Source organism: Musa acuminata, chromosome BXJ3-11 (genome assembly GCF_036884655.1).
Source record: "Musa acuminata AAA Group cultivar baxijiao chromosome BXJ3-11, Cavendish_Baxijiao_AAA, whole genome shotgun sequence".
In the NCBI taxonomy this organism is placed as follows: domain Eukaryota; kingdom Viridiplantae; phylum Streptophyta; class Magnoliopsida; order Zingiberales; family Musaceae; genus Musa; species Musa acuminata.
In genome coordinates this window covers 23,302,390-23,363,337 of record NC_088359.1, presented here as the reverse complement: position 1 = coordinate 23,363,337, position 60,948 = coordinate 23,302,390, and the positions used below count along the sequence as shown (strand labels likewise).

At 36.3% G+C, this 60,948-nt stretch overlaps 4 protein-coding genes and 1 non-coding gene across 7 annotated transcripts; 2 read left to right on the top strand and 3 right to left on the bottom strand.

Annotated features, from left to right (window-relative positions):
* Positions 1-454: 454 nt before the first annotated feature.
* On the bottom strand, positions 455-16,154 carry LOC135653376 (twinkle homolog protein, chloroplastic/mitochondrial-like). The gene is made up of 21 exons (XM_065175294.1): positions 15,757-16,154; positions 15,502-15,635; positions 14,382-14,437; positions 14,193-14,250; positions 13,983-14,093; positions 13,305-13,388; positions 13,146-13,226; positions 12,954-13,019; positions 12,729-12,845; positions 11,618-11,665; positions 11,417-11,502; positions 11,187-11,247; positions 7,657-7,839; positions 5,775-5,906; positions 5,643-5,704; positions 3,965-4,048; positions 3,656-3,787; positions 3,331-3,427; positions 3,121-3,255; positions 2,956-3,023; positions 455-898 (listed from the first exon to the last, which is right to left on the bottom strand). Exons 1-21 carry the CDS (start codon positions 15,998-16,000, stop codon positions 832-834), a joined length of 2,106 nt encoding a protein of 701 aa, XP_065031366.1. The 5' UTR covers positions 16,001-16,154; the 3' UTR covers positions 455-831.
* A 2,979-nt stretch (positions 16,155-19,133) lies between these two features.
* On the top strand, positions 19,134-19,997 carry LOC135652522 (uncharacterized). The gene is made up of 2 exons (XM_065173507.1): positions 19,134-19,332; positions 19,418-19,997. The coding sequence occupies exons 1-2, from the start codon at positions 19,165-19,167 to the stop codon at positions 19,949-19,951; spliced, it is 702 nt and encodes a 233-aa protein (XP_065029579.1). The 5' UTR covers positions 19,134-19,164; the 3' UTR covers positions 19,952-19,997.
* Positions 19,998-20,563: 566 nt separating this feature from the next.
* LOC103971461 (ADP-ribosylation factor 1) lies at positions 20,564-26,735 on the bottom strand. Of its 2 annotated transcripts, none has more exons than XM_009385487.3 (7): positions 26,596-26,735; positions 26,165-26,323; positions 24,977-25,047; positions 24,556-24,675; positions 23,110-23,228; positions 21,044-21,125; positions 20,564-20,821 (listed from the first exon to the last, which is right to left on the bottom strand). In XM_009385487.3, the coding sequence occupies exons 2-7, from the start codon at positions 26,310-26,312 to the stop codon at positions 20,819-20,821; spliced, it is 543 nt and encodes a 180-aa protein (XP_009383762.1). In that variant the 5' UTR covers positions 26,313-26,323; positions 26,596-26,735; the 3' UTR covers positions 20,564-20,818. The 2 variants fall into 2 exon arrangements, with proteins under 2 accessions (XP_009383762.1, XP_009383763.1); XM_009385488.3 differs by having other exon boundaries at positions 26,478-26,668.
* Positions 26,736-28,711: 1,976 nt separating this feature from the next.
* LOC135583386 (probable peptide/nitrate transporter At3g43790) lies at positions 28,712-55,763 on the bottom strand. Of its 2 annotated transcripts, XM_065174163.1 has the most exons (17): positions 55,293-55,763; positions 54,733-54,773; positions 54,548-54,608; positions 54,316-54,418; positions 54,075-54,177; positions 53,921-53,974; positions 53,753-53,815; positions 53,007-53,056; positions 52,855-52,930; positions 42,995-43,207; positions 42,593-42,680; positions 41,730-41,815; positions 41,529-41,636; positions 40,912-40,956; positions 40,727-40,815; positions 37,142-37,185; positions 28,713-28,927 (listed from the first exon to the last, which is right to left on the bottom strand). In XM_065174163.1, exons 1-17 carry the CDS (start codon positions 55,444-55,446, stop codon positions 28,815-28,817), a joined length of 1,491 nt encoding a protein of 496 aa, XP_065030235.1. In that variant the 5' UTR covers positions 55,447-55,763; the 3' UTR covers positions 28,713-28,814. The 2 variants fall into 2 exon arrangements, with proteins under 2 accessions (XP_065030236.1, XP_065030235.1); XM_065174164.1 differs by lacking the exon at positions 42,995-43,207 and having other exon boundaries at positions 28,712-28,927; positions 55,293-55,590.
* Positions 55,764-56,508: 745 nt separating this feature from the next.
* On the top strand, positions 56,509-56,581 carry TRNAA-CGC (transfer RNA alanine (anticodon CGC)). The gene has a single exon. It is a non-coding gene; the product is annotated as a tRNA-Ala (tRNA).
* The last annotated feature ends 4,367 nt before the right edge of the window (positions 56,582-60,948 follow it).

The window sequence follows — 60,948 nt, the reverse complement described above, 5'->3', positions numbered from 1 at the left end:
AACACACATCTTCGTATCTCCAGAAACGTCGATCTCGCACAGCTTTTGACTATTCTCATAAGCCTGGATTTATTTTACGAAACAGACAGGAGGATCGAGATCTGGAACAAGAATGAATAATCCTATAACCTAAAATTGATTTATAAGAATCTTGAATATATTACTATTAATTTTAACCTAAGTATTTTAACCAGTTATTAAAAACCAACAAAATTGATAATTTTTAATCTAAATATTTTAACCAATGATTAAAATCAAATAAATTTGATAAACTAATTAACCCATCCTGCCATTTCTCCCTTGGAAATATATACATTTGCATCTTCAAACGCGGGTGGGTGTCAAACTAATTACGCTTTGAGATTTGATCAAGAACAGATCATTCTGCCTTTTTTCTCTAATTTTATAGTGTGGACATGTCTCAGTTAAAATTGCATATAATTCCTCTGATCTGTGAAGCAGGAAACATAAAAGGCATCAACTAAAGCAGAAAACATTAATCATCACAGGACACAACATGGATCCGAGACCAGGAATAGATGAAGATGAAACCCCTGAAGGCATCTAACCCAAAACAAAAAAAGGCTGAGAATTCAGAAACTATATCAGACTATTCAAAGAGATGCACCTTACAAACAGCCTTCAAATGTTTTACGACTGAACAAAATTTGACCTGATCTCCAAGCAATTGTTCATTCAACTATCACATGCTTCAATCCTCCTCGGTTGTAGCTTGGTATTCAGAAATTTTTGTTGTGCGCTGCTGCTTTAGTTGTAAGTTGCAAAATTTTTGGTATTCACAGTCCATAAGCATACTGCAGTTGCAAAATCTCATCCACCTCTCGTTATACTCGTGGATATAGCCCTAACATCTATGTCCTCGAATTCTCCTGTAATCCTGCAAAATAATGTGGCAGTGCAGTTAGTATCTCCAGTATTGCTCAAATTTAAGGTTAAAACTCTGAAAAAGTTTGTAAGTTTCTGTTGTGTCAGAAAATGGAAAAAATGGAACCTTAGGTACAGGAAGAATTTTAAGTATAGTTCTTTATTTTTTATTTTTTTTATTCTAAGTATACTTGCTTCCAATCACATGTTAGTCCAACAAAATGAGCACAGCTTTCAGCTCAATGCAATGTAGATATCTGGTACCACCACCACCCATGGTCTAAAACCAATGAGCATAGAATCCAGCTCGATGCAATTCGCTATCACCATTATTCTCAATTTGAAATTTTGCAGGGCAAAAATCTACAAGACATCAATGGTCATAGTTGTAGGTGTTGGAACTTAATTTAGAAATTGCATCACATACAGTATAATTGCATGAACTCCAAACCTTTTACATTTAAGCGTGAAGGTAACCAAGTGCAACAAGCTTACTCAAGGCAACCACCAGGCAGGAAACAATTGCATTGTAGATAGCTAGGAATGCAATTTGGATGGGTCCCCCCAGATTTGACCTGAACACAACCTGATACTGGACCAGACTTGCACAAAAATACTTATGGTCTGGGGCTTGGTTCCATTCAAGGAAATTTCAACCCAACTAAATCTGGGTTAAGCACAGGTTCCAAGGCTGGGCTAGCTGACCCAGCTTAGCTAATTAAATGTATAAATATTATATACGAGCTCAATTCATTACCACTAAAGTCGCCTCAGTCCAAATAATTTTATTTATGCTAGATAATGATGGACTGGTTGTAACTATTTTGGACTATGTTGTTACCTAAACATTCTATTGTTAATTTGCTTAATGTCTTGTGTTGATATTTTGATAGTTGTGGCGATAATTTAAGTCTTCCGAAACTGGTGAAAGTTAATTTGCTCACGTTTCTGCAATGGTGAAGGTTAATTTGCTTGCCTGTTGGTGATAAATGTTGTAATATGTAAGGCTTAGTTTGAACTTAACAGCATATCTGATATGGTATTTAGTGTCACTAAAAGTTTCTTTTCTTCTTTTTTCTCTGATGTTCTTTAACAGTGGTGCAACTCAAGCAGGTTGGGGCGGGGCGGGTTGACACATGCTTAGTCTTAACCCAATCAAAGCCTACCCAAACCCAACCTATTTTTACCCCAAGCAAAACCCAACCCAATCCCTAACCTGAGCCCCCTTTTGCCACATCCAACACAACCTCAATTATCCGAGTGCATGTAACATGGGCATGCATTCTGCGAAAATGCTAAATCTCAACAAGCCAAATGACGAGTTTCATTCAACTTTTCCACAACAGAATGCTGATAGCATGAATAGAACTCAACACCTGTTGGAAATGACAGTATGCCTAAATAATCTAGGATTGGAGGGGAAAAATCATGCAAGAGAGATTTTTTTTTGAAAAAATGACTACTTATCTTCAGCAGTGACCATAAAATGTTATTTCTATCATCTCAGGTTCAACCACATGAATCATTTTGTTTATAGCTTGTTCCAAAAGACCTACTGCATATACCTCTGGTTTCTTCAACTAGTCTATTGAGATGACATGACCAATTAAATTTGACAATAAAAAAGAACATATAGTCACACCAAACAATGACTGTCTACAGCTCTTGACTATGATTTATAATATTTATAAGTTCCATTAAGTTATACAACTTAAAAGTCACACAAAACATGACCAAATATAGTCAACAAAACTTATCAGCTGGTCCAGTAGGGGAAATAAAAAGCATGTGGTGAATTAGGAAACCTATCAAGGTCTATCATGTGCATGAGGTCCAAGGCCAGCAAACCTTCAGTTGGTGACATTATGTTAAAGAACAATATTGAAGAAAAAAAGAAGTTGACAAACAATTATGGACCTTCCTATGATAAAAGAAATTATTGTTATTATTTAATCAATATAAAACATCAAAAATTGGCATAAGGAATTTAATAAACTTAATTGAACACAAAGCAAGCAATAAATGCTTATTAGGCATGTTAGAAATTGCACGGATCAACAAATTATATACCTATTGTATGACAGAAAAGCATCTCCAATAGTCCCAACGACCTTATTTCGTACCTTCCGAACACAAACCTGAACATGTATATATGTATATAAACAACACATGAATCAAATTTTGAAGTAAATAAGGAACTACAGAGAAGTAAATCAAGAACAGTGAAAAGTGAACCTGAACACCATCAAGAGGGCCAACTTTTGCATCTCGATTGCGATGAATGACAATTCCATTGTCACATTTGTTTATAAAATGAGCGCTTCCACTGATATCATACATATTAGGTGGACCACCCGTCCAGTGTTGTAGCTGAACAAATGTTTGCTTTCAGAAGACAATAGCATATACATTGAACAACATAATATTGTACATCGGAACATATACCTGTCTTGGATGGGCTACAAACCATACATGACAGGAGTAGTGCTGGGCAAAGCGCTTGATCATAGAAAGCATTTGGCTCACATACTCTGTTTCAGTTCTGTTACAGAAAATACAGAATTGAATAGACTAGCTCCAGATGGAATGAGTGAGCTACTTCAAAGTTCAAACAAAAAGAATATATTGTTTACAGCTATTAATGGCAATCACTTGAAGCCTGGAAACATATATATAATGCCCGGCCGCATCAAATAATTTAAAAGAACGAAAAAACTCAGACATGAGAAAGCAAACAAAAATAATTTAGTACTACTACAAAGATGCTCACTGATTTGGAGGACGTTGGTGATCAAGCTCATTGTATGGATCAATAACAAGTCCACGGACACCATATCGAAGAACAGCAGCTTTAGCAAGTCGAAGCACCCACTTGATCGATGGAAGACAATCATCCTCGCACCTACCATGATAACAAAAAAACAATCAATCAGTAAGAAATAAACATCAGCAACAAGTCACACCTTGACACGGTAACTATACAAAAGGATAAAGTCATGGAGTTCCTTTTGCGTCATGGATGAATATAAATAACTAAATTTGTCTGGCAAGTTGTACATGTTTCAGTGTAGAAACTCACCGAATCAGGTGAAAAGTATCATTGAGCCATTTTTTTCCTTGTTCTAACTCCTGAACGGTCATGCGCTCAGTAGATCCACCATAGCTTAGCATAGTCAAAAGAAGGAATTACTTAGGAACAGTAAATTAAAGAACCTTAAGAACTAACAACCAAGTAAATACCAAAGGAGACAATACTGAACAACTCCATATTCAGCAGAAAAAAGCTATTAAAAGAGCAGCTTATGTCCAAGGAAAAACTTATATAAGCACAGTTTCACAATAGTAAATCAAAAATACTGAATGCAAGATTGAAACATGAAAGATCATTAAGAAAGATGTAGTAAGGTGTCTGATTGATGAGTTAAACCAAAATTTGACTTCAATCATCTAAAGTTTGCTAAAATATTAGATGAGATAAAGAACATATAGAGGTTCAACTAAAAATGAAGAAAGAAAACCAAAACATGCAAAGAAAGATAAGTGCATGCACTACATTAATATCAACATGAGTATGTTCCAAGTGATCTCTTTTTCCTTGTTCTTCTCACACGGGAAACCATCAACCTACTACCCCAACAACCAAAATACATGCACATACAGAAATAAAATAAAAAAAGAAAAACATTTTCTGAAACTAATATTCTGAATATCTGCAAACATTGGAAACTCAGGAAGGTCGATGCTTTTCACCAACTATATTATTCAATTTTGGGCCATTTATGAAGGAGAACATCATGAGACAGCAGCCAAAGTAGAAGTGTCAAGCAGGTCAATGCTTTAATTAAATTACCAACAATTAATTATTAAAAGCAGCAGAGTTATGCCAACAAAGAACAAAGTTAATCATGGCCCAGTTCCGATGGGAGATGACCAGCATTTAAATTTGATGCTTACGGTTGTTTTGACCTCTAGAATGCATGCTGAATTTCCCTCTGTGGCCAGCATAAGCAAATTGTTTGCCTTCCAAAAAGTACGGGACAACTTTAGGATAAGCAACAGAGAGGTAAAGACATTCTGCACTTTTTGTGTGCGATGATGGCATATTAATTGTGCATTCACCTTTTTAACCTTCTCTTCTCTGTGCTTACCCTTGCAGACGAATATTACTTGAGTACAACACGCCTTTTAGAGAATCCTAGCTAAGGACATGACAAAGCAACGATATAATAACTTATATGCATGTAAAACAAAACGGTCAAACACATTATAGGCAGTGTTGACAACTTTTGTCAACAAGATTTATTCACTTCAAAATGATGCCTTGAATTCATCAGGTGAATGCTTTTTGTATACAGTAACTAGGGTGGATTAAATTGGCCTTCAAATCTGCATAATCTTGTCCCAACTATGGCAATGAGACTATTTATTCAACTTGACTTTTTAGATTAGCTTTAAGCCCATATGCAACAATATTAATCAAAGTCTTTCAAATCATATGGAATCTGTGAACATAAGGTCCCGGTCCAAATGGACTGCAGTCCGAATTCTGATGCATGCCCTAATAATGTGTAAGTTTAACCAAAAGCTCAAATAAAGAGAACAAATGAAATTGCCCCAACAAAACAAAAGCAAACAATACATCCATCTTGTTGTAGTCTAAGAAATAGAGATATGCTTCAATTATCCAAAAGGAAGGATACAAGTATCATAGATCCAAGTTAACGGTGGGACAGATACAACATAAAATTTCATTATACCTTGCATCGAAGAAGGGTTTCCTAATGTGTTTTTCCAAAAGCTTCCTTGCATGTTCTCGAACCTAAAGACCAACATCTTGAATGATCGAGATACAATAAGATAAATAGAACTTAATGATTCACAAATCAGACCTTGTTTTCCATTGAACAGAGCGCAAATTTCCATTTATCGTTTTCATTGATATTACATAACAAAGCATCAATCCACTCACTTTTGCCAGAATTGGGAACACCTGTTATTACAGTCAACTCTCCAGGCATAACCTGCTCAAGAAAAAATCGTTGTTCAAAATATACAAATTAACTTGAAGGTCTTATATAATCCATACTATAATGATTCCTTAGTTTTCAAAGAAATTAAGTCCTCAAGTTTCAAAGACACCATCAAATCATTCCTCCAACCACCTGCTAATTCAGAGAAATAGTATAGAAAGTAAAAATAATAAAGCCAACAACAAGACCATCAGATAAGATTTTAATGGATGTCAAAATGACAAAGTAGAATAAAAGAAAATCAGCACTGACAATATCAAACTAGAATTAGATGGTTCATGTCAAAAAAGACTTACGAATAAATGTTATGTAGGATGATATGGAAAACAAGGCCTGAAAAACCTCATTCAAGAGAAAATTTGGATAAAATCTTTCCCGGGATAATAGACACAAAGTTGGTATTAATAACCATCAATCAGATTTCTTCAGCTTCTAAAAAAAACACATGGACAACCTTACTTTAAAATAATGATCGATATGGACCCAATTATCATATAAAACAGTAAAATAAGATTTGACAGAGTTTAGAGACTTATCGAATGATGATAAGCTAGGATGCCTATAAGAACAATAGCATGCCAGAAAAAGGGGAGCTGAAGTGGTTAGATCTATACCCCGAAATGCACCCAGCATAGGAGCCTATGGTTCCATTCCTTTTGTTGCTGGAGGTCTGCCCTTAAGAAAGACATAATGGCATTTACAGGCAACTTATATTTTTTTAGTAATTTCTTATTTACTCTTTAAAAATTAATCTAATCAAATATCTTTGTGTTTATTCCTTATTTTTCAATAAGACATTCTACTTTTAACACGAAATTCTACTTCTAGCATGAAAAGTATCCTCCTTTTGACCAAATTTGGCCCTTGTGCATCACACAGTTTTACTTGAGAACTATCATTTTCAAACATTTGCTTCCACAAACCCAGAATGAGATGCATGTTACAGTCACCATATTAAAATTCACAATAGGCGTCATTTCAATGAACCCAAAGGTAACCATGAAATAGCCAATCTCAATGTAAGGTAATCTACAATCATTTCTGCGGTGATAGAGAAAAGCTAAGAACAAAATAGAATATGCAAGAGCAGCTGTTGCTATGTTTTCCCAGTCTTCAACACAATTATTTGACCTTAGTTGTTTGTTTTTTCTTTTGATGGCCTCATAGCCATAAAACTGAAATATGTTTGTTTATTGGTCTCAAGGTAACCATCTTTTGATGATTGCACATGGTTGGCACATGGCATGGCGATCTATATACACCAGTATTTTGAGCAGTAGAGCTTTTTTGTTCTCTTAAACATGCTAACTAGAAGTGTTAAAAATTGATATTGTCAACTCAAAGTGAAACAATATGGACATTGTGGCTCATTGTTGTTGTTGAACTTAAAGGGGAACAGTTGAAACAGTCAAGTTCTACATGTTTATGGAAGCAAAACTCATTTATAAATTCAATTCATGCAAACTGAATAATATGCATTATATGTGGTCTTTAACAAAAGAGAAGCTCTAAAAATATCTATTAGGATACCATTCTCGGATGACCAAAATACGCAGGTAATCTATAAATAAACTATCAACATGAGTTGTGGTTATACATTACTCACATGTATAGTGCAGAATCTATTGATCCTAACCAAAACTTCCAGTGTAAACAATAAAGCATCTGATTTTAAAATTAAAATATAACCTTTACCACGTCTTCTCGGAAAAAAAAAAGGCCATCAAGGTAAAATTCTTACATTATACAATTCATCTAAACCTCTCCAACCTGTAGAAACACCAAGCTCAAATCCATGAGTCTGGTGATAATATGCATCAACTTCATGGAAGAAATCACTGAACTGAAATAGACCCCTTATAGGATACAATTCAGAATTCTCAACAACTTTCTTTAGAGCATCTGGTCCATAATGAATTAGAACCTGAATGAAAGAGTAACATGCTAAGTTTCGACAACAAAGTGAGAAAACGTCAAATTCAAGTTTTTACTTGCTTATACAGAAAAAATTTATTATTACTCATGATGTTTTTTAAGTGAACACATTCCACAAAATAGAAGTGGCCACAGGGCCCTTTGGATCAGACAACAGTTATCCAAACACATGGATATGCATTCAAATGCATGCATACACAATGCATCCCACCCCTAGTCCTTCCCACTTCAAATGAACAATGAATCATGGATGAATCGATCAAAACTCTTCTTCAGTAGGATATAGGATGCCTAAAGTGCCATGAAATACAAATGCCTTACTGAAAATAAAATGGATGCTGCAAATTTTAAGTAACCAGCTTTGATATCTTAAATAATGTAAAAAGAAAATAAAAACTAGTAATCTCGATATAAGCATCTCAAAGTGCATATATAAAAATACATTGTATTAGGTCAAGCTAAAATGACTAAGCAAGCATGATAAAAAGCAACAAACCATGGTTTGCCTTACTGGCCCATACCGATGTACCAATCAGATATCGATATAGTACGTACCAAGCTGTACCAAGTGTATCGACACACGGTATCAGTGATTTAAAAAGCGCTAGGCGCTAAAAGGCGCTAAGGTCCAAAAACGCCCGAGCGAAGCGAGACGCTAAAATATAAAAATATATAATATAATTAATAAATATAATTATTTAAATTTTTAAATTAAAATATGCTATTAAATTAAGAAAATCTATTAATAGTATTGAAAATTAATAATTTTAAATAAACCTAACAATATTAACAGTATACAGTATACTGTTAACAGTATACTGTATCCTATTAACAGAAGGAGAAGGAAGTGTAAGGGGGTGCTAAGCCTGCTGACTGAGTAAAGAGGAAGCGACAGCGGCAGCGGAGTGTAAGGAGGCAGCGGCGACAGCGGCAGCGGCGAGCAGCGGGAGCAGAAGCGGCGAGCAGCGGGAGGCGCGAGCGGCGACAGCGGCAGCAGGAGCGGGAGCAGGAGCGGCGAGCAGCGACAGAGGCAGCGTTTGTGAGCAGCGACAGCGGCATCGGGAGCAGGAGCGGCGAGCAGCGGGAGGTGCGAGCGGCGACAGAGGCAGCGTTTGTGAGCAGCGACAGCGGCAAGCAGCGGCAGCGGGAGCAGGAGTGGCGAGCAGCGGGAGGCGCGAGCGGCGACGGAGGCAGCGTTTGCGAGCAACGACAACGGCGAGCAACGAGATCGGGATCGGGATCGGGCACGACAGTGGCAGCGGCGAGGGTTAGGGTTGGGTTCTCACTTATATCGATTTTAGTTGGTTCGATTGAACCAACTAACCATCAGAGACCGAACCAGACCTAAAATCCTGGTTCGGTCGCCTTGGTTAACCCAGGCGCTCGCCCGAAGCACCCAGCGCCTGGGCTCGGGCGAGCGCCCAGGCGGCACTTGTTTGAAGCGCGCCACCTGGGAGATTAGTGGGGCGCTCGGGCCTCGCCTCGCCTCGCCCGAGTGCCTAGGCGAGCACCCGAGCGCCTTTTTAAATCACTGCACGGTACATGAGAGCATACTGATGTACCACCTATATCAATCCTCTATCGGATCGGTACATATCACCTGTACCGGGCGGTATACCACAGTACGATGGACCTTGCAACAAACAAAGATGGCCATTAAATTTTGTTTCCAAGGATATTGGATACATGCATATAACAAGAGATGTGTATAACCATCAAAGTGTTACAAACATGCAGACATCCATATAGGTGTGTAAAGTGTATATCTCTATCAATACATTCATTTTCATGTGTAAAGTCATGTATATCTCTGTCCATATATTCATTTGCACATGGATGCACATGCATTCATACCAAGGTTTAAAATACTGCTGCTATTTATCATCCAACAGCCAACCAAGAAACTAGGATTCCTTTTCTTTTATTTATGATAGTTGTTACACAACTCTCTCTCTCTCTCTCTCTCTCTCTCTCTCTCTCTTAATTCTCCCCTCTTTATCAAGGATTGTCATTTTGCATACTAGACCCATATCAATCTCTGGCTAGACCAGTACATACAGATGCACCGACACATGGTACATCGGTGTGTACGGGTGTTTCAAAGACGAAGAAGAAAGAGAAGAGAAAGGCACAAGGGAGAAAGAGGAGGAAGAGTAAGGAAGAAGTAGGAAGAAGAGGAAGGAGGAAAACAAAGAGGAAGAATGAGAGGACGTGGTGGAGGAAGAAGAAGAAGGAGAGGGCACAATGGAGGAAGAGAAAGGAGAGAGTGTAAAGGGGGAAGAGAAGGGAAGAAAAAGCATACTCATCAGTGGCGCATGACGGACGACGACCGATAATGGGCAGAAACATGAGGCGAAATGGCTCACGTTCATCTGAGGAGGGCTTGCAAACATAGACCCAAAAGCATGTTTATTAATTTTTTTCTTTTAGTGGTTCCGACCGAACCACCCTAAACGAGGGCGGTCTATGTACGGGTCCACACCCAAACCATTACATACTGCCCGTTTTGTACGGGTCCGAGCGAAATGTCAAACATTGGATCATACCAACAGATGATATACCAACTATCTTGGTCTACCAAAGGACCGAGCACCGAACCAAGATGTGAAGCATTGGTTCATACAATCAATACACATGCGCACTGGGAATGCATTTATGCATAGAAACATGTATTTGTACATATAGATAGTTGAGCTTGAATTGAGACCTCAATCCTATCACCCAAAAATCAATCATGGTGTCTTTAAATCATATGTCAGTTCCTTTAAGCATAGTCTACAGAATTCGAAAATTTAGAAACCATGATTTATTTGGTTTAGATATGTATCTTTGTAAGTTCATGAAACTAAACAGTGCAACATTCGTGTATGATTTGGACTAATTTAATATGATTGAAATGGTTGACATTAATCTAAATAGTGTTAAATCAATACAGAAAAATCAACTTGCTTAACACTTTTGTATAGTTCACCAAAGCAAGATATATTATATGCCATTAAAACTGCTTATCTTTTCCTTCATATGATGCATATGTTTCAGAAAAAACTTTTTGTTTGTAGAATTTTCAAATCATGTTTAACTACTGATCATTAAATTATAGCCTCCTTGAATGATTATGATGAAATTGAGGGTTCAATTTTTACCAAAAGGAACACAGTATTGTGTTAAAACTAACTTTTGTATGTTGTATCACGTCTTGTATATGGTAAGTAACAACTACAATGAACACATGACCTTACGTCCCTACCATTACAAAATTGCAGATAGCAATAACAACATAAAGAAGAAAGTAGTCAGTATAGAAGAAAAACAACAGTTCAAACAGGCAAAACAAACCTCATTAGCATCTTTGCAAACTTCATTAGCACTTTTCTCCGGCCATTTGACCCTCAAACACCTGTGTTTGCCCAAATGTTGAAGAGGTATAAAGCAACTTTCTTGTTTATAAGCTGACTTAATCATTACCCGTAGTAGACACAAATAGATAATCATCAATCATACACACAAACAGGAGAACAAGCACAAATCAACATGCACACATAAAGCATGATAATGAGAAACCAAACCTCTCTTTACCGAGGCGACGTGCTAGCTCTTCAGCTAAAGCTTGTCCAGGACCGTCTGCATCTGTTGCTAAAATTATCCGAGATGCCTGATGGATTTATCCACAATATATCATTGCAAATCAGCTAAGAAATTTAGTACTCTACAGGTCAATTGCTGCAAGATATGTGGATTAACTTGCTTACAAACATTAAACAACTTGCCTTTTCTAGGTACTCTTTGCAGTTCCACAAATACTGAAACTTTGTGTCCTAGATTTAAAAAGAACATTGCAGCTTGTTAGAATCCCAACACAACAATTTGAAAAGGTATAATGATTATTGTCTTACATAATGTGATTATATATATCACTCTTAATTATCTAGCAAAACCTAATTTCTCATTACATGCTTACATCTGCAAAACCTCAACAATCAATGCCTGAGATAGTCACGAAAAATCTAAAAGATCAGGTTTGCAGAACATTAAGGACAATGCAAGCCTTCTTAACTTTAACTTGTAACAGTAAAAAATAACCAAAATAGTGCACTAACTAGTCAACTGTCAATCATAACTATCTATTGCTTAAGGACGATAATTCCTGAAAAATGCACTAATTCTTGAAACATGGCATGGCATGCCAACCCACATGTAAAACTAATCATGTGCATGGACAACTGTGAGTTCAACAGATATCACATGAATAAATGGCATAAGCAGAATGTGAGGTACGTAAAACCTTAGTTTTTACCCTTTTCACTTAATGCAACTGCTTGACTTCGCCTTTTTTTGTTAGGTTCATGCTTAAAGAATTAAAAAGTAGCTAAACCACAGCATAATGCCATTTCAGGAACTTAAATCCAAAACAGCTAGATTCACCTAAACCACAGTTGGTGACCAGGAATGATATTGCAGACATGTTAGACTATTAGATATAGGGCACCAACATGTAAGTTGAGTTTGTGTGTCTCAAAAAAGAGTGCATATATGCTTTGGAACAAAAAAATATCACTTGCAAACCATGGCTTATATGTTCTTTACAAAAGATGAAATGTAATACCCTTCTAGAAAACCTAATATAAAAAACTTCAGATTTGTATCATGGCAATGGAGAAAGATTGGTATACCCAACCTTGTTTTTATGCTCCCCCACCCCACCCCCTTAAAAGATAAACATATAACAACTGGATGTTGTATATTTCAGACTTATAAAAGAAGTAAAAGAGGCACAAAAATTCAACCCTCAGAAGAATAAGACCATGAAAAATTAATATAAGAATCAAAGAATTTTAAAACCTAAAAAGGATCATTTCAAATTTCAAGTCTGGTCAAGACCTCCTCCGCTGCCACAAGTGGCCCTTTGGAAACTTGTGCAGGTGCACCATCAGGTACGCTAACACAATTACGGTAACCAGCCTCCTCCATGGAGAGTTTATCTATTTCACCCTCAACCTGTATTAACAGAAAAGGAAAAAGGAAGAAATGACACAGAAGGAAAATAGAAAAAAATCAGATAAACTATCAGGAATATAGTAAATGGATCACAGTTAGACAAATTACAATTATGACGTCACTAGATTGGTTTATATCGTCAAGTCCGTAAAAAATCCGTTCCTTGTCTGGTTCCTATTAGATGGGAAAAAGGCAAGTTCACATAATATAAATATATTCTCAAACATATATGTATTTGATCAAAAATAAAAATATCTAAAGACAGTATCTATTAATAAATGAATAGGACATTGCATAAACCTGCCAAAACTTTTTGGAGAAATCACGGTATTTGCAGCTTACAAGTGTTCCATTTCGTCTGTAAGGAAAAGCGATAGCAATCTGCAAAGAGTACCACAATCATGTCATGAAAACATAAAACCCTGTCACGTGGAGAAAAAAAAATTCTGAAAGTTAAACCTTTTTTCCACATTTAATCTGCTTGATAGCATTTCGTCGAAGAGTTTCTGCCGATATCATTCTATCTGCGAAGTATGCAATAACCTGAAAAGTAAATGCAGGAGGATGTAATTTTATGAGTCACATCATCTGTCCATCCATGATGATATACAATTAATGACAGTATAGACTAATATATCACATCAGGATCTCTGTAGCCAAATTGCATTACTGTAAAAGATACTAAAACAAACAAAGTGGTGAAAGCCAAAAAAATTAGCGACTGTAATTGCCTACATTCAACTCCTTAGCTGGCATTACAACATTTAGGAACCTGTTTTGGCACTAACATGAAAAGATGACTCAAACGCCACATCATTGTAAAAAGGATGGCAAGGATTTTGCTGCCATAGATCTAAAGCAATTGTCCTTTATGTCATTCCTTTGGCTAATTTTCACGAAACCATTATTGATAAGAGAGCAATGAAATTCTATCAAGTCCATCTGCGAGAATGAACATGGAGAACAAAATTCACAACATCATTTGAGAATTTACTGATGAACTTGAAACCAGATTGCATAGTCTGAAAGAGGAAGTACAGTAAAATGTAAAATATTAAATGAAAGAAGACACATAATTAAGACAACCAATAACGATAAAATTTTAAAATATATGCATTATTATTAAGTATTAACTACCTCTTCACCTAATGGCTCTAGCTGAAGACGCTTTTCTGTAGTTACTGTATGCTGCTTAGCATTCATATCTTCATCTTTTTCAGTCAAGCCTGCCTTGACATCTTCACAAGCCTACAAGAGAATAGTGATTGACAGCAACATACAGGTAAACTTGCAATTCCAATGCCTGGTGACTGCTGCCATAAATGTATTTCTCTAGAATGACAATACCTGTACTTCACCTTTCCATCCACATTCACCTCTAAAGCATGTCCATATTGCCAAATTTCTAGAGGAACAAGAAGAAAAATAAATATCATCAAGAAAAAAATTATAAAGCCAGATACTATATGTTGCAGAGCGAAAGAAACAAATAAAAGGACGGTCATTATCTGATTAGGACAGAGAAAGAGAACTCACCTATCTTCATGGATGACAACAAAAAGGCTCTTCACCGTGGAACTCCCTCCTCTACACTAAAATATTAAAAATAGAGATTTAATCTACAAACATGCTTGAACACACGCACATTCAGGTATTTATCTAAACCACAGTTAACAAATAAATCCTCATAAATTTGGATGGCATACTGATATGCACAACCTATCTACTTCTAATTGCATAGACATTGAAGCTTTCCTGCACAAACATACTTTACATGTATAAAGTTGCATGCACAAACACATACAAGGACACCAACTACACATGCATATGCAATCAAGCAGACGAGACTTTAGCCATTACTTCAAAATTTTACAACTGAAAGTGGACTACCGACATAAAATTACAATTATATTATTATATGAGTCATGTTACACACTATCAAAGATCCAAACACCTGAAAATTTCTCATAGAGAACAGAATTGAGTGTCATAATTTCATACAATATGAGACCAAAATATCAAGATGAAACTTCATAGTTCAGGAGTTACATAATGTCAAAAAATCAAAATTGAAAAAACGATGCCATTCGCTATCCACGATATGATTAAAAAAAGTAAGATTGCAGATGCAAATCAGTACAGCAGCAAAAAACTTGGTTTAAAAGTTATCTTATTTTAAACTGGAATGATTTAAATTAAATTGTTATACTGGGGCTGAGCCAGTAAATACAATTTAAACTGACCAGTCATTTAAAGATATATGGTCTTATACCGACAACTATAAGGCCATCGTGAAGAGGCAGCAACTGTGGCCAAAAAGCTCGATGGTAGCCTGATAAAAAGTCTAAAATGCAATTAGCTTCTTCTGTACTTTCTGCATGTCATCGATGCTAAAATATTGGTTGTGGCCACCGCTTTTAGGAATTATGAGCTTGTCTAATCTAGGATTTTTTGTGCCAACGTTACCACACTTAACTTTCAAAACACACATCGGTGGTCATCACGCTACCAACGTGCAAATCAAAATTGCAGCAAAGAAAATTGTTGAGCTAGTAAAGAAAATTGCAGCAAAAAATGACTAGTTGCAATGGAATAATTTATTATCATGGAAATCAGGGGGTAGGATGAACAGATATCAAAGGGGTAGAGGAGGAACCTTTGGGCATAGCAATGCCGGACTCTTCCCAGGTATACAAGCAGCGTACTCAATTCCTACTTCCTTCATCTTTGTCTTCAAGTGTGCAATCCGCTCTGCAAAGATGGTCTCATCACCCGGCCGTGCGACTTCAACTGTTGCAACAAATAAACCTTTAAAAAGCAATAGAACCATCTTATGTATGCCATAAACATAAGAAATCAAGAAAATTGAAGCCCAAAAACTACAGAAAGATTCAGTGTTTGACGTGACAACCAGCGTTCGCAGCCGTAACGGGGACAGAGGAACGGTTGCAAGCTCGATAAGATATCTGACAGAACGGAAGGTTGTTATAGACGGGGCCTCGGAAGTGAGGTGAGCGGAGGTGGACGCGAAAATGGAGAAGGCGACGAGGAACGAAAGCTGCGACGGCAGCGGCATAGGCAGAGTATCGCACGGGAATGTACTTGGAGCCGCCCATGAGGAGGCTTTGGAGAGCGCCGCAGGGGATTGAGGGCATTATAGAGAGTGTTGGACAGAGAAAATGAGAGAGACAGAGAAAGAGAGAGAGAGAGAGAGAGAGAGGAATGGCGAAAGTAGGACGAGGAAATGAGGAGTGAGAAGCGAAACGGAAGGCTTAATTAGGGTTCGTCTTCGCTTGCGTGAGGGCGGCAGAATATATGACGGTATGAAGGAGACACATGAAAGCGTTACAATTGCAAAAACATTCGCGATTTAAAGAGAGCGTTATAATCTACCGTAGAAGATAACTGTGGAAACGAATGATTTATTTTTGGGTGTAGTCAAAAGGAAGAAGAAATTGTGGGGTCAAATCAAATCAAATCAAATCATGCGTTTATTTTACAACAGTAGGTACTGTGTGTGGTTGGCGAAATCACGCACATACATTCCAGCTGCAATTTTTGCCTTCTTTTTCATTGGAAAGAGCTGCTTTATTATTATTATTATTATTATTATTATTATTATTATTATTATTATTGGATCACGACGGACGGCATGAACATTAAAAAGCATACACGTCGGAAAGTATTTTTAGGAGTGTTTAGGGCCTTTTTAGAATTTTTCGGTTTTTAGGGTTGAAGAAAATGAAAATAGGTACTTTTAATTGTCCAGAAAAGAAAAAGAAAAAGAAAAAAAAAACTAGTCATTTTGGGCTTCCCAAGGAATTTACAAAATAAATTTAATGAAAATTTTAAAAGGAGAAATAAGAAATAGTTTAACTAAAATTATAACTCGAAGCTTCACAAAATCATCTCTAATATGATTTTTGATCCAAATTGGTTCTTTATATTTACCACAAATGGAAATAAGGGGAAATTTTAGCCTTTTACGAGCTAAATTAACTTAAAATTGGTCCTTTGATGATCTAAAATTAGAAAGAAAAAAAAATATACTTTCAAGGTTTCATAAAAAAAATTTGCCAAAAAAATTATAATTTTAGCTTAAATTAGCCAAAAAAAAAACTTTAATGGTCCTTTAGGGCTTTCATCAAATATTTTCATCGTTTCACAAAAATTTTGGTTAAAAAATTATGATTTCAGCTTAAATTGACCAAAAACAAAGAAAAAAATTAACATTTTTAAGTGCTAAATTAACTGAAAACATGTCCTTTAAGTCTTCACATGATATTTCCAAGTCTGATAAAAATTTTGGCTAAAAAAATCATAATTTCAGCTTAAATTGGTCAAAAATAAAAAATAAAAAATAAAAATTTCAGCTTTTATGTTTCAATTGATAGAGAATATGTCCTTTAATAGTCCGAAAATAAAACAATAGTCAATTAGGCATTTACAAGGTTTCATTAAAAATTTAAAATTTTCAAATAAAAAATTTCAATCACATTATTTTTTTTTATCAGAGTTATAGTGTTTTTTGAGGACCCAAAAATAGTGTAATCTCATTCAAAAATAGTATAACTTAAACTATAAAAAAAATTCAAAAATTTATAAAATTATCCTTGATAATGGTTCTATGATTACTTTAAATTAGTCAAAAATATAAAAAAAAAATAAACTTTTAAAGTGCTAAATTTTATATTCATTTTAGATTTCTTGCCTGCGAACATTGATGTGCCAACGAATGCACAACAATCACAAATGAGAGGGAGGGTGGAGACGAATAAGGAAGGATGGATGGAGGTGTCACTAAAGAGCGACAAATAACAATAAACAAGGGGTTAATGTTATGTATAATTTTATCTTTCAGAAATTAAGGGGTATTTTATAGAAATAAATCAAAACAAAAGTACTATACAGAATGTATATATATATGTGTGTGCATTGATAATTCTGCTCCGTTCATCAGCCGGGAACATTAGCCCCCCCCCTCTCATCTCAGTCTCCAGCCAGAAAGAATATTGTCGGACAGCATACACAGTAGTGTCGATATGTGATCTCGAAGTTTCTTCTTGCTATCAGCAGTGGTGCTCGTGAATGTAAAGTGCAGCTCGTCGAATCTCCTTCACGATTCAAAACATCCATATCCAGTGAGGATTTTGGGTCTCGAGAGGTCCAACGAGCCACGCTACTAAAAATCAACTCACGGTGACGATAGGTGTCGAGGAAGATCCACGAGACTATTGGATATTTGCACTGCGTCTGGTTGCATCAATCTTCTTCCAGAGGCCAACACCACCAGTCTAACCTATTATTATTCTTTATAGAAGAGACAAGCGTGCCCGCTCCTAAAAGAAGATGGCACTTCCTCGGTCATATACTAATGTCCATTCTGATCCTTGTCACTTTGGAACATTGCTAGTTGATGGTTAAATTTACTGATCATGCTGAATTCAGCATGTCACTTTTAGCCAAGTATAAAAGATGAGACTAATGGCTTCTTTTCTGATCCATTAAGCCAGTATACAGACTTCGCCGTGCTTCTTTTCTATCTTACGCCAATGTTTAATATTTTCTTTCCGGAACTCTACGTTCTACCTAACTAAGCCACTGATAATTAGACCATTGACATGGATTTTAGAGTTTCTTGTCGTCATTCAATTACCTACCTAATGGAATGTTTATCTGTCATTTTTTAATAATTTTGAAACTTATAATTAGTTTACGTTAGTTAGGGAGGGAGATAGAGAAGACTTCAACAACATAATTGAAAGTCGATACTAATTAAGTTTCGAATTTATTAAAGTACAAATTTACTTTACACACTCTCACAGAAATTCAAAAAATATCTCGTATGTTTAAAAGCTCTCTCCTCTTTAGATTCATAGCAGAAAAACTTAAGAGAACTCAAAAAGTATTTTATCATATTTTACTTTCCTATCAAAGTTTAGAGATATACGGATTTTATCATATGTCACACGGAAGGAAACAATAAGCCTAATTAAATTCTTAAAGAAGGTCTTCTAAAATAACATTATGGAGCTGACTTCTCGGATGACACATTGTGGAGATGAAGAGAACCAACCAAGTCGGCCTCGTTGAATTAAGAATTCTCAAGATAGATCCTAAAATTATAAGTTTATGGAGCTGAAGGTGGCACCACTACGATAACCCTTTTTCTGTGGACTGAGACTACCTAACTCCAACAATGAATGCCTGCTGCCTCAGCTCCTGAAATGGAGAAACAAATAGGTGATATAGATAGATATATATATATATAGGTACAAGCGTTCATATCTGTCGCTGTGTGTTGTGAGTGACGCAGAGAATGGATTTGTGCAGATACCCGTTGGATCTCATTCTAGTTCCCTTGAGCCTCCTCCTGACAGCAGGTTATCACACCTACATCTGGTTCGGCTCCAAGGCCAAGCAACCAGCCACCACGATCGGGTACACTATGAGCAAGAGAGAAACATGGCTGCAAGGCGTCATCCAGGTGATCAACAAAAGAAACCAAGTGCACCACTTTGTTCTTCATTCGACCATCCCAGATTTCTCTTGGACTCACTCAAGTGCTGCAGGACAACAAGAAGAAAGACATGCTAGGCGTCCAGAGCTTACGGAACGCTCTCATGTCGGCGATACTCTCGGCATCGATCGCCGTCACCATCAGTACCTCCTTGGCTGCTCTGGCTAACAACGCCTACAACTCGAGCCATCTCCGCCGGCACGAGTTCTTCGGTTCGCAAGAAGGGTCGACGGTGGTGCTGAAATACGCTTCTGCCTTGCTCTTCTTGTTGTTCAGCTTCTTGTCCAACTCCTTGGCGATCGGGTGCCTCATCGACGCCAACTTCCTCATCAATGCCGGGGAGGAGGAGTTTCACAAGCAGGCGCAGAAGATGCTGAAGAGAGGGTGCGTGTTGGCTGTCGTGGGCAACCGAGTGCTTTTGGTCACGCTTCCGATGCTGTTGTGGTTTTTTGGTCCTGTGCCGATGGCTTTGTCCTCGGTGGCCATGGTTTTGGTATTCTATGAGCTTGATTTAGGCGACATGGGTTGGAAAGGAGCCCCCTTTTGGAGTCGTCGACTCAAATCTGTCAGCAAGTTGCTGATCTAAGTTTGCTACAAGGAGAATCAACGTTGTTGCAACAACTTAATCATCATCATTCATGTTATCGTATTTATCTTCTTTTTTTTTTTGGCAGCATAACAAAATATTAATATAGTTCGACGACATTCTTTTATATGTCCATGGAAGAAAAGCCTAATTCTTGATTATATGAGAAAACTTAATACAAGTAATAACTCTCTCCTGGATTAACTCAATCCGAAGCCTAAAATCTTTTCACTCAACGCTCTCTGGATTCACTAGGGAAAAACCTAATAACACGTCAGGTGTTTTTCCAACCCACCTAATATTATATATATATATATATATATTATGCTATCGAATTGACTATAAATGAATCCGAGGATCACAAAACCCTTTTACATGTACTGACTGCATCACGCAGTTGGTATATCATCATAACAAGGATCGATTCACCATGAGCTTTTCCATTAACTGCTCTCGTCTCTATCGACAAGGCTTGGCGTTGCATTGTTAGTTCTCAGCAACCGCATCCTTGTCGGGTGCAAAGATGAAGGAGATAGATCCAATGTCAAGAAAAGCAAAAAAAAAGAGAATAGTAATGGTAACGAGCAAAGTAAAATCATCCACCAAAAACCATTCAACAAAAGGCCATTAATGCATCGGAAAAGAAATAGATATGACATACAAACGCTACAAGGTAGTAGCAGCACGTCTGTGTACTGCAAACTTTTTCTTGAAGCTTTTTGAAATACGAAAAAAAAAATGGGCGGGGCGGATGGGGGGCGGGGCATAAAAATATAATCCACCTACGTGGAAATTTGAGTGCTCTTGGTCCCTGATGTCATGAAAGCATCCAACTATGCCGTGAACGGGCAATACTGCTGCTGTCGGTCACTGTCAAGATAATTTATGTTATCAGCACAGATTATTGTATTACCATTATAACTTATGAGAAAGAGATTTCTTCACAAAAGCCAGAAGACAGGAAGTAAGACACAACTCTCTATGAAGTTGGCAATCAACATATTCTAGTGCTACACATACACGCATGCATAGACTTGGAACTCTCAAGTTAATAACCAACCCGAAAGGAAGAACAAAAGAGAAAGGAGATACCTTGCTGGCAATGTTGCTGGAGAGCCAATCAAGCCCCTCGTACAAACCCTCACCAGATGTGGCACAAGTGCTTTGTATGTACCTGACCATAATAAGTCCACAAAACCAGTCAGCAATCCTAGTGGCCTTATTCATCTTATTCAATCATTTTTGAGATCTACCATCAGAATGCAGAACCCTGTATGGAATGATTAGGTTCTGTTGTGCAATTCAATTCAAAGAATTTAGCAAGAAAACAAGATACAAAACTCTTCATTTAAAGATATACTGCTATTCTAGTCTTAATAATCACACAGACCAAGCTGGTTGAAATGCTACTTTTCCCAATATGACAAGTCATTAATTTGTTCTGCACCTGCATAGCATATCAAACTCAATGATCACACCACCTTTCACACCATGACAGCTCCTTTGACAAACTAATTTTCAGACTTATGTCCATACAGAAAACACCAAGAGCTCAACACACATGCACACACATATACAAAGAAAAAGATGCCTATGATAGATACTAAGGGAAGTCATAATGGAGTTCATCGCACAAGGAGATGTCATCCTGGGAGTGGCAGACAAACATGACCAGAAATACACAAATATTGTTCACTGTAGATGGATAAGAGGCCAATGAAAGTGAATAAAATGAAAGACTAGATCGTTCTTAGAAAAATGCAGAGGTTTGGATGAATTTCCCTTCTCCACTTTCCTTTTCCTCTAGAGTCAGACCAGACTGCTGAGCGCACTCTGCAGTCACATGATCGGTCATGAGAATACGACAAACAAGTAGGCCTGTCTTGTTGATCACCAAATATCAAATTAAAGGTCTCAAACTTCAGAAAATGCCTTTTCAAAATTTCATATATGTTTCGCACAATCTGTAAGTTGGAGAACAAAGAACTAAAGAAAACAAAGATAGAATATCAAGTCCACTAGGAGATTGAACCAAATTTGATAAGATTAAGTTAACCGTAGGGAGTCAGCCAGACTCTAAGGGTCCCAGAACCATGACAAAGAAGAGAGGGTCAAACATCAAATGACCAGGCCAAGCAATTAATTCGCTGGAATACAAATTGCTCTTTCACCAGGATTTTAAAAACATCGAACCTAGCTCAAGAGTCGCCCAGCATGCTGTTTTCAAGGTTTAGATGTATAAGTTCATTTCAAACAGATAGATTAAGCATGTCAAATTGGCGCTTCCTTAAGTGTTTTGCTTACTTGGCTCTTTTGGTGTAAGAAAAAATTGCAAATAATAAAAAATGTGCATGATATACCTAACTGAAATAATTATGCACACTTTATTAGACAGTTCAGGCTTTCTAGATGCTATAAGTGAGAATGATGGATGCCACTGGGGGTCAGCATCAGCATATGCCACTAGGAGATATGATTGATTTTAGGTTAATAACCAATCTATGCTGAATTGGCTCAAGATCAGCTTGGATTAGACCCCAAATTTTCTCATCCACGTCCCGTTCTGTCACTGTGCAGTAGCATGCATCTTAGATGCATGAGTCATAAAACAGAGGAAAGGAATCAGACCACTTTTCTTCTTGTCCTTCAGTTTGTTCTGTTTCCTCTTTCTGATGCAGCATCATACATGAGAGAGATTACCCTTTCCAGTTTTCTGCCATTATGCGGCACAAAATGTGCTAAGAACATGCTGGTCCGTAACTCACAGGAGACGCCTCCTTTTTCTTTTTCTGGCCACAACATGGATCATTTTGTTATCCAAACAAAGACGAATCGTGAAGCCTTTTTTTTCATTTTTAGTGATTTTATAGCTCATTTTTGACTGAGACCTTGTTTCTCCCATAGCTGTTATGCCAAATCCAGATCTTCTAAACAGCAAATTCTCAATCCAAAACCTTGGAATTGACAATGGAATGCAAGTCATGTGGTCCTTTACCAAAAGGATCAAACAGAAGGCTATCAAACTTTAGTTAATCATCAAATGTATGATTGATTTACTTCCGTGTAACCCATCTGCACCCATGGGCCATGGTACAAAGTAGATATTATAAAGACAAGCATTTGAAAACTATTAGTTCAGAAAGTGAAGAATATCTCACCAGTGTCGTTGACGCAGGGAATGCAGACCAAGCTTATCAGTGATTTCAGCAGCATTCATTGCATTTGGAAGGTCTTGTTTGTTAGCAAACACAAGCAAAACCGCATCCCTTAACTCATCCTATCAGTCTCAAAACACATAAAGAGATGAAACACTAATTCATTAATTCATAATAAGAAACAATTACCTTACTGTAGCAACGAAGACATCTGACATGTTCTAAATTTCATACAATCTAAATGTTCAGTACAAGGGTTTCAATAACCATACAATGGATCATTCTTCAATTTAGGCTTTGTGATCCATAACTCTCTCTAGTTCCTGTAGATATTATAACTATTAATACATGAATTTACGTTCAGTTTTACAGTTCTTGACAAGACTAACCATGCCAGTAATTCATGTATTCTTGTCTGACTTTATGAACAAGACAATTGCTAGTTCAAGGATGCAATTGATAAGCAAACTGTACCATGTTTAAAATTTTATTTATATTTTTTATTTAAGCAGGAGACCTGAACAGAAAGTTTTTATCTGTTTTTTTTTTTCTGTCAAAGGAATATTTACAAATCCAGAAATACTTGGAAAAAAGGGGAAAAGTGAAAAAAGATGCAATTCTAGAACATGCTTGCAAATTTCAGTTTATAATTTAACATTGAACGAGGAAAAAAAAGAATTAATTTGTTTAGTGGAAGTAAAGACTTGCAAATATCTAAAGGTCCAAAATGTTATATAAATCTATACAATGAGAAAGAAGTACCGTGTGCATGAAACAAAATTCAAGTGAAGTGTCATATGTTACGTATTCACAACTCATTTAGCTTACACTAAAGTGAAGTCTATTCATTGACCTTCGGGCAGGTGAGGGTGACAGAGGCCCTCAAATTTAGTCATGCAGTTGCTCATCTGTACTCTGTTAGCAAATCTAATATAGTAGGTTTCTGAAATTTAGCCTTTTTTTCATTTAGGTGAGGGGGGCAGAATGATGGCTACAAATAACAAAAAAAAGCATTTTAAAGAAACTTTACAGGCAAAAGAAGAAAAAAGCAGGCCTCTTGTTTCCCACAGGATATAAGTTTGAATCGCAAGAAATTCTATGAGAAGTACAATCATATAAGTTTTTCATTGCACCAATCACTGATTTTTTGTGTAAAATCACAGCCACTTTATCACTGGATAATCATACAAGGGAAATTTTTCACAAAGAAAGAGCAGACAAAAAGAATTATCTTCACTAGTGAATAATCTAATGGAAGTCAAAGTTTATAGAATGGGATACCCTAGAGTGTTATAAGAAATCTGAAATAAAAAAATACACAAGTTGTCATTGCAAATGTAATGAAATTCTACATGAATTAGACTTTCCATGAGCTGTTGTATAAGAAGTCAAGAACAGAGTTAATACTAAAAGCTTTATGAGGCAAGTATTACCACTACGAGATGTTACCTCATTTAGCATCCTATGGAGTTCATCCCTTGCCTCAACAATACGATCCCGATCATTGCTGTCAACAACAAAAATAAGGCCCTGTGTGTTTTGGAAGTAATGCCTCCACAGAGGTCTGATCTGTTCTTGCAAACAACAAGATCACCAGAACATAGGCATTGAGAAATATGCAAACAAGTTAGTTACTAATGATGGACCAATCATAATGGCATCAAGAAGGTACTTTCTGCATGTAAAACATCTTATATGTTATGCAACTTTTTCAAGATGATCATACCTTAAAACACGCAATGTTTGATCAATTATTCTAAAACAAAAATAACATATTGTAGGCAATTTACTCACATAACTTAATATCTCTTGTTAAATAATTTCAATTTCTTGGACAATAAAAAGCTGACTACCATAATCAAAGCAGTACCTTATCCTGACCACCAACATCCCAAACAGTAAAGCTAATGTTTTTGTACTCCACAGTCTCAACATTGAATCCTGCATTGAAACCAACCATAATAATTTGAACAATATATTCAAGATTTATGACATTGTAAGCATATACATTTTAACTGCTTTGAAACACCAACCCTTTATATCATCCATAATTAAAACAATAATGTCCGATTTCCAATATAACTAGGACAAAGTTATAGAAACATTTTTTAAAAGAAAAACATAACCATCCCCAGGGAGACATCATCAATCAAATCAATAATTACCAGAACTGTTTATTTCAAAAATAGGGCTATTAGGGGGAACGAGTTGAGGATGAAGCAATGGCCAAATCTAGAGAAGGGGAAAGGAAGTGAGAGTGTTAAGCTAACTGAATAATTCATCTACATTCTTACAGTCCACACAATTCAGTAGGTATTAAAAGATATGATCAAATGATCTACAAATTTTAAAATTGTCAATAGAATCATTGAGTTAAATTATACAGGAAACAGTATCTAACCGGTGTTCAGCAATGTTTATCAATTACACCAGCAATGTATCAAAAATAACAAATATATAAAAGAACTATAGAAGCACATCACCTTCAGCAATTTCTTTCTTAGCAGTTAAAGAAATACATAAAAGATATATGAATCATGGACTGGAGTCGCACTTCAAGATCGTCATTGTGTTTTTATAAAATCTTCCCGAAGACCTTTACCCAAACAAAAACTCATTGCAGTCAATGCAATAAAAGGAGCTATCATGAGTTCTCAAATTTGCGTCGGACATATTCTTACCCTCTCAAATTTTAAACTCTTGTTCGCACCACAAAAAAAAAAAAATGGAGATAGTTGTCTTCTTATGCATTGAAATAAATATATCACGCCAATACTTCTCCATTAACTATGCTTTTGAGCAGATAGAAACATAAATATCATGCATTCATCATGAAAATCAGTTAATGTACACAAACACCTACTAAATCTTTTCGACATCACTAACTCAACCAAATAGGTAAAATTAATGCACGATCAACAATAAACATGACACCGGAAGCCCAGTTCTCAAACAGATCCAGCAGCAATCACAGAAACAAACAAGAACCATTTGATTAAAAAGATCAATGTCACAAAGAGAGAAGTAAAGTCAAGGAGATGAGATGGATAATACCCACCGATGGTCGGAATGGTGGTGACAATCTCTCCAAGCTTGAGCTTGTAAAGGATGGTCGTCTTACCAGCGGCATCAAGTCCAACCATCAGGATCCTCATTTCCTTCTTCGCAAACAAGCGGCTAAAGAGCTTCCCAAAGGAGAGCCCCATCGTTCCGTCAGCTATCAACAGCAAAAACTAAGATACATCAAGAAAACGTAACAATAAACATACAGGGATCCAAGATCCAACACAAGAAACCACCGATCTGAAGCAAAAAACATAATTGACATCGAATTCGTGCAGAAGCATAAGAACAATAGGATAAAAATATACCAAAAGGTCAAAAGCAGGAAGATGTACACGAACGCGGTCCCAATCAAAAAGAGATACCGATAAGAAATTTAGGCCAGAAGACGACGATCGAGGATCTCCGAGGATGGATCGGGATAACCTGAAGATTGCGGAAGGAAGGCTGGCCGCGTAGAGATCGAGGGTCCCCGCTACTTCCTCTTCCGCGGAGGAAGGGGGGTCAGGCGGAAAACGGAATAAATAAAGAGGGAAGAAACCCAACCGACGTCACGTGGATGGCAGGTACTGTTTGTTACAGGCCATGGTGGGTGACAGTCCAAATAACAGCCGTTATGATGGGTTACGACGATCCCGTTATCATATACGTTAAACGGGCAGAAACCGTCTCTTTCTTACTTATTTTTAGGATTAATTATATATTATCCGTCGTCACAAGATATAGTATATAATAGTATATACATAAATAATATAAAAATAATTGATATAAAGATAATTTCACTTACGGTGACGGATGATAATGTTGTTGATGATTGTTGTTGTGGTGGTCGGTAAGAACGATAGAGTGGTCAATCTTATCGATATCGATCCGAATATTAATAACAAAGAAGAAGAGGAGAGAGGTGAGGCATCTGCATTGCATTGGCACTATATTGCTCTGCCGCTTCTTCTTCTTTCGACGATGCGGTGGTCGATGAGAACGAAAAGGAGGTAGAGCGGTGTGGCACCAACGTAGAAGAGGTAGTGTGACACGACATCGAACGATACAATGGTCGGTGAGAACAAAGAGAAGGCAGAGCAGTGTGGCACTGGAGGAGAAAGAGAAGGAAGGTGAGACATTTATGTCGATGTCGTATCGCTCTATCTCCTCTTCCTCTTCTGACAATATGGTAGTTGACGAGAATGAAGAGAAGGTAGAGCAGCAACACATCGAACAATGCGATGGTCGACAAAAACAAAAGAGGTGATAGAGTAATGTAGTACCAAAGAAGGAAGAAGAGGCAGGTGAGACATCTGCATCTGTGTCGCACTACTTTACCTTCTCTTTCTCTTTCGACGATGCGATGGTAAGCGAGAACAAAGAGAATGCAAAGCGGTATAGCACTGACCTAAAGAAGGCAGTGCGATGTTGCACGGAACGATGAGGTGGTCGATGAGAATGAAGAGGAGGCAGAACAATATAGCGCCGTAGGAGGAAGAGGAGGCAATTGAGGCATCTACGATGACACCACATTGCTTTGCCCCCACTTTCTTTTCTAACGATACGATGGTTGACGAAAGCAAAGATGAGGCAAAGCGGTGTGGCGTCGACAAGGAGGCAGTACAGCGCTGCACCTAATGATGTGGTAGTCAACGAGAATGAAGAGGAGATAGAGCGATGCAACGCTGATGCAGATGCCTCACCTACCTCTTCTTCCTCCTCTGGCATCGGCGTAGATGCCTCATCGCTCTATCTTCTCTTCCTCCCCATCGTTGATATATGTTACGATGCATGACACATGCAAGAAACCTAGGGTTAACACGTACTGTGCCTTTTATATGGACAAAACTAATCTGCATATCCCTTCACGTCTCTTTCACCCGATTAGTATCGGTCCAAGCAAAATATCAATCAATCATTCATAGTGCAAGGAAAGGTGAAAAAAGATTTAAAAAATAAATAAATATTTAAATACACATAACTTAACTAAATATATAACTTTTTACATGGATATAATTGACCCCCAAATAGTAATTATATGGATGTAGATGACCCAGATAGTTGACTTTGTTGTTGTTGTATTTGACAAATTGTTTAAATCATTGAAAACTGTTTCCTTGTGAATTGTTGGGTAGTAGTGATGAACCTGACTGGGGTCCAGAGTTATTTCACTTGATAATCTTCTTGTCTGGCCTTAGTCTTAAGTAACAATATGTATACACCAAGCTCGCTCTGTTGATGGATCCAAATAGATATGCTTCAACCATTTTCAACTTGTTGCATCAATCTATTTTAGCTCATATTACCAATTGTCTGCTCCCTAGATGTTTTAATTTTGACAGAACACTCGTATTACCAAATGCATACTTCCTCTTTGTTTTTATTTATTTATTTTCTTTTTATTTTGACAGAATGCACTAATGATTTCTTGTTGCTTGTGTTTCGAGTGCATATTTAGAGATGCCCAACCTCCTCCGTAGTACAATTGTGATGAAAATTACAAGTAATTAGACGACATAAAACCACGGAATGCTGTTCACTTATTTCGACAATCCATTCTGAAATTTATTATATGATAATATTTAGATGAAAAGTAGCATATATTGTATACCATGGCATGAACCAGTCACACGGTCTTGTGGCATTTCATCCGATGAAGGCCCTCAGTTATTCGCTGTGATCTCCTCCTTACCAGGTTGAGTTAGAAAGGGTTTGAAGGTCAACATGAGACCAACTAGCCCAAATATGTCCAAGACAAAGAAAACAATGTAGTCACCTGTAATCCAACATATAAATTAGTTCTGACTGAGATACTTCTATTAACACAAGAGCAAACAGATAAATTAGTCTGCAACTCTATGATGAAATTTTAAAACTCACCCTCTACAAGCCCGATATCCAATCAATTTAAACAAATATATCATGTGTAAAACATTGTAGAGCAGACCGATCAAAGATAGTCCCGGGTAAAGCCAGTAAATTAAGAGGTTCTTGGTATAATACGGATCCTCGAGTAGGTTGGCACCAGACATTGTTCAATTTCTTTGTCAACAATTTAGCTTGTGTGCGACTCTTACTGTACTTAAATCAAGGTATGCAATGTACCGTATCGATGTTTCGAGGTTGGCTCGGTACTGTTGAATCTCGTATTTTGATGATGAAACCACTTGATATGTGTTTATGTTTTAATTTGCGTTTTGAGTGATGCAGGATGCTTCGATCAGGATGAGACAATTAAAATAGGAAAAATCATGTTGTGCCGGAGGAACATGTCAGAAGATTGGACGTCGGGCCGGTGGATCAATCGATGTATCGACAAAAGGCTTCAGGCCGTGGACTTGGGCATCGGGCCAAGAAGAGCGGGTATTGTGCCAAGGATATCAGAGTTACGGAGTCAACTGGTCAATTGGGCAATAGGCCGCAGGAGAGGACGATGCGCCGAATAATCGGACGAAGCGTCGAGGGACCAATGACATGCCAGACAACTTAGTTAATTACTTAGGATTAATTGTCTTGATCAAAGTTTTGTTTTACATGTGCAGGATTAACTACGATGGAAGTAAGACATGCAGTAGGAGTTGCGTAGAGTCAAGACTATGATCACGTTGGGAGTTCGAGAGTTCGACGGAAGTCCGGACAGTCGTCGGAGGTTCTGCGGGAACAAATCCGAGAAGTCCAGGAGCTTGCCAAAGAAGCTTGTCGGAACTCGCCAAGTGGATCGTCGCAAGTCCAGGAGTTTGCCAGAAGTTCGTCGGAGCATCGTCGAAGGTTCGTCGGATGTTCGCTGAAAGTTCGCCGGAAGAAGCGATTGACGCACCGGAACAAGTTGCAGTAAATATCTTAAGAAATATCGTAGTTAGCATGTAGATTAAGTTAGGAATGAGAGGTGATCCCATTAACTTAATCTGGGGGCAATTGGGCCCTTGATAGACCCAAATTGGGCCGAATGGATCAACCCATTCGGACCAGAATTCTTGCCAGGCGGTGGCACCGCCCAGGAGATGGTCTCCCAGGAAAGCTGGATGGTGCAACCGCTCCAGTCAAGTGGTGGCACCGCCTAGGCTTAGTCTCCGAGTGAGACTGGGCGGTGCAACCGCTCCAGTCAAGCGGTGGCACCACCTGGGCTCAGTCTTCGAGCGAGACTAGGTGGTACAACTGCCCTTGTCAGGCGGTGGCATCGCCCAGAGGCTTAATCTCCGAGTTGCCAGGCGGTTGTACCGCCCCAGTCAGGAGGTAGTACCGCCAGGACCCCGAAAATCCGGGAAAAGATACTTTTGAGCTCCAAATTCAAATTAGTTTGAGGCCTATATAAACCCCACCCTTTCCTGCATGAAAGGACAACTAAAAGCACCGAAAATCCAATCTTACTCTATGATTTTTAGAGCTCAAAAGTGTTGTAAAGACTAGAAGTTCTCCTCCCTCTTTTCTTCCAAGTTTTGAGCCTTCAAGAGAGGAGAGAAATTCTGTAAGGGTTGTCTCCTAAGCTCGTTAAAAGGAGTGAAACTGTAAAAGAGTGGTTGGCCTTCGCCTATTGAAGGAAGGCCTCTAGTAGATGCCAGTGACCTCATCGGAGGAGGAAGCCGAAAGTGCATATAGGTCACGTTTGACCGAACCACTCTAAAATCTGGTTTGTATTTCCTTCGTGCTATTTATCTTGACTGCAAACGGCCTTCCTTACTTTACTTCAAATACGTTTCCGTAAGCTTTCAAAGTTATTATCTGTATGAAACGACTTTTACGTCGGAATCGGATTTCAACGTACGAACGCAGTTTTAATCGTCGAAAGTTGTCCGCTGCACTAATTCACACCCCCCCCCCCCCCCTCTTAGTGCTCTTGATCCTAACAATTGGTATCAGAGCCCGATATTTCTCATTTTAGATTTACACCCGAGAGAAATGACTCTTCATGGCTTTCAAAAGGGCTTATCGGTTGTTCGTCCACCGTTGTTTAATGGATTGAACTACACTTATTGGAAAACTCGAATGAGAGTTTTCTTGATTTCTATGAATTTGGATTTATGGAATATTGTTGAAAACGGTTATAACTTCCCTCTAAACCGATGAACGAATGGTCGGATTTGGAGAAGATGTATTTTTCTTTAAACGCAAAGGCTATGAATGCCTTATTTTGTGCTTTGGACAAAAATGAGTTCAATCGGATTTCTACGTGTGAAACGACTTTTGATATTTGACGAACACTTAAATCACGCACGAGGGAACTAGCAGAGTCAAAGACTCGAAAGTTAACATTTTATTCATGATTTTGAGCTTTTTTGAATACAACCAAGCGAGACTATAGGCGACATGTATACCCGTTTCATGGATGTCATTAATAACCTAAGAGTTCTTGGTAAATCTTTTCTGAATTTTGATCTCGTAAGCAAGATCTTAAGATCCCTTCCAAAAAGGTGGGATCCTAAAATAACCACAATACAAGAGATAAAAAATTTAAATGATTTTCCATTAGAAGAATTAATCGGATCATTAATGACCTATGAAATGACACTTTTGGAATATTTTGAACCCGATGAGCACTTGAACCACCTTCCAAAGAATAGGAAGGATTTGAAACTCTGGACAAATGAATACCACTTGAGCGATGACTCAAGTGATGAGGACAATGATGAACTTGAACTTCGAACACTAAATCTTAATAAGTTTATTAAAAAAAATCTAAAATAAATAATGAACTTGAACGGAGGAATATGCCAAAGAAGAGGAAGGCAACCAAGGATGAATCAAGAACTTCCAAATGTGAAACGACGAATTAGGTTTTGACGGGCTTCGACTACAAGGTAAGTAACTCAACTCTCTTGAATTATTTTGAAATTACTTGAAGTTTTTCATGAGTGCTTAATTTAGATAGTAGGAATTAAAAATAAAAAATTATTTTTCAAAAATTATATCATGTTTTTCTTTTTAGCATCTTTGAAAATTTAAAAATTTGATCATGAAAAGTATATTGCTAAGGTTTCATGCATGTTATGTTTTGAAATGTTGAATGATGTATGCAACATTAGGGATGATAATTATATGATATGTGATAATACTTAGGATTAATCCATGCATGTGTATCTTGATGATTTTATGTCATGCATGAGTTTTTGAAGTAAATGTTGATATGAAACTCTCATTTTAGATTAACATGCTTTTGGTCTAATCATTTTTATGATGAATTAAGATGACATTCTCATGACATATTAAGATGACATAGTGCATGTACATCTATGTATGAATTTCTTGATAGTCTTTTGATGATAGATGTGATATCATGATGTGTTTGGTCTTGACGGTTTCATGACGAAACTTATGTTTTGATTTTAAATGATGATACATGTTTTCACAAAAGACTTGAATACCCTCACATAAAATCAATTGTATGAAATGAAAATGAATTTTCTATCCTATTAAGATTAATGAATTTATTTTACCAATCTTGTGAATCTCATGAAAATAAACATGATGAATATTTTGAAAATAAATGAGTATATCATGCATTTGGTCTTAATGATTTCTCTTGAACATACTTTTCGAAATCATACTTGATGATGAATATCAAGATATTAAAAGGATGTTATCATGGAATCATACTTGATGATTTGTTTTATGAAATTTACCTTTCCATCTTAAATGTTGACACTTGTTTTATTAAAGGTAAATACATGCTTATAAGAAGCAAATCACATGAATAGAAATTTATAAAAATAAAATGCGATCCTCTATCTTATCGACTTTTCAATAAATCTATGCTTGTCATATATGAATTTATTGAATGTGACTTTGAGAATGATTTCGGATTTCACAAATGCTTGATTCATACTTATGACATGAGACACATTTTAAATATGAATCATGTTCAATGCTTCAACCATGTTATATCTCCCTTAATTCATTTTGTTCTCCTAGATTTATTTACTAAAGAGGAGAATCTTCCGAATGAATGAAATGATACAAATGAATCACTTATCGATATATCTTTTTGAAATATCTTTTTAATGTGATGTTGATAATTTGAGATGCCTGTTGGACTTCATGACATGAGATAATTGAATCCTTGACTTAATCTTTATATGGCCTGAAAATAGATGTTTAAAATCTTGTTTGATGAGTTGTTTTATAAGATTTTGCCTTTACATCTTGAACTTTCATACTTATCTTGATTTGGCATATAAAGACTAAAGCATGCTTAGATGAAAAAGAATCACTTAAAAATGCTTTTCCCATCTGATCGAGATTAATGATTTCATGATATTTTGTGAATCTTGAAATTGATTTTGATGACTTGATTACGAGTTTCAAGTTAACGATTTGATTTGAATGAGTTTTATCTAAATCATAATCTTGATCTTGCAAAATTGGAATCACAAATAATATCTTTTGGTATTCATAAATTGATACTCACAATATGAAAGTATTGGTATTCATAACTTTAATTTGATTGAAACATTGCATGCTTAAATTAATCATTCTCCTATGTTTCAAAAATTCTTTAAATGCCTTATGTGATGATTGAAAATTAATTTACTTTATGATGAATCACGAATCATGACTTGATCTATGATATTGATATATTTTAATCATGATCCTTAGTTGTATAATTCTTTTGCTCTATTAAAAAGATTTGTCGAATGAATCATGTCCTTCTTGAATTTTCTTGATATCATGACATGATTTTGTAATATGGCTTGCATAATGATTAAAATTTTTTAGCCATTGATTTCTCCCTTCTTTTCGATAATGATAAAGGGGGAGTTAGTTGCATATTTCAAAGGAAGGAAAATTTGCTAACTCGATCATTTCATTAAAAGAACTTGCTATCATGAATAGTACCAATGAATTGTAAATCTGGCAATCTAAAGAGAAGCAAAGAATTGTTATCTTGAAAGAAGCAAAAAATACAAAACTTAGAAAACTTACGATATAATTGCTCTTGCCATGCTTTGTATCAAAAATAGGTTGATATCCTTAAAAGCATCGCATTAAATTTTTTAGTTTATCGCAATGTATCACATGTATCGTAAATTTTGAAAATTGTTATCATGTTTAACAATTGATGTCTTTCATGACATGATTTCTTTGTATTGTTGTCTTGTATGTATCATGTGATGATTAAAATATTGATTGATGCAAATTCATAGTTTATGTAAAAGTCTAAATCATTGGTTCCTCTCCTTCTTTTCGACAAAAACAAAGGGGAGAAAGCTTTTGCTAGTTAGAACATGCAAAGAAAAGCAAAGTGCAATCTTGCATAAGAAGCAAGTGTTGAATTGCCTATGATTGAACCTAAGAATCTTGCTATGCTTTTGTGCTTATATGTTGTGATGAAAATCTAGCTTCATGTTACAAAAACTTACATATATTTTAAAATAGCTAGAGCTACTTCTCCTTTTGTTGATGACAAAGGGGGAGAAATATATGAATTGATGCTATAAGTGCCATATTTGAATTTGAATTATGTTAAGATATCAAAAGAAGCTTACATCGAAATATATGGTAAATTGATGATCGAAATGCTATGATTGCTATATGCCATGCTTACATAATGTTAATATATCAAGAACTTATATTGTAATTTTACTTGCTGATATCCTGCCATGTGATGAAATACTACGATTTGTTGCTAAAATGATGCAAGCAATACTTATGCTTTTTATTATGATGTATGTGATGTATTGCATATGATGTGAATCATGATTAAAATTACCTTAATTTGAATTCAAGGTTTATCTCAATTATGAAATTTTGAAATAAGAATGATTACTCACATTTGTCATGATTTAGAAATTGATATAAAGGGTCTTCCCTTCTTTAGAAAGGGTCTTCCCTTCTTTTTAACAATGACTAAGGGGGAGATAGCTAGCTTGCACAATTCAAGAAGAAAGCAAAAATTGCACTTCTCAAAAGAGAAGAAATTGCTATATTGAATATCACCGAGAATTGCTAGCTTGAAATCTCAAGAAAATACAAAAATGTGCTATCATGCCTATCTCAAGTAAAGCAAATATGCCAACTTGCATATCTTTGAATTTGCTAGCTTGTATATTGTAAAACTTGCATATTTCAAGAAGCAAGAGTTGCTTTCTTGAACATATCTAAATTGCTAGCTTCCATGTTCTAAAATATTGTAACATTGTTAGCTTGCATGATGTAGAATTTGCTATCATGAACATTACCAAAAGTGCTATCTTGTATGCTGTAAAACTTGCATATCTAAAACTTGATAGCTTGAATATTCTAAGCATGATGTAACACTTGCTAAATTTTCTAGCTTCAAAATTGCATGATGATAAAACTTGATATTATGTTTTTCATGCAATAAGTTGAATTAATACTACAAACACAAGAATAGTTGGACTTCTCCTTTTTGTTGATGACAAAGGGGAGAAGTATGATGTTATGCATAAGTTTATACATAAGTTCATGATGACGTGTTGCAAGTATTTATGATGAATATTGCAATGACTTGAATTCAGTTTGAATTCAAAGTTCTATGACATATTGATAGGGGGAGTTTGTTTAAACTCTGGGAGTTAAGTTTAACTCTGTCATCAAGTGGTTGTCATCATAAAAAAGGGGGAGATTGTTGAATCTCGTATTTTGATGATGAAACCACTTGATATGTGTTTATGTTTTAATCTGTGTTTTGAGTGACGTAGGATGCTTCGATCAGGATGAGACAATTAAAGCAGGAAAAATCATGTTGTGCCGGAGGAACATGTCAGAAGATTGGACATCGGGCCGGTGGATCGGTCAACGTATCGACAGAAGGCTTCAGGTCGTGGACTCGGGCATATAGGCCGCAGGAGAGGATGATGCACCGAATAATCGGACGAAGCGTCGAGGGACCAATGACATGCCGGACAACTTGATTAATTGCTTAGGATTAATTGTCTCGATCGAAGTTTTGTTTTACATGTGCAGGATTAACTACGATGGAAGTAAGGCATGCAGCAGGAGTTGCGCCAGAGTCAAGACTATGATCACGTTGGGAGTTCGAGAGTTCGACAGAAGTCCGGACGGTCGTCGGAGGTTCTACGGGAACAAATCCGAGAAGTCTAGGAGTTTGCTAAAGAAGCTCGTCGGAACTCACCAAGTGGATCATCACAAGTCCAGGAGTTTGCCGGAAGTCCGCCGGAGCATCGCCGAAGGTTCATCGGATGTTCGCCGGAAGTTTGCCGGAAGCTCGCTGGAAGAAGTGATTGACGCACCGGAGCAAGTTGCAGTAAATGTCTTAAGAAATATCGTAGTTAACATGTAGATTAAGTTAGGAATGAGAGGTGATCCCATTAACTTAATCTGGTGGCAATTGGGCCCTTGATAGACCCAAATTGGGCCGAATGGGTCAACTCATTCGGACCAGAATTCCTGCCAAGCGGTGGCACCACCAGGGTCGGCAGTGGCACCACCCAGGAGATGGTCTCCCAGGAAAGCTGGGCGGTGCAACCGCTCCAGTCAAGCGGTGGCACCGCCTGGGCTCAGTCTCCGAGCGAGACTAAGCGGTGCAGCCGCCCCAGTCAAGCGGTGGCACCGCTTGGGCTTAGTCTATGAGCGAGACTGGGCATTGCAACCGCTCCAGTCAGGCGGTGGCACCACTTGGGCTCAGTCTCCGAGCGAGACTGGGCGGTGCAACCGCCCCTGTCAGGCGGTGGCACCGCCCAGAGGCTCAGTCTCTTAGCTGCCAAGCGGTTGTACCGCCCCAATCATGAGGTAGTACCGTCAGGACCCCGGACGGTCCGCGTACTGATATGTCGTCGGACCGGTACATACCGCCCGTATCGAGCGATACCATTCGGTATTGCATATTATAATTTAAATAATCTTATAGCTTGCCTACACAAAGGGACTAAAATTTTTATTTAAAGTACACTTGTTTCAATCAACAAACTCGTGGAGCTTTTTTTCTGGTGGCAAATAAAACAGCCTCATCAGAGGTTCGAAGTACCATTTTATTGGAGACATAACACTGTCGCTTACTAGGAACAAGTCATACCTGATAAAATAGAAGCACCTTGATGGTTCTGTGCCCATGAAAATCTGAAATATAACCAACACCAAAAAAGAAAACAGCATAAATATTTGGGTTATTGCAGGAGATGTACCAAGGGTCATGAACATTTAGAAGTAGCAATTTTGTATGATATGCTGGAAAACTAAGCTTGAAGAGCTGTCTGATATGATCTAAGATCTTAATATATGAAATTTCTAGATATTGGGATTAGTTTTTTTATATGTCCAAAACTAAAATAATTATGTTAAGAGCATTTTAATTTTATCCTCATCTGTTAATTTGAAATGTAGATCATGTTTCATCTCTACTTTTCAAAATTTAATCTTAGACGTCATATCTATCAACACTTTGAGCAAGAGTTCTTCTAGGAGAACATCAGATATTTTATTCAATCTATGCCTGCTTGGTGCATCTCATGTTTTATCACAACACATGCGGATTTGATGTTCCACGGAATCGGCAAAGCAATATTCCAAAGCTGCACTGCTACTACTGCATGGATGAAAGTTAAATATTTCTTCTAGAAACGATGCCCAGATTCCAAAATATGGTTTTTCTTTGCTGACTAAAGAAATAGACAACATGCCTAGTCAAAATAATATACAACTCAGCTAACATGCACTGATAGAGTTTGATGTGCTGGCCAATATATGCATCATCATCTATGTGTGCATCATCTGAATGGGCATGCATTTATGGCAGACAGATCAGTGATAAGCATTGTCCATTTACATCTAATATACCAACAGTAATAATTAGTTAATTATATCACGCACCAAAATTTTTAGAATATAATTTCTGGAAAGCACAACGAGGATCACATTCTTATAATTACTTAATATTCTTGAAGGCAATATAGTAAGAAATCACATCCCAAACAATTTTTATCATCGAATAAGAGAAGTGCAACGAACTATGTATGTCAAGATTGAATCCTATGTAAATCGTATCAACTTCGGGCGACCTTGTTCTTTCTTGTGCTTTCCCAACTAAAACCATGGTATCCTTCCTCAACTAGCCAAAATTACTCACCACAGTGGAATTTTAGGTTAGAAATACAAATGTTTATTCAATTACTTGGAATCTGAGATTCTTACTTTTCTTCCAATATCAAGAACTCCTAAGATCCAATGTTCTTTTTTGCGCCTTGTCTAGCATTACTTTCGCATTTCCATCACATCTCCTACTTGTATCTTTATGACTCAATTCCCTAGGCTTATTGTTATTTTACTTAAGCTTCTCAATCTCGAAATGTATTGGCACCTATCAAATGCTAATTCTGCTGGTACACTTATCAAATGTTTTAACTAAAATGATTTGTAACCAGCCAATTTGGAAATTATATATCATTAATTGAGTAGCCATTCTGCAGTCCTAAATGACTCACTTGAATTTGTAACCAGCCTCTTCAGCACACAGGGGAAGAGAGGTTGAAAGGCTACAGTTTCTTGTATAAGCTTAAAAAGAAAAGAGAGATGAATATGTTTAAAGCATAATGAAGCCAAAAAATGCTAGCATAGTAATCTATTTAATTGTCAGTTTTCTGGCAAGTTCAGAAATAAAATCAATTTGAAAGCATTAATGGATTATAACACTTTTCTAAATAACTGGATCCATAAAGGATGGGTGTAAATCATTTTATGACATTTGGACCTTGACACTACATTCCATGTGGAACTGACCTCGCTCTTGATGACCAAAGTCTGCACCACCTTAGGGAATTATGATTGTTATGCAAGAACCAGCTGGGACTAACCAAAAGGACTATTTCAGGCATAAAATCATTCTAGCAAAAACCAAATACATCATTAAGCATTAATCTCATATAAACATATCTCATAGAACTTCTAACTCATTTATATTTGATTTCATGCAACTGCCATTTTTCTTATTTTAATATTTTACTTTTTTTTCTTATGCTTCGACCTAGAAAAGAGGCTAGAACACTCTAATGCATTCTGATGAATTAATAAATTGAGTTCTTTTCCTATATTATTTTTTCAATGGAATCTCCACGTGCGAGACGTTTATCCTACGAGTTTTTTTCTTAAGTCAGAGAGAGTATAATGAATATATATATATTTTACTATCTTGACATTATTACGAGGGCAGCCTTAGTACAATGGTAAGATTGCACATCTACAACATAAAAAATCAGGATTTGAGTCACATAAATAGTCTCTTTAAATATTAAACGTAAGATAAACCCTACATTGGTGTGAGCCTCATGCACTTGGTTTACATCAGATTTGGTATTAGAGCTTTTGAGTTAGCCAAGTTATTTAATCATCAAAATCGATTCATACATCAATTATATGAACTCGAGGCGAGTTCCTATGCAACAAAAGTGTATGATACGAAACCAATTCAATATTATCGCTTATTGAATAAATTTAATTAATCTAGAGGTATTTTGCATATGTTATAAGTTGCCACATAATAATATCTAGATAAAAACAAATAAAAAAATTCAAACTTGATTAAAGATTATAATCAAGAATGAAAGTCTATCAATATAGAAGATCTTAAAGAATCATCTAAATGAAGATAAAAGATTATCAATCAAAAATATCATCAAAAACAAAAGATTATTCTTCAAATTAGATTAAAAATAATATCTACTTCAAAGGAAAAAGAGATTATATATTTGACTCATAATTTTATTTATTTCTATATTTTTCTTTTTTTTCTTATACTTCAACACATAAAAAGGGCAAGAACACTATAAGATCAGAGGATGAATGAAAATCTTTATGTTCGAGAGGTATGGAGGTCGAGATCTTCATCTTGGGAGTTCACTCTTTGAGCAATAATTATTTTTTTTTCTATTATCTTATCATTATTATCATTCTTTTCCTTTTTTTCTCATCCTCAATTATAAAAAAAAAAATCTGTTGCTACTTATCTTACATCAAACAGTAACATAATAGGATCTAGTCTACAGAATTGCTGCCCATATTCCATATATTTGACCATTTGAGAAGGATAGAAAGAACATCCTTGGTGTTCTTCTATCAGATTTGGGCTTCTCCTCGCAAGATCCAATATGAATATACTATCATAGTATCATATTAGCCAACAACAATTGTGGATAACTTTTGAAGAAAAAAGCTACAGATAACTTTCTACAGATGTTCCTCAATCATAACTACCAACAAATTTGACCTTTTCCAAATTCCAAAACACAAGTCAACTATTACACTTCCAGATGTTTTTATGAAAATTGTTTAGGTTTACTAATAAATAAATATAGATCGAATTACTTTCATTCGTCCCCAAGAGCCACGTCAATGTGCATCCAGAAAGGCCATTAACAAACATTTTTGTGAGAACTTCCATGTTTAACACATTACAAGGGCTAACATAATTTGGTTTAGCAGTAACTCAAAATCAATGAATACATGGAACCATGAGGCAATACCAGATTTTTTTCTAGGACTGGCTTTAACTGTTTAAAAGGCATAAAAACAAAGAGACTCAATTGTGTAAGCATTCCTTATCTACACCAAGGGAAGCAAGCATTCCTTATTTTAGGACTCCGAACTACAAAAAACATAGGATACTTACAAAGTTCCAGCACCTGCTGGAGCAACAGCTTTAAACAGGGATAGAGCAGTCACAGCCATCCCATTTGCAGCACCTCTTTTATGTTGAGACTGCCAATAAGGTGTTTTTGGTCAATATAATTATGTTCTCCACAGTTCATTTTGTCTAAATTAACATATCAATCAAGTAGAGAAATTAGAAATTACCACAGCGTTGTTCATAAGAATATTCAATCCAATGGTGATGGTTGACTGAGTACATCAAACAGATGCAAATTAGAACATTTCTTAACAAGTAGCAGGCAGGACCAATTTACCTTTCTAATAAAAACAGTTTCAACTTTCAACCATTGTTCTGAATCAACACCAAGAAGTTACACACACATTCAATGTTGCACGAGACAAGGGAATGCAAACGGCACTGTATATCCAGATGCAGTTGAGGATATTGATGCTTATTATGGAGATAAATTATGGAGCAATGGAGGTTGATAACTTAATTTTTTTCACAAATTTAATCTGGAAATGAAAGATAACCACTTTGGTCCAAGGTTGTTTATCTTTAATAAAGCTGCAGAATACAGTGTGTTCTTAATTTTGACAGATATATTGAAGGTAAAAGGTAGATCCTACGTGAGAGAAATAAGATCAATTAAGAAGATGGGTCAAATTGATATGCAGCTGCAGCCAACATATAGTCAGTTAGAAATGTGCCAGTGCAAAGTCTGATAAGCTTTTTGATGCTTTGGCCACAAGTAACACAATAAAAAACACTCACCCACTTTACAAGCAATAAAAATGGTTGAGTTAAGACTGGTACTCACAGAGAAAATGCTCCTCAATAAAGATGCACAATTTACTGTCAATTTCAAGTCAAGTCCAGATAGCTTTGCCATAAATGGGTAACTTGCAAGCAATGGTATCGATAGCACCTACAAACAAGTGCATAGAATCACATAAGAAAAGGCAAATTGATCATAATATCAAAGGAATAGAAAACGGGGAAAAGGAAGTCCGTAGCATACCGCGACCACACGGGTGAAATTAATTGGTCCCAGATGTTTTGCAATACATGGGAAAAAAACTAATTGATAAACCAGAAGGCTGATACCTAATACCAAATGTTAAGCAGCATCAGATTCTGTAATGATAACTTTAAAAATGGATAGAAAAGATGCTTAAAGAATAGTACTAACAGTCATGCATGTATCCACATTGAAGTCCATGGCATGCCTACTAAATTCATTCATCATAAAAAAGTCAGTCAATTTCATTGAAATCATCTTCATGTCACAGCTTAACTGATAAGACTATATTTGATAGGCAAAGAAGCCAAGACATGAAATCAGTACAATCTCAAGAGGCTCTAGTCAAAATCAAGTGCATATGGGAATGCAATGATCAGGCTTTGGTCAACATAATTCAAGTTTTATCTCATATCTGGCTAGCACCGTAATCAGCTTTTTATTATTTGACTGATTAAGCAGCCTACTAGATCTGAAAAGAAAGTATTCATGGTCCAGTAATCTTGTTTAACCAGTGGAATATAAATTTACATTAATTATCCAGTTAACAATATGCAGCTTTATAGTTGATAAAATAATACATATATCTTCCTTTTGCAAATTTCATCTGAGTCTTCGCAAACAGAAGGCAATTATCCAAGTTGACAACATCAGATAGATACCGAGGGGAACTTCAATAAGACAAAGAAGTAGTAATCAATGGTATATGTAAATAAGAAGAGGCAATCAAAATTTAAGTAAAATCTGTACAGCCTTCACTGCAAAAGCCCTTTTCTCTCTGACCAAGAGGCTGCAGAGCAGTTAATATTTAATTATTTAACCTCATATATCAGTCATCTAAAAAATTTTAAGAATTGAGGTACCCGAGATTGCGAGCACCGATCCAACTTCCTGAGATGAAAAGCCAAGTCCTCCATAACTTTTATTGCTCACAGCCCATAGAGAGAATATCTGTAAACAGATGATGACAACCAAAGAAAAGTGAAGCAGGGAGGGAAAAAATTATATTTCAATGGAAGCACCAGCACTTTCTTTAAAAGAACACAAAATCACCAAATATTAGCAAAAAAAATTTCCATAAATACAACTACTTGTGAAAGAACATCCTAGTCAAAGGTCATATGAACTCCATACTAATGGTAGGACATTATTCACATAAGCATGACAGTTGAACTTTTAGACAGAATAATGCAACTCTATGAGATGCTGAAAATGTGACATCAATTAAAAGTACTACAATTGTGTGATCAAATATACAGTATTACCTCAGTATAAGCTGTACTTTGAAGTCCAAAAATACAATACAGAACAATTGATGACCTCAACAGCCTATTCCTCAATATACTTTGTTCAGAGAACCATCTTCTTTGTTTAGTTTCTCTACCATATCCTTTCAAGTTAGGACAATGTGGTGGTGCCTCCATGACTTCAATAGGTTCATACTCCAGGCTACATTCACTGTGCATGTGTATAGTTTCCTAGAAAACAAAAAGATTTTAGAAAAAATAGATTTAATGCAGTAGGTTCTCTGGTTTAATTAATTGAAACAAAAGAAATTAAATCTTCTTATGCACTTTACTGATTCAGTTTTTGTCATGCCTATGTAGGATTTGTTGGGACCTGAATGAGATTTGTCAACATGAGCTATCCATACTGTTTATGACTTGTTTCTATAAAAAGAATGAACTTGAATGGAAATATTTTTTTGCTTAAATAGAGACAACAAATGTTGTTTTGTGGCACAGAACATGTACCAATAGCTTGTTGACGCAGCACAATTTTGTATTGTGCCTATTAATATGATTTTGTACCATACTCATCAGTGTACATAAAAAACTGGCACACCAATTATAACCCACGACACCCCTAGCTCAAGTCGGCATTGTACATGCTGATACTATTAGGATCTTAATGGTACTAAGAACGGGGATGAATTAGTATTATGGTAAATTTAAACCGACATTAAAATTTGATCGAGAAAACCAATTATAGAGTGTGAGTAAGAACAGCATGTAAAGTGAATGATCATGAGCAAAAGTCACAGGCAAGAGAAAGGATGCAAATCAATCTATAATGGTTTAGTCTTCTTGACCTATGTCCACTCCTAATTCCTCTTCCCTCGACGCCATCAACTTTTATTACTGATCTTTTTCTAATAGATGAAGATCAACTATCCTTATTATAACTTTCTCCTTTTTCAGGCTTTTTAGAGAATCTTCACATTTACTCTTTTACTAGAAACCTCTCACTTGTAACACTTAGTATCACAATGATACTTAAGAGAAAGGAGACTCAAATAATCCTCAAAGAGAGAGATACAACAATTCAGAATTGATGCTCCATCAATCAAGCTCAAGTAGGATATTTATAGCTCTCCCAAAATGCTTCTAAAATAAAGTCAAAACTCAAATTCCTAATATTTAGATAGAACAGTATTCCTGAAATTCAAATTCCTCAAGAATTCCTAAACGATACATTATTCACCTCTTTTGTATTATTTTTTGCTGACTAATAATGGTGAAGTAGAATGTTATAATGAAGCAATTCACATTGAAGATTCAATCAATTGGGAGCCTACAATGAAAGACATGATGGACTCACTCATGTCAAATCAGACATGGGAGTTGACTGAAGTCACCGAACTACCTAAAAGAAAAAAATCTTTACCTGACAAGTGAGGTTATACGATCTAAGAAAAACTTGGTGGTTAAAGGATTTCAGCATAAAGAATGCATCGACTACATTGAGATTTTCTTTCCAGTAATGAAGTTAACAACTATTTAATTAATATTAAAAATTATAGTCGTAGAGAATTTACATGTTGAATAGTTAGATGTAAAGACAAGTTTTCATCATGGTGATTTGAAGGAAAAAATTTATATGAGACAATCGTAGGGCTTCATGATAATAGACAAAGAAAGCATGGCGTGTAAGCTAAGGAAGAGTTTGTACGAGCTGAAATGGACTCCAAACACAGTGATACAAGAAGTTGGATGATTACACGAGTAGCAATGGTTTTACAAAATTTAAAGTGAGAACTGTCAAAAAATTTTGCAAGTTCAAACATGCAAGAGATAAAAAAATTTAAAGTGGGAATTGTCAAAAAAAAATTTGCAATGAAAGATTTGAGCGCTATGACATAGAGTCTTGGAATGAGAATTACCAGAGTCAAGCGAGCAGGTACTTTGAGACTATCATAAGCATACTAGATTAATAAAGTATTATCTTGATTCAACATGAAAAATGCCAAACCAATGAGCAGCCCTTTAGTTGACCATTTCAAACTTTCAAAAGAACAGTCACTGAAGACTGAGGAAGAACGAGGACATGTGCAGAAAGTTCCTTATGCCTCGACTATTGGAAGTTTGATATTTACTATGGTTTGTACTTAGGCTAGACATCGCACAACTAGTGGGAGTGGTGAGTAGATACATGAATAACCTTGACAAGATGCATTAGGAAAGCAATCAAATGGATCCTTAAATATCTACAAGGTACCACACAGATGATACTCTATTTTAAAGGTGAACTGACATTAGAAGGTTATATTTGTTGAATCTCGGATTTTGATGATGAAACCAATTGATAGTGTTTATCTGATCTGCGTTTTGAGTGATGCAGGAAGCTTCGATCAGGGAGAGACAATTAAAACAGAAAGAATCATGTTAGGCCGGAGTGGAACATGTCAGAAGATTGGACGTCGAGCCGGAGGATCGGTCGACGTATCGACAGAAGGCCTTGGGCCATGAGATCGGGCATCGAGCCAAGAAGAGTGAAAATTATGCTAAGGAAATCGGAGTTGCGGAGGTCAACTGGCCGATTGGGCAATAGGCCACATGAGAGGACGATGCGCCGAAGAATCGAATGAGGCGTCGATGAACCAATGATATGCCGGACAACATTTGATTAGCTTAGTAATAATTGTCTAGATCGAAGTAGATTTTAAGTGTGTAGGATTAACTACGATAGCGATCAAGGCATAAAGCAAAATGAAGTCCTGGAGTCCAGAACGAGATTTCTTTGGGAGTTCGAGAGTTCATCGAAAGTTCTACCGGAATTGACTGAGAAGTCCAGGAGCTTGCCAAAGAAGCTCATCGAAACTCGCCAAGAAGATCGTCGTGAAGTCCAGGAGCTTGCTGAGAGTCTATTGGAATATTGCCAAGAGATCGTCGGAAGTTCATCGGAAGAAACCTAGACTTACCGGACTTATTTAGCTTAGTGTATGCCTTATAATTCGTAGTTAGCACATAATTGGGTTGGAATTAGGCTAACTCAATTAGGGGCTAATTGGGCCCAAGTTTGGGCTGTGTTGGGCCAAGTGAAAGGCCCAAACAGGTGGTACCGTCAGTGGCTCAATCTACGAGGCATAGTCTCCGAGATTGTATTAGGTGATGGTACCGCTAGACTGGGCGGTGGTACCGCCCAATGTTGGTGTTGCAGGCGGTGGTACCACCTAGCACAGGCAGTATTATTGCCAGTACCTTGAAAACCGGGGATGAGACATTTTTAGGCTCCAAGTTTGAATCCACTTGAGGCCTATAAATACCCCTCTCATCCTTGGTTAACACACACAAGAATTGAGAGCAAAAAAGAAGAAAAACTCTATTGTGCTCTTGTGAGAACTCCTCTAAAAGCTCTAAGTGTTAGTGTAGCTTAAGAGAGGAGTAAGTGGGGGTGTAAAGGTTCTCTCCCGAGCCTGCAAAAGGATAATAGAGTCGTAAGAATGAGGTTGATCTTCGCCTATTGAAGAAAGATCGTTGGTGGATGCCGGTGGCCTCGACGAACGAGGAATCGATAGAGTGGATGTAGGTCACGACGACCGAATCACAATAAATCGGTTTGCATTTCTGTTTTATTATTTACCTTTATTGTAATCTACTTTACATTACAAACTGATTTCTTACTCTCACTACGCTCTCATACGCTTTCAAGTTAACATCTTTCGAGATCAGTTTTAATTGTACAAAAAGATTTTTTGAACCGACGTAATTTTTTCGCTACACTAATTCACTCCCCCTTCTTCATGCCAACTCAATCCTAATAGTTGGTATCAGAGCCATGTTATTTCATGTTTGGTTTAACACCCAAGAGAAATGTCTATTTTTGGCTTTCAAGAGGGCTTTTCTATCATTTGTCCTCTCATGTTCAATAGGATGAACTACATATATTGGAAAACTCGAATGAGAATTTTCTTATTTTTGTTGAATTTGATTTTAAGAAGTCTTCCAAACCAATAAACGAATGAAATGATTTGGAAAAGAAGACTTTCTTTTTAAATGCTAAGGCTATGAATGTCTTGTTTTGTGCCTTAGACAAAAATGAATTTAATCGTATTTCTATTTATGAAATGACTTTTGATATTTGACACACACTCGAAATCACTCACGAAGGCACAAAAAGAGTTAAAGAGTCTAAAGTCAATCTTTTAATGCATGATTTTGAACTATTTCGAATGAAGCCAAGCGAAACCATTGTTGACATGTACACTCATTTTACGGATGTCGTCAATGACTTAAAAGCTCTTCGCAAATGTTTTTCGAATTTTGAACTTGTTAATAAAGTTTTACGATCTCTTTCTAAAAATTGGGATCCTAAAGTAACGGCTATTCAAGAGGCCAAGGATTTGAATAATTTTCCTCTCGAAGAACTTATCGGGTCTTTGATGACCTACGAAATGACTTATGTGGCACATGACGAACTTGAGAACAACTTTCGAAAAAACATGAAGAATTTTGTACTTAGAATAAAAAGAGACCACTCGAGCGAAAGCTCAAGTGATGATGAACTTGAACTTCTCACAACAAAGTTTAAAAAGTTTATGAATCAAGAATCAAAGAATAAAAACAAACTTAAAAGGAACACATCTACTTACTATGAATGCAAAAAGTCAAGTCACTCCAAAGATGAGTATATTAAACTGAACAAGAAGTTGCCAAAGAATGAATCGAGCACCTCCCAAGACGAGGAGCATACCAACAAGGGCAAGGTGGTGAACTGAGCTTTGACGGCTTTCGTCAATGAGGTAAACAACTCAAACGAAACCCCTTTACTTTATTTCAAAATTACATGATGCTTTTTATGAGTTATTTTTAAATTTAAAATAAATAAAAATAAAAAATTATTGGGATCATGCTAGCTATTTTCAAAATGATAATGACAATTGCATGTTTTATGAAAATATAATAAAATATTAGATATAAATCTAATGCTTGTACACCAAATAAGATTAACTTATGTATGTTCTTAAGAAGCAATAATGTATATTTTGATGATTTTTATATAGCTTTTCGATTTTGATTAAAGATGCCTTATATTCAATAAAACCATGCTTAATGATTTAATAATGTATAATGATCATGCTTAATGAATTTGTATTTCGAAATTATGCATAATGATTCTTGTGATTTATGGATTACTGATATTTGTCATAATGAAAGTTGCTTTTTCGGTTTTAAACAAGATAGATGGTTTTTATATGAAAAACTTGAGCATACTTATATGAAATCAAGTACATAAAATGAAACACATAAAAAGAAAAATGTATTATCATTGAAATTAAAATGATAAATTAAATCTCTTGTTTAAAGAAGCCCAATGTTTAATGTGTTATATTTTTTGTTATGATGATTTTGATGATGAAATTTGTTTTTCCGGTTTAAACGATGATATTCCTTTATATTCTTGAAGTATATCTCATCATCAAATTTTTCTTGTTATCCTTCATATGATGATATGAAATTATGCAATACTCATGATATTATGTTGATACATACAAATGAGAAGTTATGATCATGCATGGTAGGATGTAATGTAATTTGATAAATTGATACCATCATGATGTGAAATATCTATGATTTAGAATGATGCATACAATACTTATGACTTTATTATCATGATGTATTGCATATGATGTGAATCATGATTAAGATTGCTTTGACTTGAATTCAATTTAAATTCAAGGTTTATCTCAATTATGGCATATTGCAATAAAAATAACACTTTAACTTTATCATAATTTAAAAATTGATATAAAGGAAAATGAATTGCACCATTGTTTTATTATTCCCCTAATTTTGTCAATAACAAAGGGGGAGAAAGAATTACTAGTGTGCATATCTCAAAAGAGAAAGATTTGCTAGCTTGTACAATTCAAAATGATGCAAAAACATGCTAGGTTGCTTATCTCAAAAGAGAAGCAAATATTACTAACTTGCATATTTCAAAAAAGAAAAATTACTTTCTTGGACATCTCAAATATTGCTAGCTTACATTTTCTAAAATGATATAAAAATTTGCTAGCTTGCATGATGTAAAACTTGCTAGAATTGCTAACTTGAACATTGCAAAGGAAGTAAAAATTATACTTCTCAAAAGAGAAAAAAGAACTCACTAGCTTGCATATTCTAATGTGATAGGAAATTTGTTAAATTCCAAGCTTATATCTCTAAATCATTAAAGTTGCACTTCTCCTTTTTTTTTGTTGATAACAAAAGGGGATAAGGTATGATGATAATCATGCATAGGATGATATACTTGAATATTTTAATTATGTATAATTTTATGATGACATGTTGCTTGGATTTTTGAATTCAAGAGTTCCATTAATATGATATATTGATATAGAGAGTTAAGGTTAACTCCGTTATCAATTGGTTGTCATCATCAAAAAATGGGAGATTGTTGAATCTCGGATTTTGATAATGAAACCAATTGATAGTGTTTATCTAATCTACATTTTGAGTGGCACAGGAAGCTTCGATCATGGAAAGACAATTAAAGCAGAAAGAGATAATTAAAGCAGGAAGAATTATGTTGGGTCGGAGTAAAACATGTCAAAAGATTGGACGTCGAGCTAGAGGATCGATGGACGTATCGATAGAAGGCCTCGGGCCATGGAATCGAGCATCGGGCCAAGAAGAGCAAAAATTACGCTAAGGAAATCGGAGTTGCAGAGGTCAACTGGCCGATTGGGCAATAGGCCACAAGAGAGGACGATGCGTCGAAGAATCGAATGAGGCGTCGATGAACCAATGACATGTCGAACAACATTTGATTAGCTTAGTAATAATTGTCTAGATCGAAGTAGGTTTTAAGTGTGTAGAATTAACTACGATAGCGATCAAACATAAAGCAAAATGAAGTCCTGGAGTCAAGAACGAGATTTCATTGGGAGTTTGAGAGTTCGTCGGAAGTTCTACCGGAATTGACCAAGAAATCCAAGAGTTTTCCAAAGAAGCTCATCGAAACTCACCAAGAAGATCGTTGTAAAGTCCAGGAGCTTATCGGGAGTCCATTGGAACATTATCGAGAGATCGTCGGAAGTTCGCCGGAAGATCGCCAGAAGAAACCTAAACTTACCGGACTTATTTAGCTTAGTGTATGCCTTAAAATTTGTAGTTAGCATATAATTGGGTTAGAATTGGGCCAACTCAATTAGGGGCCAATTGGGTCCAAGTTTGGGCTATGTTGGGCCAAGTGAAAGGCCCAAACAGTGACCCAACATGTGGCACCATCGGTAGCTCAGTCTATGAGGCATAGTCTCCGAGACTGTGTCAGGCGGTGGTACCGCCAGACTGGGCGGTGGTATCGCCCACTGTCAGGCGGTGGTACTACTAGTCTGGGTGGTGGTACCGCCCAGACACAATCTTCTAGGTTTTGGTACTACCAGACTGGGCAGTGGTACCACCCAGTGTCAGTGCTACAGGTGGTGGTACCATCAGTACCCCGAAAATCGGGGATGAGACATTTTTAGGTTCCAAGTTTGAATCTACTTAAGGTCTATAAATACCCCTCTCATCCCTGGTTAAAACACACAAGAATTAAGAGCAAAAAAGAAGAAAAACTCTATTGTAATCTTATGAGAACTCTTCTAAAAACTCTAAATGTTAGTGTAGTTTAAGAGAGGAATAAGTGGGGGTGTAAAGGTTCCCTCCTGAGCAAGGATAATAGAGTTGTAAGAAAGAGGTTGATCTTCACCTATTGAACAAAAATCGTTAGTGGATGCCGATAGCCTCGATGGAATAGGAATTGGTAGAGTAGATATAGGTCACGATGACCGAACCACTATAAATCGGTTTGCATTTTTGTTTTGCTATTTACCTTTATTGCAATCTACTTTACATTACAAATTGATTTCTTACTCTCACTACGCTCTCATACACTTTCAAGTTAACATCTTCCAAGATCGATTTTAATTGTACGAAAAGATTTTTCGAACCGACGTAATGTTTTCGCTGCACTAATTCACCCCCTCTTAGTGTCGACTCAATCCTAACAATATTGATATAGACTTAATTGGAAACAATGACAACCGAAAGAGCATTACATATACTCTTGGAGGTACAAGCGAGATGTCACGAACAAACTTCTAAATAGGATGTTTGATCTTATGTATGTCCGTATCTTTTGGTATGTTCATGCTTTGCACAGCATATAGAGGGATAGTCGAAGGCTTAATAGTCCTATTTTAGTTGGGTTTGGTGGCTGCTTTAGGCTTGTAAATAAAGATTATGTTATGTGGACACTTGTGAGAGATATTCAGTCTGTAGTGGACAATTTTGACCCTTTGTTGTGCAACTGTTCAAAGCTTATAAAGTCTGTTTGTAATTTGTATTGTCTATGAAGTATTTCCTGGAATGTTTGCTTGTGGATCCCGAGTGAGGTGCTTTCTCTAACTCGTTTTCTCTTTTGTAGGTCCTAAGGGACCATGGGAGGATTCGGGGAGGCTGGTCTTTGCGGACGGACATGCAAGGGAGCCGCACGACTTAGACAAAGCCAGTTAAGTCTGTGACAATAAGATAAGTTTCTCAACCATAGAAAATTGTTGCTTCCTCCACTGCTAAGGCTAAATATGTCGTGATACCTGAACCCATGAAGGAGATGATTTGGCTTCAATAATTATTGGAAGAACTTGATAAGAAATAGAAGGAAATTATCCTGTATTCAGACAGTTGGAGTGTCATTCAATTAGCAAAAAAATTTATCTTTTCAAACTAGAACATAGCATATCTCAATGAAGCATCGCTTCACTTGGTCACTCCTAGAAGACAAAGCTCTTAAGCTTGAGAAGATTCAAGGAAATCAGAACCCTACTGATATGTTGACCAAGACAATGACCATTGATAAACTAAAGTTGTATTCAGCTTCGGTTGGCCTGCACGTGTAAGGGACATGCTGAGCTACTGCATTAATCAAGTATAAAGACATGATTGAAATTAGTCTTCAAGTGGGAGATTATTAGAAGTCATCTTTGACTTGGCAAAAGTATTGTTAAAAGTCCTCCCTTGACTTGGTAAAAACGATTGTAATCACTTCTCTGATTTGTGGCTATAAATTAGGGGCTATTTAGATTAGTTGGTTACATGTGATGTCTCTCCTTGGTGTGCACACTATAAATAGAGAGGAGCTCTCTTGAGAAGGATGTGTGTGTGATGGGAGTAGCGGTAGAAGTTGCTGAGACTCTAAAATAATAGTGGCTAGAGTTTGTGAAGCTGGTGAGGACTAATTGTAAGCACTTATAATTCTTTTCCTACGGTGAATATCTATAGTGGCTCCATGGACATAGCCTAGATTGGGTAAACCACCCAATCTGTCTTCGTTTGTGTTTTATTTCTTTTGCTTCCTTGAATATGATATCAGGAGATTTGTTTCTCCTAACCGTTGTGACAAGGTTTAGCTAAAATTTTTTAAGTCCTAAGATATATACTGTTCATATTTAAAATAAAAGATGGAAGATAAAGATTAACTACCATTGTACTTCCTAATACAAGTGATTCTAAACCATCATAGAGTAAGTTTAGGAACCAACCAAAAAGTTCCATATCAATTTTCATCTACTGTAGCCTACTAGTCAAATCAAGGCAAATAAAATTGTTATCTTTTTGCTGATCATAACTGAAAGAATGACACTCTGAAGTAGAATTCTCCTTTGCCATTGGTCCTGCACATTACCTGGAAGCACTTGGAAAGGGCATGATTTGGCAAGGAGTAGCTAGTGGCAACATACTTTTCAAGTTGAATGATAAAGAAGAAGTAAAAAGAAGAATGATACAACAATAAGACTGTTCATGACGAAAAATGCAAATCAAAAACCTCTTTTGATTACTGCTGGAATAAAAGCACATACCGGAAGCCATAAGCAGACTATAAATGCAGCAACTGAAAACAGTGATATGCAGAGGCAGGGTAAGAAGTAAGGAAACCTACAGTTGTGAATAGAAATGTATCTTAGCACAAGTTATAGTATGTGAACCAAGATACATATACTCATGAGTTTACCTCCCAAATAACCACTCCCTAGCAAATATGCTTGGATATTTCTCTGCAGGCTGATAACAGAAGCATCAATTTTCAATATAATAGGATGTTAACATCATGCAGTAGGTGACTTTTAGATGCATGGTATACAGTACTGAATGGTACCGCTCGGTACGGACGGTACGTACCGATCCGACGACATATCGGCATGCGGATCGTCCGGTACCGCTACAATTCTACAGTATTACATTGTAGTAGTATTACAGAGCTACAGTATTATAATGTAGCGGTGCTACAGTATTACAGTAATAAAGAAAATATATAAAATTATTCGGTACGCCCTGGTGTATCTCTCGGTACATCGGTATCATACCATATAGTATCGAGCCACCCTTGAAATATCGGTATGGTACGGTATTACGTACCTTGATTAGATATATATATAAATTTTAGATTTTTGAAAAAAAAATTGCTATTGATCTCTAGTGGAGTCGATAGATCCTGTAGGTCTCTCTTAGATGCTTATCAACTTATAGGACACAGATCTAGTCCTCGCATGGTATGTGCAATGTCATGTGCTAATCTTCTCGATCAGTGCAAGTGATGTGCATGAACATGCACACAATTACTGTATACGGACAAGGTACCTAGACAGGTGCATGCCCAATGTGATACCTGGCCTGGATGGTTTGTGCCTATAACAGAGGGCAATATGGCCATCTTGGACAATTCTTATTTATATTCAGTATTTCATAGAAGTAGATTACCTGTGCAAGAAAACCACCAATAGCTGGACCAAAGATCAAACCCATGGCCCATGATGTATCAACCTAGAATTCATTTGAAATTAAAATTGCTGTTACAAATTCGAGAAAGCAAGCCTGGTCAACAGGAAAGAAGGGAACGAGGGAACAGACATATATGGAGCATCTTACAATTGATAATCCTAGAGCTTGATACTCTTTTCGGCAGACTTCCGAAGCATAAGCCTAGATTTCATTCAAAGCACAAGCTCGTAATGAAGCCAGAGCAAATATCAGGACAAAACTTGAAGATTTACTTGACTATCGATATTAGAAAATTAATTACCTGTATTGGACCAAGTAATCCACTTAAGAGTCCAAGAAGTAATCTTGTCGCGATTGCCATCCAGTAACTTTTGCTGAGCCCAAATAACGTGTTAAATACAATTCTGCAATCGATCAGGAGACAAGACCAGATCAGGACACCGAAAAAGCAACACCGAGCAAAGATCGAGGGTGATCTCATTCCATGTGGATTTTGTTCTGACAATAAATGGTAAACAAACTATCAAAAAATCATATATTACATTGCAAACAGACTGATCATTATAACTGGTTTCCTTCCATAACGATCAGCCACCATTCCCCAGAATATTGAAGTCAAAGATCTTCCCAACATAAATGCCGATCCTTCAAAGAAATATATAATAAAACAAGTTATCAGTGCGCAGTCCCAGTGACAGTTGTGCTGATTTTTTTCATCATCACGTAGTGCTATCATGTCAATTTTAGTCAAATAATGTGGCAAAAGGTACTCACCAACGAAACCTGCAAAAAAACCAATATCTTGTGCTCGTTTGGCTATATTCAAGTCACGTATCTGCAAGAATCACAGTAAACGGCCAACAGCAGAAAGCCATTGGGATTGCAGAAAGTAATCTAAGACAGCTGAGAGATGCATTAAGATCCACAAACTTAAGATTCCAGATCACGCTGAATGGTACCATGAAGTACAAGAACGGATACAATGACGATATCGGTAATGCTGAAAGTTCAACAAGGACAAAAAAAGAAAAAAATTAGAGAACATGCAGAAGATAAGGCAATGAACTATTAGCAACAAAGAATTTCCACAGGATATTACTGTTTTAAACTTATTCATCATTGTAGGATAAAAGTGGATGAGAGAAAAGAAAATAATCAGAAGATATTGCAAAAGTCGAATCATTCTTGAGTGATGCTTTCTATAGCGGGGACCGTCAGAAGTTCATGTCCATCAAACATTTGTTTCGGAATGCAACTAACACAACGAAATGCAAATACTTGTAGTTGTTGTCTCTCAGAAGTACTCGACTAATCTAGTGTGATTTCACGTTCCACTTCTGAAATTGTTATAAAATGATTGCACCTAATGCCGTCGACAAACATCCCTAATGAGTCGATCGAGAGATTGTATGCCCTACCATTTAGAAATAACTATTAAGCGACAATCGCTACATGAATTTTCTAAATTCAAAAACAGAAAATGAAAGGAAGTGGGTTCCGAGGTGCGGTTGAGTCGTACCGGAGCAGAGGGCGACGATCCATATGAAGAAGAACTCACGGAAGGGAATCCCGAGATGGAGTTGGTTCCGCCGGTCCTGCTTGCATCCGGGGCAGTTCTCGTGGAAGAACGCCTCCTTGCTCGGTTCCAACAACGGCGTGGTCGGGTCCGCCATTGAGGATGCGACACGACTCAGCCCGATAAGAGGAGAGAGAGGAATGGCTCCCGGAATACTTTTACCCAACTCCAAACAGAAGAAAGTATCGATCGACCGAGGAGAACTATTGATTCGAACGTCGGCTCGAGAGGATGCCGATGGCGGAGAAGTATTGATGGAGTGAGATCGAAGAGGACTGATGCGGTGCCAAACACGAAAATACAAAAGAAGGGAAGAAGGACCCTAAACGTGTTTGAACGCTCCTTTCCACGTTGCTGGTCGGCGGAGTAGTCTGAAACGGGGGGGGAGACGGGTTCGCGCTGTTAGCGTCCTTATCAAGGTCGCCGCGCGTGAATCAACCAACCTTCTAGTTAAGGGCCCTTTCTACCTTCGACGATGAACAGGGAAGAAGAAAGCCATCCCGGTGACAGTGGAAGAAGGCTTTTCTCCTCGTCTTTCGTCATACCAAAACACGGCCACGAAAAGTTACGTAGGAAATTTACTTCACATTTATATCCGTTTTCATATTTTCTCCAAAGCTGCTCTAATTTCACAAGAAAATAAAAAATACTTGTAAAAACTAGCTGGATTGGTATATATATGTCATTTTTAGTTATTTTATAGGTAGTGTAAGTGATTTAATTTGATATTTTTATGTTATTTTAGCTATTTTTGATGGAATATTTCAGCTAAAAATTAACCAAAAACCTGGACTTTTTTGTTTATGATTTATTGTTTACTTATTATTAGCATCTTGTACTTGATATGAAATTTTAGACTCATACCAGGTCAACATTATTTTTCGATGAGATTATATTATTTTAATTAATAAAATTAAAATAAAATAATATCGTCCAAAAATGATATCAGTGCGGTTCCTCATGAATCAATGTGGTTAGATTTCAATCCATTATAAATCGACAAGCACTCATACCATATTTGATTTTAAACTCAAAATTAAAAAAGAAAAAAGATAGAGAAAAACAATATTGACAAAATTGTTGCAGTCTCATGCTAATTTGTAAGGATTATATGTTCTTTATGCATATAATGATGACAGAGTAATTTATTCATAAAATTGGGGGTGTAGCTCATATGGTAGAGCGTTCGCTTCGCATGCGAGAGGCACGGGGTTCGATTCCCCGCACCTCCATAAGGGTTTTGTATTTTTTATTTTTTATTTTTTGAAAAATAACGAAAAATGAGATTATTTGCGCTGACTTGTGAGTGAGGGATCTTCTTCCTCTTCTATCTACCGACGACATACCTACCATTCATAAAAACTGTTAGATCGTGCGGAAGGAGAATGGTGGCTGGGTTTATTTAGTGGCTGGGTTTATTTGCACTGCTGACCTGTGATTGAGGATATTCTCCTTCTCTACTCTCGTTTCTCTACCATTGTTAAAAGCGGTTGGTCACTCACAAGTCACCTCCATAGGGGTTTTTTATTTTTTATTTTTTGAAAAATAACGAAAAATGAGATTATTTGCGCTGGCTTGTGAGTGAGGGATCTTATTCCTCTTCTTCCCTATCTACCTACCTACCTACATACCTACCATTCATAAAAACTGTAAGATCGTGCGGAAGGAGAATGGTGGCTGGGTTCATAAAGGGTTTCTAGCAAAAACATACGAGTTACTGTGGATCGACACACGCAAAGCGCTTTTCCATGTGATGAGAAGGAGCGCCACGCTTCCTGTTACTCAACTGATCCCAATGCACTTGGAAAATTGATCATCGCGTTCTTTCAAACCTTTTTGTTTCTTTTCGTTCTTCCTGCACCTCTGCTTTATGGATCAACAAGCACCTAAATTGGACATGACGCTTTCTTCTATCTTACACTTTGAGGCAATCGTACTCGTATTTTAGATATCGAGGCAGTACGAAGATTCATGTTTGCAAACATAAAATCCAAAAACTAGCTCTAGTAATGGGGGCTGCTCTAAATGACGGAATCTGCTACTTTCCCTACCAGCTTTTCTGCAAAGTTCACTTTTTGAGTGTGACGATAAAAAAACAAACAGTTTGGTCACTAGCATTTTCTCCTAACATATTATTATTAAGTGAGAGGTGGTGGAGAAAATTTCTTATTTTTTCACTATCTGATTATATGTAAACTATAATTCTTTTTAAGTTGGTTAGTTAATCATAACTGAAATATAGATCACAAAAATTTTCATTCTCTCTCTATCCATGGTAGAGAAACCCACAAACAGTCTAATTATTTTCTTAGTATCATCCTTCCATTAAGATCTAAAAGTACATAGAATAATCAAATTATCATTAATCAATTAATATATCAAGTCTGGAACTCAAACTCAAGCAGCTGCCTCTTAACCTCCTCCACCCAAAAACAAAAAATATTTCTTGTCACTGATTGGACATTTTATGGTAGGACAAACACATGTTTATCATTGTCTTTTTTTTTTCTTCTTTTTACTGTGACGTGGAATTCATTTAGTAAATGATGAAAGTGAAATTCCAACTAAAAAATCTTATAATAAATTAATAATATTTTTTTTATCAACTAATATAACTAATACTTTTAACATAATATATGTTGTCCTCTTCATATAATTATGATAATAGGACAACTGTTCAGATGAGACATCTCAGGTAGGTAGGAGGACCAGACATCTCTTCCTTGTTTTCGTTGTTGATATCTCAAGACTCGATGATGTTCCTTCCATTAACATCAAACAAGATGTCAACATCGTGCTCCATATCAAAGAAGAACCACGGCGGCTCAGTTAGTGTATTGCGTGTAACACCCTACACACTTTTTTATTATCCCTTGATTTCTTCGTTCAAATTCCAATAAAAACGACATAATCAATCACACACAAAACACATGCTTCACTTACTTCGTCATGCGATCTCAGAATCACGCTAAAATTAATCATCTATCTAACTTGGTAATTTTAGTGTTTTCACTTAATACCATAACACATTCGAGACCCTTTTTAATTTTGGAAATTTGCTACAAGCTACCCTAATCTATATCTTTGATATTTTAGGATAGATTTCATGCTCAAAACCTTAGATAAATGAGTCGAGCAGGTCGGCTAATGTTTTGTATACTAATTAATAAGATAAGGTTTCAAACTCTTTAACTTATGCAAATCAAGTACATACTACTACATTAATATTATTAGATTTACAAAAAAAAAAATCATATATAATATGCATATGCAGCACAAGAATGTTGCATGTCTTCAAACGACAGAATTCAAATTAAAGCAATCTCATTAACATCTTAGTTTTTCAGTCAACCAAATTTTGTATTAATTTTGAGATTAATGTTGAGATTTATGACACATACTATGTGCAACCAATGCGTAAAGAATTGGCAGCATATTAGAGAGTCCGATTTGAAGATTATTTGGTTTTCTTTCTTATGAAAATTTTAGTATTATAGGCATTGAGTGATTTGAATACAAGTATAATATTTTTGAGATGCTTTATCATTTTTCATACAACCTTATATCTCTTTAGTGAATTATTTAAAAGTGATGAGCAGTATCTCCTTATTGATACTCTCTTAGATGATGATATCCATTAGATCAGATGATCAGCTTATTTACCTTCTCTTTAAGACCCGGTTATGTAGAACACATTCATAGATTACTGGTTACCGGAGGAGAATCAATATATTAGAGTGGCATCGGCATTCTCTTCCCTTGTGTTCTCTCTAAGAAAGACACATCTCACACCAGTCTAATAAATAAATTGCTACTGCAATAGCAACACAGAGTTTACTAGAATGGCAACACAGAGTTTATATTATATATTATATATATATATAATATAACTAATTAGATTCTTATAATATATATTAGCCAATATAAAAAAATTTATTTAAAATAAAATTCCTTAAGAGATGTCCTAATTATTTATCCTAGACTCTTGCCTATAAATAGACAGAACCTCTAGGGACTAAAAAAAAAAAAAGAAGAAGAGACGTTATGCATCTCATAGAGGATTCAATTGAGATATTACAATCTTTTTCTCAACTCTTCTCCCTAACTATCAATCTAGGTGGTACTGTGAAAGGATAAGAAGAGAGGAGAAGAATCTAGTTCCTCTTTACAGATTTACAGCGATCATTGATCTAAACATGGTGCTCTTGCAGATCAAAACAAAAAATTCTTTTTTAGATGGCATCAAAAGATATGCATCGTAAAATCAGATCTAATTACATTTGATTTCAATTCTGGTATAAAAGCTTATTTTGGTATTTAATATAGCATATTACAGATTTTATGCTAACAATTGGTATTAGAGCCTAGGTTCTTGAGATCAAATACTTTAGATATATTATTTTTATTTACAATGTATGAATGATCTCTATTCTCCAATGATCGTGAAACAGCAATGGTCGTCGTCGACCGTGCTGCGTACAACTAATGAATTTGCTGGCGACAGAGGCTGCATTGGGCAGTATGCGTGCCGTCGCAGCACAGCAGGTGGCATGCGTAAACAGGCATAACAGCGCCCATGTGGCGGCTGCACGCGGACAAAACCCGCGTCCATATGATGGTCGCACGAAGGCAGACAGCACCGGCAGCGGTCGCGCACGAGTAGGTCGCACCCAAGCGGCGACCGCATGCTAGTAGCAACCACGACCAACTGTGCATAGGCGATGGTAGCCGCGCTAGCAATAGCCACACGTGCGGGCAACCGCACCCAGGCGATGGCCACACGACGACAGGAACCGCCGGTGCGACCACGCACGGGGAAAGGCAGCCTCGCGACGGTAGCGCCACACACGCAGGCAGCAACGACTGCACTTGCGGTGGTGCAACAATAGGGTTTTTTTATATATTTATGAATTTTCTCTTGAGGTTAGGTTTTGCTAAATTATAGTCTTGCCCTTTACAAATCTCATAATTTTCGTTTATATTATGTCAAATATTTACAGTTTTACCCTTATGAAATTAAAAATTTTTAATTTATATTCTCAATTATAAAATTAATAAATATTATTTATTATAATTATGATTGAATTTAATCATGATTATATTTTGATTATTTGATTGGATTTAATTTTAATAAAAAACTATAAATTACAGTTTACTTTTATAGTTTTCTCAAATGAAGTATTGCTTATATTTTTACATGTGGTAAATAAAATCTAATTATTGTTCTTGAATATTCATTTAGTTATTTATATATATATATTTAAAATTATGAAATAATATTAATCTTTTATCAATATGAGTTTTTCTTTTATCGATTAATGTTGAATAATTATTATAGTTATTATTATATTATTGAACTGCTTAGCATAAATTAAATTGAATAAATTTAATGAATATTATTTATAACTCATCTCCCTAAATTTTATCTGACTTGTAGCTATCAAAGTGACATGAGATGATAAGTTTTTGTGATGTGAATTACAATAAAAGTTTTATTATTTATATAACGTTTTAAATTATATTTTGTATTATTGTATTGATCTTGTAGCCACCAAAGTGACCTAGACCAATAATTTATAAAACAACATTAAAGAATCAG

Excerpts from the sequence above, each read along its gene's own strand:
- LOC103971461 (XM_009385487.3), bottom strand. The coding sequence starts at position 26,312 with ATGGGGCTCTCCTTTGGGAAGCTCTTTAGCCGCTTGTTTGCGAAGAAG. Across the intron at positions 25,048-26,164 it reads CACCACCATTCCGACCATCG|GATTCAATGTTGAGACTGTG; the intron begins GTGGGTATTATC and ends GTTTCAATGCAG. Across the intron at positions 23,229-24,555 it reads TCCATAGGATGCTAAATGAG|GATGAGTTAAGGGATGCGGT; the intron begins GTAACATCTCGT and ends TGAGACTGATAG.
- LOC135652522 (XM_065173507.1), top strand. The coding sequence starts at position 19,165 with ATGGATTTGTGCAGATACCCGTTGGATCTCATTCTAGTTCCCTTGAGC. Across the intron at positions 19,333-19,417 it reads GGCTGCAAGGCGTCATCCAG|GACAACAAGAAGAAAGACAT; the intron begins GTGATCAACAAA and ends CAAGTGCTGCAG.
- LOC135583386 (XM_065174163.1), bottom strand. The coding sequence starts at position 55,446 with ATGGCGGACCCGACCACGCCGTTGTTGGAACCGAGCAAGGAGGCGTTC. Across the intron at positions 42,681-42,994 it reads AAAGTACAGCTTATACTGAG|ATATTCTCTCTATGGGCTGT; the intron begins GTAATACTGTAT and ends ATCTGTTTACAG. Across the intron at positions 40,957-41,528 it reads TATTGAGGAGCATTTTCTCT|TCAACCATCACCATTGGATT; the intron begins GTGAGTACCAGT and ends TGATGTACTCAG.
- LOC135653376 (XM_065175294.1), bottom strand. The coding sequence starts at position 16,000 with ATGCCCTCAATCCCCTGCGGCGCTCTCCAAAGCCTCCTCATGGGCGGC. Across the intron at positions 13,227-13,304 it reads AGATTAAATGTGGAAAAAAG|ATTGCTATCGCTTTTCCTTA; the intron begins GTTTAACTTTCA and ends TACTCTTTGCAG. Across the intron at positions 7,840-11,186 it reads TTTGCAAAGATGCTAATGAG|GTTCTAATTCATTATGGACC; the intron begins GTTTGTTTTGCC and ends TCTTTCATTCAG.